Genomic DNA, 72,089 nt, shown 5'->3' with positions numbered 1-72,089 from the left:
ACCACGTGTAACCACGCCAGCTAAGCACATTCACATCTCGCTTCTTCACCTGCGGGATGGTCTGAGACAAGCCACCCGGACAGCTGATGAAACTGTGGGTTTGCACAACTAAAGAATTTCTGCACAAACTGTCAGAAACCATCTCTGCATGCTCGTGGTCCTCACCAGGGTCTTGACCTGACTATAGTTCGTCGTCGAACCACATTACTGCTTCTACCATACGCACTGTCTTGGTTATGGAATCGCTTGACCACGTCTAAATAGGCTGCCTATTTCTCTCCATCATTAAAAGGAAAAAGTTTTCGTCTTTCAATTAGATATAAAGAAATTGTGTCTACAAGCCTAAAATAAGCCACTATTGCAGTATTTGCATTCTCGGATCTGTGACTTTACAACAAGCTGAAGAGAAATGGCAGCATTCTTTACCAAGCATGTTTGCGCAACGCTGCTGCGCAGCTCTGGGCAGAGATTCGCTGCTGGCAATTGTGGTGACGTTACCAGCGTGAACAGACCCTGAATGAGGGCAGAGGCCCAAAGCAGACGCTGACCTAACTGCCCTGAAGAGGGCGCTGCTGCTCTGTCTGATGACATTCTCCTCAACAGAACCACATTCTGGTAGGCTACAGTCAAACAAGTAGACCTATGTTGTACAATGTTTTCAAAATTCCTGAGTTTATTTTTGACAGAATCCCTTGACATGAATCTAGTGAGGCCTAATCAAAAGTAAGAACCTGGAAGGTGAGGAATTTTAAGGCTCTTGCATGAGAAGTTAGCAAAGCAACATTTACTGTGTGAAATGCAATGTTATCACCATAATTCTATTTCAATTATCATCACACACCCATTTTGACTGCTAGAACGAATGAAAGAAATTCATGAAAGGACTAGATGGATAATAATGTACATGCAAGTCTGTATGAAGGCTGTATAGAAAGACCAGGGCATGGTGAATATTCCCTGTTGTCTCATAGTGAGATAACAGTACAGACTTGATGAAGGCTCTACTGGCTGTTGGATCCAGTTGGATGCTGAAGCTGGATGCTGAATGTACTCTTGAACTCTCTCTCAAATAGATCCTTCAATCTTTCGCCCATCACACGGAACTCTGCATTATCCTTCATTAAAAAAAGACAGACACATTTCTTTAGAAAACATAATAAACTAGAAATGCAATAAACACAACTCATTTAGCCTAATTCATATTTGTTATGGATTAAACAAAGACACATTATTAAAATGTTATACATGCATTAGCACAATTCCAAGATTTGTTTTCAAAAATGTTGCCTCGAGTCTTCACATTGGATACTGCCGTAGTGCAGTCTTACCCTGTTAAATGTGGCACAGTTGGTGAAGATAAGCAACACATCAGACACAAAGTGTTGCACCGACTGGTAGAGATTCTGCTGCAGCTTCTCCACAACCCTGTCCAGCCATATAGGTGTCTTTATCATACTGGTGTAGCTTCTCACCTGGCAATTGAACATACAGTTGAAGTCAGAAGTTTACATACACTTAGGATGGAGTCATTAATACTAGTTTTTCAACCACTCCACACATTTCTTGTTAACAAACTATAGTTTTGGAAAGTCGGTTAGGACATCTACTTTGTGCATGACACAAGTCATTTTTCCAACAATTGTTTACAGACAGATTATTTCACTTATAATTACTTGTATCACAATTCCAGTGGGTCAGAGGTTTACATACACTAAGTTGACTGTGCATTTAAACAGCTTGGAAAATTCCAGAAAATTATGTCATGGCTTTAGAAGCTTCTGATAGGCTAATTGACATCATTTGAGTCAATTGGAGGTGTACCTGTGGATGTATTTCAAGGTCTAGCTTCAAAATCAGTGCCTCTTTGCTTGACATAATAGGAAAATGTAAAGAAATCAGAAAAAAAAATTGTAGACCTCCACAAGACTGGTTCATCCTTGGGAGCAAATTTCCAAACGCCTGAAGGTAACACATTCATCTGTACAAGCAATAGTACACAAGTATAAATACCAGGGGACCACGAAGCCATAATAACTCTCAGCAAGGAGAGGCGTTCTGTCTCCTTGAGATGAACGTACTTCGGTGAGAAAAGTGCAAATCAATCCCAGAACATCAGCAAAGGACCTTGTGAAGATGCTGGAGGAAACAGGTACAAAAGTATAAATATCCACAGTAAAACGAGTCCTATATCGACATAACCTGAAAAGCTGCTCAGCAAGGAAGAATCCACTGCTCCAAAACCGCCATAAAAAAGACAGACTATGGTTTGCAACTGTACATGGGGACAAAGATCGTACATTTTTGGAGAAATGTCCTCTGGTCTGATAATGACCATCGTTATGTTTGGAGAAAAAAGGGGGAGGCTTGCAAGCCGAAGAACAACATCCCAACCATGAAGCACGGGGTGGCGGGATCATGTTGCGGGGGGTGCTTTGCTGCAGGAGGGACTGGTGCATTTCACAAAATAGATGGCATCATGAGGTAGGAAAATTATGTGGATATATTGAAGCAACATCTCAAGACATCAGTCAGGAAGATAAAGCTTGGTTGCAAATGGGTCTTCCAAATGGACAATAACCCCAAACATAGTTCCAAAGTAGTTGCTAAATGGTTTAAGGACAACAAGGTATTGGAGTGGCCATCACAAAGCCCTGACCTTAATCCCATAGAAAAATTGAAAAAGCGGGTTTGAGCAAGGAGGGCAACAAACTGACTCAGTTACACCAACAACTATTTGGGTGTATGTAAACTTCTGACCCACTGAGAATGTGATGAAAGAAATAAAAGAAGAAATAAATCATTCTCTCTACTATTATTCTGACATTTCACATTCTTAAAATAAAGTGGTGATCCTAACTGACCTAAGACAGGGAATTTTTACTTGGACTAAATGTCAAGAATTGTGAAAAACTGAGTTTAAGTGGATTTGGCTAAGGTGTATGTAAACTTCCGACTTCAACTGTATATGTGAACATTGAAACACAGAGAGAGAGAGAGAGAGAGAGAGAGAGAGAGAGAGAGGAGTTACAAAGAGAGAGGGAGAGAGAGAGAAGAGAGAGAGAGGAGCTACAAAGAGAGAGAGAGAGAGAGAGAGAGAGAGAGAGAGTTACAAAGAGAGAGGGAGAGAAGAGAGAGAGGAGCTACAAAGAGAGAGGGAGAGAAGAGAGAGAGAGGAGCTACAAAGAGAGAGAGAGAGAGAGAGAGAGAGAGGGGGGGGGAGTTACAAAGAGAGAGGGAGAGAGGGAGAGAGAGAGAGAGAGAGAGAGAGAGAGAGATAGATTGAACCAAGCAAACTTACGTGGATGCAAGGATCTGCCACAAAGATGTGGTCCTCGTCCGCATGGTATAGACACAGCAGGAGGTACTGGCATTCCTGTCAGAGTAAACACACCTTTATGTGACTGGTCAAAGATTGCTTACATTTAATTCTGAATAATTATTTCATGTGAAGTATATAATGATGATTATAACAGACAGGCAATTGGAGGCAATTGGCCCAATGGTAGAAGTCATTCATTCAGGCTCCTCACCAGTAGGTTGTCTGAGATTCGGCAGGTCAAGGCTTCCTGGTAGGTATTTTGTTTGGGGTAACGCCACGACTGACTGTCCCTCAGTACACAGAATGTACAGATCCACGGACAATCATCCCTGTGATTACACACACACACACACACACACACACACACACACACACACACACACACACACACACACACACACACACACACACACACACACACACACACAATAGTGCACAGATAAGTGCACAGATAAGACAGCTACGTTTACCTACAGTACACAGAACAAACAGACCTCTCTTGTATCAATCTCTTTCTCTCACTCTGTCTCTCATAAACCCTCAACTCTTCTCACCCCATCATGGCGCCATCCACATTCGGAAGATGACATCTCTGATGGAAGGAGCGAGGACACTCATCACAGCATATCAAGTTGCCCTGGCTTCTACAGATGAAGCAGTCGTCATCGTTATCTTGTTCATGCTGCCAAGACAGAGAAGAGAGGTAGGTGAGAAGGAAATGGTTAACAATCAAGCACCAACTGCCCGTTTGTGTGTTAACGAATATTGTACAAAATAAATGAAACAGTTAAATACTGGAGTAGGATATGATGATGAAATGCTGATGTATTTTTATGGCAGAAACTGAACAAAGCCTGCGGAAAGTGTTATTACGTCCAGTCAATTGGTTTTCAATTTTGTGGTTGTGAAGACATTCTTGAGTTTACTAGCAACTATAAATATTTGGGTCTTATTTTGATGAACATAAGACCTTTCAATACAGCACATCTGCCCTGGCTGACTCAGCATGTAGAGCTGTTGGGGGATTTATAGGAAAAACAAAAACACTCAAAGATATTGGTTATGCCACATATTCCAAACTTTCAGACATGTGTGTCCTGTTGTGTACTATTCAGCAGGAGTGTGAGATGCTAAGAGGTATCTCAAAGCAGTACTTATTCTTTAGGTATCCACAAGTTTGCGCCTATGCTGGCAATAACTGGACTGGAAACCCAGGGGAAGTGAGATGGATGGCGTGCATGGTGAGACTTTGGAATAGACTTGCAGGGAATGTTTTTCAATTGGATCTCTTCACAGGAGGAGCCTGGGCAACCAAAATGTTGGACCTTTTCCAGCAGTCTGACTTTTGACATTTGTATGAAGACCAAATTAAGGGAGATATAGTCACTAGAAACAACTGATAACACAATATGAAAATAAATGGGTGGGGGAGATTCAGGCTAGGGTCTTTTTTCTCAATTTCCGCCTGACTGACTTGCCCAAAATAAACTGCCTGCTGCTCAGGCCCTGAAGCCAGGATATGCATGTAATTGGTACCATTGAAAAAAAAACAGTCTGACGTTTGTAGAAATGTTAAACTAATGTAGGAGACTATAACACACAAGATATGGTAGGAGAAAATACAAAGAAAAACCAACTTTTTTTTTTTGAGAGCCCATGCTAGAACATTTAGGGATTTTTTTTAAATCTAGCTTCCAGTATGCAATTCCTATGGCTTCCACTGGACATCCGCAGTCTTTGTTCAACGCTTCAGGCTTGTTTCTTCCCAAACGAGGAAGAATTATGAGTTTTGATACAGGGATTCAAGAGTGTGAAATTACCACCCGACAAAGAGGACGCGCACTTGCCTATTAAACATACTTCTTTCCGTTTGAAATATTATAGTTTAATTACATTTGAGGGTATCTGAGGATTGTATAGAAACATATTTTGACTTGTTTTAACAAAGTTTAGAGGTAGATTTATGGATTCCTTTCTCTGCATTTTGAATGAGTGGATTACTCAAATCGATGGCTCCAACTAAACAGACTTTTTGGGATATAAAGAAGGATTTTATCTAACAAAACGACACTACATGTTGTAGCTGGGACCCTTTGGATCCCAAATCAGAAGAAGATTTTCAAAAAGTAAGTGAATATTTAATCGCTATTTGTGAATTTATGAAACCTGTGCTGGAGGAAAAATATTTTGATGTGGGGTGCCGTCCTTCACTGTAAAGCCTATTGTAAATCGGACAGTGCAGTTAGATTAACAAAAATGTAAACTTTTAAACGAAATAAGACACTTATATGTTCCTAAATGTTTAACATTCATAATTTTTATGATTATTTATTTGAATTGCAGCTTCACAGGAAGTTAACCCGCTTGCGGGGCGCCTAGCCTTAAGAAGTTTCATAAACCCATGAACAATTTGATTTGATTAAGTGTGAATTTGTGTATGAGAGATACAGTATATTATGTACAACCTACCTAAAAGCAAGAGATCGCCATGTGTAAGACCAGGGATATTTCCCCTGCGTATTGAAACAGGTCAGGATAATGGTAAAATGCATGAGGAAAAACGATGTAACTATTGTGACCTCGAAGAAATAGAGAATAACATTCATTTGATCATCTATTGCACTTCCTACTGCGATATATACATTTTTCCTTATTCTAGAAAGCCCACCTGATTTACCCTGGCAATATGTGGCTGAGTGATGAGGAGAAACTGAAACGTTTTTTTGTACATTGTGTATTTCTGTTTGCTGATTTGTTTTATAAAGCCTGGAATAAAAGAAGGGAGACCAGTAATTACATTCTAAAACTATTTAGCTCCTATATAGCAAAGTGCACATATGTGTATAGATTGTCTGTAGGGCTGTCTCACAGTCTTCTCGCTGATCTCACACTTGAATATTCTATTTATGCAAGATCAGGTTGAAACACCATCTGTTGAATTTTTCTGTATTTATTTTGTATTATTTTTACTGGTCTAGGGTTATTATTATTATTATTATTATTATTGCTTGGATAACCTTATCTACTTATTGTGTACTGATTTATTTTTCATAATCCATGTGGTGCTCACTGCGCAGGACACCAGAAGAATTATCACTGTGAATCATTGTAATTTGTTTGCGTCAATTAATCCTGTACAGTGATGTTAAGAAACATCTTGGAATTTCATTATTGCAACTGAAGCATTCGTTTAACCAATGTGATTGGTAAGTGGGTGCCACCATGTTCCTGAGGATCGAGGGGAAACATACCCTGTCTTTGGCCGTGGAGCTGCACAGCTTGCACTTACACAGGAGAGGGTGGATGTCCAAGATCTTACTCTGAAAATGAGAAACAAACAAAGACAGTAGTAGAACTAGTAAAACGTTTTTTAAGAAGGGAAATGTTTTCATCGCAGGTCTTTAAAGACCTTGCAGACTATCTTAAGCCATTCCTTGTACAGTAGGTTGGTAAGTGTCAAACACTATTTTTTTCTCTCATCTCCCTTCCTCTATCTCTGTTCTCTTTCCGTCTGCACCTCGATGAGGACGCTGAGTGGTTTCCCGTCCCACTGGATGTCTTTCTTCCAGGAGGGATCTTCCAGAGCTGACCCCCCCGTCAGAAACTCCACCGGGGTCATCCAGCGCAGCTCCGTACGGATGCTCTTTTCCACGCGACCCTGTGTGGAAACAGAGAAGAAGGACAAGCTCAAATGAAACCCAATTATAACCCTAGTATAAATCCAATATGGCACATTACAGCTGACCAGAGTGACATGGGGCTATGGTAAAATAACATGTAGCGTATTATAGATAATAGCAAAAATGGTGTCATTTACTTTATTACGTTTATGTTTGCAGGGACATTTTCAGTACAAGTGCCGGTTTTAGCAAGTCAGCAAACTTTTGACCGTAGTCCCGGGGCAGTACAGACAATGAGCACATACAGAGCAGAGAGCAGCAACATATGACAACCAACTCTTAGTATGCAGACAGACAGAGCAATAACACAATAAGCAACCAAACAAAAGACAGAAAATGAACAAACAATATCTACACACCTCACAAACTACAGACAGGTTGAGTGTTGCACAGTTACGTGTGTCTGAAGGCAGTGAGTTCCAGACATGGGAAGCTCTCAGTGAAAGCCGTCTGACTGAAGGTGCTTTTCCTGAAGGGAACTATATAGTCACCTCTCATGGCAGACCTTGTGGATCTGCTGAAATGGGTTTTCTGCTTGATAAAAGCACTACGTGGGGTCAGTATTTGAGGTGCAGCCAGAGAAAGAGGGTTGCCAACATGTAAAAGTGTCTCCAGTAAAATTTGTACCTGATGCAAACCGATCTTTATGTAGCATTCCATTGATGGCTCCACAGGTGACTTTGAAGACAGACTTTTTCACACCACAATGGCTGCCTCCTGTACTGCTCTCTCCAGCAGTGTTTGCCTGATCTCTTCTCTCTCCTTCCTCTCTTTCCTGCTCAGCTTCTTCTTCCTCCTCTTCCTCCTCATCATTGTCATCCTCCTCAGATTCTGAAGTAAAGATAAGAGGTTTAGGGAAAGATGGTTTATTATATAAGTGTGAAAGGTCAGGCCTGCGTCACAAAACCTTATAACAACAAAAACACAAAGTTAGAGAGACAACACCATCCGCTTTACCAGATAGTCATGTCTAAAGGATTCAGAACGATTCCATTGAGTTGTGATTGGTGTACATACCTGTGATTGAGCCCGCTGATTGGTTGAAGGGAAACAGTGCTCTCTTGGCCTAGATAGGAAAAAAGGGACAGTCCAGTTTTACATATATCAGTCACATAATACACTCTTCTTTATCCAATATGGTAAGAACATGGACAAACAAAATTATCATTGGTCAAAGTATGATCACGCACAAGAAATATACATTCATGCCCGTATAAACATCACAATATCAACGGATAAGGCTAAGCTGTTGTCAAGTTCAGATGTTGCAATAAAACTAATATATGTCTAACATCTATAAACAACATGTACTCAGATGCTATGACGATGCAGCACTTTCTATGCATTTTCAATGGTTCCACAGGTTTCTATGCCCAGTATGGTATAAGGTTGTACTTACAGAAGCTGAATTACCGTGCTGTGTTACCGTTCTATTCATTTGTAGGGACCTCCGAACAGTGGATGAGGAACCAGGGTGGTGATCCTGGATTACATTCAGTTGTTAAAGGCAAGGACATATTTTTTAATTCAGTTATTACGAAATAATTTTTTACATGGAATGATGCTGTACTGTTATATAGATATACAGTATGATGTGGATGTACTAAGCATTTGAGATCATTTGTACAACTAAATAGTCAAATAAAGTTGGCTGTTAATCCAGATAATGTGGTATATTGAAAGATTGGTCTCCTACCTGTGCACTCTTTCTTCTTTTAATGTCTGGTGAAGTTAAATGACCTCCCTGAGGTGGGTGGAATGGTGAAATGAAGGGGGAGAGAAGGGGAACAGACATGGGTTTTGAGTGTTGAGTGACTGATTGGAACATCAGTGAAATAACTGTACAGTTTGTTTCTTTACAGAAAAACAAAAAGGGTATAATGTGTAGCTATAGTTCGTTGCTCTGTCTGGCCCAATTCTCTGGTGTATGTAATGATAAACCGATATGCTGTGGTAAAAGTATGGGAGACCGGGGTTGGTTGCCTCACGGGTTGGTTGTGACAGTGCTAATTACTACCAACAGAAATGGACCTGTGTGAATTCTTTGAAATAACTCATCCACCTGGTCAGTTCATGTCAGCATGACAAAACATTGTGTACGGCGTGCGTACTGGCGGGAGAGAAGTCAAGCGCAGGAGAGCAAAAACTGTGTTTACAACGGCGCAGTTTAATAATAAAAACCAGCGGAAACAGAACAATAAATCAATGGGTACAAAACCCGTCGCACACCAAAATAACGTGCACAAGCAATACAATAAACTACAATAAATTGCAATAAACAATTCCGGACAAGAACATGGGGGGAACAGAAGGTTAAATACACAGCATGTAATGATGGAATTGAAACCAGGTGTGTGGGAAGACAAGTCAAAACAAATGGAAAATGAAAAGTGGATCGATGATGGCTAGAAAACCGGCAACGCAGACCAACGAATGCCGCCTGAACAAGGAGAGGAACTAACTTTGGCGGAAGTCGTGACACATTGAGGTGAGAGGAATGTATTTTTTACAAGTACAAGTAAAACAATAAATGTGTGATATTTTCTATTTTCTTTGTAAATGTTTGAATTATGGGAATTATGACATTTCAGCTAGGTCTACTGTCTCATTTATATTATGACGGCAGACACACGCATCTCACATTTCATTACATTACATTTTTATATATTGCTACTAACATTTTTAAAAATTACAAATAATATTTTATATTATTAATTTCAAACAACGGCATTAGCATGAGAAGAACTTACCAGTCCAAAACGATGTCCTCTCCATTCAAAAAATATTCCTCCATTTGGGAATCGCTAAATTAATCGTCCTCCAACAATCTCTGTCTCACTTTCCCGATCAATTTCTTCAAAAATTGTGTGTACATCTGTATATCTAGTCTTAGATTTAGCTTTCCCTGACTTATTCGCCATACTGATTGATATATAAACAGCTGAAGATGCGCTTTACCAAAACAACGCTGTGCATAACATGCGTTGCTCGTTTCCGGCATGAAACTTCAATGGCGAATGACCCTCTTTACGCCGGAGTTTACTACATGGGTTGGTCTTCCAACACATAAACATTACATATTGCCGTTTACCTCAGCTCATTGGCTATCTACCCAGCTAGATTTCAAGACGATCAGTGGTCATTGAGTTAAAATACAGTCAATCAACGAAACAGCAGTCATATCATTGGTGCACAATGATGTCATTACTTGTTGTCTTCAAATCAGTTTCTTTCAGTCAATACATCCTGCGAAATGACCCATCAGGTTCAGTTGATTGCAATGAAACCAAACATGACTGGAAAAGTCACATTTCGTGTGATTATTTACATCGAATGTGTCGTCAAATGGAATGAGACGGAATTCACGACACAAGGGGTTCACAAAATCTTTCGTGTTAGGCTATAAAAATGGATTTTATCAAACAAAAGACAATTCATTGTGTAACAATGAGCATTGGGATTGCAAACAGAGGAAGATTGTCAAAGGTAAACGATTTATTTTATTGCAGTTTGTGATTTTGTTACGCTTGTGCTGGTTGAAATAGTTGTTTTTTATGGGGCTCTATCCTCAGATAATCGCATCGTATTCTTTCTCAGTAAATCCTTTTTTAATTCTGACAACGCAGTTGGATTAGCAAGATTCTAGGCTTTCGAAACATGTGAGACACTTGTATTTTCATGAATGTTTAATATAACTATTTATGTAGCAATCACCGTATGTTGTCGAATTTCATCCCGGATCTGTGTGCAGAGAGGTTAATGATATCATAAATATGACTGTTGGAGTTGTCACACATGCAGCTAACAAAAATATATGTAAATGCCTGCTATATCCAAATTGGAAGAGGCATGTGGAAGGGGAAGAAGGTAAGGCAGTTGTCTGTCGACCCTACATTAAAGACCAACATTTGTTAAAGAAAATTGTGATTACAAAAAGTATACCAGTTTCCATTAATAACCCAAAAAATTGAAAGCTGCTCAAAATAGTTAGGAAGAGATTTTCGATGTGCCGATTCCATAGCATGTGGTTTATGAACTGATACGCAAAACAACACTGGATTAAAAAGTTTGTTTTTCCATTTAATTATTATACAACATTCTTGCAACCAATAGAATGTTATGTATATGAGGGATACAACCAATCCCAGCTCTGGAGATTTTGCTGCGAGGAGACAGAATCATTAGATAACTTGTTTTGGTACTGCCCATATGTAGGGCAGCAGGTAGCCTAGTGGTTAAGAGCCCTTGTTGATGTGCCCTTGAGCAAGTCACTTAAACGTAATTGCTCCTGTAAATCGCTCTGGATTAGAGCATCAGTTAAATTACGTAACTGTAGCTTGTTTTTGGTTGCAAGTTTAGGAATGGCTGAAGCTAATCTTAGGAAAAATATTCATCTTTAATTTACAATCTGTAGAAATTATGAGAATAGAAAGGTTCAGAACTTTTGTGAAACATTACAGCACAGTTGATGGAAATTAGAGATAGATGGAAGGGGTTGAGGGTAGCTGAAGTGTCGGACTAAAAATGAATAAAAATATATAAGTAATGTAAAATACACTGTGTATGTAAAATTTATATAATATGTATAAACTGAAAGTAGAAGCCTAAGTATTGTTGTCCATTATTTTACTCCAGCTAGGGGAGGGGTGGAAGGATTAGGGTAAAATGATAAAGAAGGAAACAAATATATTAAAATATATATATATATGGGGGATTGGAATTTATGCAAACAATTACATTGATAGAACCCACAATCTATCAGCAATATTAAAGCTGATCTACCCACTAAAAAAAAACTGTATTAAAACATTATAGCCAATAGTTCTGAAAGTATGCTAATGAGCCAAAAGGCTAATGGTCCCCGAAAATTGCATCCTACATCACATTTGTGCAGATGTGCACCACGTCATTGCTCTCTCGCTCGCTTGCGCTGCTGTGTGTGCATCTAACTAGCTGTCACTCAAATGGCAAGGAGCTGAAGCTCATTGGGCAGAACTCTAATTGCTAGGGGGCTGGCCCACATGGGGGACATGTAGGGGAAATGGCACTGCACAGCCCCCAGTGCACAGTCACTTTCAAACTAGGGATTTCATGGCTAATTAAATAAGACAGTCATTCTGCTCATAAATTATGCATTTATGAACTACACATTGACACATCCAGTCCAAAGCGGGAGGTAAAAAAAAAAGAGACTTACTAGTCACCAAAGTTCTGGAGCATGTCTTTAATTATCATTAATTATCGGTAACCGGGATCCCGGGACTGTCCCGAAAACACTTACACTTCCCATTTCCTTAAGAAATGTAATGAGATTTTCACCCAATGTCGGCACTAATGCAATTACATAAAATACACAACAGGAGCAGCATTAGATTAGCAAAAAATAAAATAATCCTAACAGGTTGTGGCATGGAAGCCTTTAGCTTAGCGTATTTACTTCACACAAAGTGAGCATGAATTCAAAGCACACGCATAATTGACACTGCCGGACTGCACACGCGACTCGAATGCACTTAATAAACCCGGGTTAAGCAAGCAGTTTTATTTGCTCTGAGATCTTTACATAGTGGTGCAGCCCAGCCGACAAGGTGGCGCAGTGCCCCTCTTATTTGGGGAGAACCCTGGCATAGGGACCATAACTTGGTTTTAAAAACTTTAAATGGACACTTCCAGTTGTTATGGACATTTCCCGGGACTCTGGATAATTATGAATTATTCCTAGTATTGAGACTTGGTAGATTCTCTGGACAATATGAATCCCAAGTGGGTGTATGTAGTGGGTGTTTTTATGTATGTGGGTCAGGTCTCAGTGTAAGTATGTGTTAATGTGTGGGTAGAGTCCAGGTTATGTGCATAGTCAGTGCAAAAGAGTTATTGCAAAAAAGGGTCAATGCAGGTAGTCTGGGTAGCCATTTGATTAGCTATCTAGCAGTCTTGTTTAGAAATCTTATGGATTGCGTGTAGAAGCTGTTCAGGGTCCTATTGGTTCCAGACTTGGTGCATTGGTACCGTTTACCATGCAGAGGCATAATTAACCGTCTATGGCTTGGGTGGCTGGAGTCTTTGATATATTGTTTGGGACTTCCTCTGACACCGCCTGGTATAGAGGTCCTGGATGGCAGGGAGTTTGGCCCCGGTGATGTACTGGGCCATACGCACTACCCTCTGTAGTGCCTTGCAGTTGGATGCCAAGCAGTTGCCATACCAAGTGATGATGCAGCCAGTCAAGATGCTCTCAATGGTGCAGCTGTAGAACTTTTTGAGGATCTGAGGGCCCATGCTAAATCTTTTCAGCCTCCTAAAGGGGGAATAGGCGTTGTCGTGCCATGTTGGTGTGTTTGGACCATGAAAGATACTTAGTGATGTGGACACTGAGGAACTTGAAGCTCTCGACCGGCTCCACTACAGCCCTGTCGATGTGAATGGGGGTGTGCTCGGTCCTCTGTCTCCTGTAGTCCACGATCAGTTCCTTTGTCTTGCTGATGTTGAGGGAGAGGTTGTTGTCCTAGCACTACACTGCCAGGTCTCTGACCTCCTCCCTTTAGGTTCTCAACATCATTGGTGATCAGGCCTACTACCGTCGTGTCGTTGGCAAACGTAATGATGGTGTTGGAGTCGTGCGTGGTCATGCAGTCGTGGGTGAACAGGGAGTACAGGAGGGGACTAAGCACGCATCCCTGAGGGGCCCTAGTCTGGAGGGTCAGTGTGGCAGATGTGTTGTTGCCTACCAGTGGTTTCTTTGCAGCAATTTGACCATGAAGGCCTGATTCAAGCAGTCTCCTCTGAACAGTTGATGTTGAGATGTGTCTGTTACTTGAACTCTGTGAAGCATATATTTGGGCTACAATCTGAGGTGCAGTTAACTCTAATTAACTTATCCTCTGCAGCAGAGGTAATTCTGGGTCTTCCTTTCCTGCGGCAGTCATCATGAGAGCCAGTTTCATCATAGCGCTTGATGGTTTTTGCAAATGCACTTGAAGAAAATTTCAAAGTTCTTGACATTTTCCGGATTGACTAACCTTCATGTCTTAAAGTAATGATGGACTGTCATTTATCTTTGCTTATTTAAGCTGTTCTTGCCATAATATGGACATGGTATTTTACCAGATAGGGTTATCGTCCGTACATTGTCACAACACAGTTGATTGGCTCAAATGCATTAATAAGGAAAGAAATTCCACAAATTAACTTACAAAGGCTCACCTGTTGGTTTGAAATGCTTTCCAGGTGACTACCTCATGAAGCTGGTTCAGAGAATGCCAAGAGTGTGCAAAGCTGTCATCAAGGCAAATGGTGGCTACTATGAATGTCAAGTATAAAATATATTTTGATTTTTTTTCACACTTTTTTGGTTACTACATGATTCCATATGTGTAATTTCATAGTTTTGATGTCTTCGCTATTATTCTACAATGTAGAATACAATGTAGAATAATAGTAAAAATAAAGAAAAACCCTGGAATGAGTAGGTGTGTCCAAACTTTTGACTGGTACTGTATATATATCCCAGAGTGTAGTAGTGTATGGAAACATTGTCCAAATGACATAGGCCTGATTAGAGTATGAAAAATGACCAAGCTGTTCAACTTTTCTGTGTTTTATTTGATGATTTTAAATGTATTGTATCCACGTGTGGTTTGAATTGTCAAATAAATGTAATCAAAATATATGCTATACCTGGATCAGTTCTCCCAGAGTGGTGTTTCTACAGTGGATACTGTACTTCCAGTTCTTTCTGCTCTTCTTCCCCCCAAACTCCTCAAAGCCACTTGGGGTGAACCAGCGACCCTGGACCACAATGCACCTCTCCCCTGAAAAAACAAACAATGAGGAAGTCAGACATCAACCAGCAACACTGGACCACAATGCACCTCTCCCCAGAGACAAACCAATGATGAAGTCAGACATCATTCACACCACCACAAATTAAAACCATGCAAAGTAAAAATGGACCGTAGTACACATGTGCCTGACTGTGATTGAAACATGGGTTTCCTGCACATCACAATACTGTGTTAACCCACTAAAGTCTATGCATTAGATCTGGGCCCATATTCACAAAGGGTCTCAGAGTAGAACATTTACAGTAAGTGCTGATGGGAAAAAACTATAGCTATCCTTGAAACTATAAGAGGTGAAGCTATAAATAAGAGTCACACCAAGTCTATAGATATTTAGGACACCTCATGAGCTGTCCTAACCAGTTAGGAGTTATTAGCAGGTGTCCAATCCGGTGCGGCTGGCTTCCGGGTTGGATGCGCGCTGTGTTAAGAAGCAGTGCGGCTTGGTTGGGTTGTGTATCGGAGGACGCATGATTTTCAACCTTCATCTCTCCCGAGCCCGTACGGGAGTTGTAGCGATGAGACAAGATAGTAGCTACTAAAAACAATTGGATACCACGAAATTGGGGAGAAAAAGGGGTAAAAATGTAATATATATTTTGCATGTAACAGTATGTCTTGAGCTTTTGACAATGATGTCACATGAGACCTATTTCACAACTATATGCCTAAATACTTATAACAACTAGGCTAATAAATAAACACGTTTTTATTTTGATTATTTAATTTACCTACATAACATCACTTTGTTAAAATAATATGTTAAAATTGGGCATGCCTATAAATTGGCCAATTGAAGGCATCTAGGGCTTATGTTAACTTTGTGTTCAATGAAAATGATAGACCTTTCACAAGTATGCAACATTATTGGCAAGTGAATTGATGCCTACTGTGCCAAAGATTTTCAGAGTTGATATAACGGCAATATTAGCAAAATTCCACTTTTAAGAACCATCAGAATTGGTTAAAAAAGAGATGCATGCCAACATATTAGAGTAGGCAAAGTATTCATGCCGACGAAAATAATATCCAACTTTTTACCATTGCAACATTTGATGTAGGCTAACAGTCACATTCACCATGGTTGCATGTTACCTATAGAGTTCACAGCTGGCAACGCCTCTTCGTGGTTGGTTATTCCCCATTTGCAATGTCAATGAGCCAACCATTACACACAAACATATCATATTAAGTCCATTGTTACGACGTACCTGTGGCCAGCTTGTTTCTTATGAGTATGCCTTCCTTGTCCCCACAGGTGACTGGGAGCTGGATCTTGTAGAAGGGCCAGGTCCAGATGTCACATTTCTCCCCCTTGCAAAAAGGAGAACCTGCATTGGGACATGTTAGGGACAGTCATTAAGATGTGACTTGAAAATAAAAATGAAATATTCCCTCCCCCCACTACTTCCAACACTATGAATTCAAGAGTCAATATTTACTCAAGAAAATGTCTGTTTGAAGTTACAGAGGCACTTTAGACTTTCTGATTCAAGGCCTCCTCTTTCCCCCAGGGAACATGAAGCCTGGGACTCACAGTTCTTGACCCTCTGGACTTTCCTCTTCTGACTGGGGGTGGACTGGGTGGACGTGCTGGGTATGCCCTTCTCTGCACTCTCACTTTTCTTTTTACTCTTTTTCTTTCCTGTCTTTTTCTCCTCCTCCTCCTCTTCCTCTTCCCCATCTGCTGAAGCCTTCTTCTTCTTATCCTCCTCCTCCTCTTCCTTCTCCATCTTCTCTGGCAGATTCTCATAAAATGTGAACGACCCTACAAGGGATTGGAGGCAAAATTGAGCCAACCATGCAACCTAATTAATGTACACCTAATAACAAATTATAATAAATACAAATTTGATAAGGCTTTGAACCTCAACTTCAAAGTATCCACCATTGTGACTACATTTATATTATACTATTATACTAGGAGTTAGAATAATATATAGATATTAACCTATCCATACAAATGCCAAAATAATACCATAATAATACAACAATAAGAGTGAAGGCTCCAGAACTGACCGTCCAGCAGGCGGTTTCGGAGCAGGCGTAACGTGGGGTACTGCAGCAGGAGGTGATCCCTGAACACACAGTTCCAGAACACCTTGATGCTGTTGGGCCTCTCTGCCTCCACCAAGTCCAACACCTGGTACACAACCTTCTCCCTCACCTCCTTACTCTTACACCGAATCAGCTTCTGCAGGAGGGGTCAAATACAACACCATGGTCAAATTGTGGCTGGAGTAGAGTGATACTTGATTCTCTAGAAGCAACTACCATCCCAATCAGTTCGTGTGACAGAGTGGAATTCATGGACACACGTCAGGCATTACTAATCAATGATCCTCAACTCCAATGTCCACTCTTACAACATTCAAAGACCTGTTATTTATATTGTTTGTATCCAGCTAGTAATAGGACAGTGAATGGTCTTAGTGTACACAGAACACTCTTAGGATTATTGTTGGCCTGCTGAACCCTGGAGATCCTCAAGGAACCTTTCGCGGTCAAACCGCGAAATGGTTACAATCTTTTTTCCACCATTCATTTTTCCCATCATTTTTTAAAAACACTTAAAATAAGGGCTGTCTTTCATGTAGGCTTACCCTGGCGTGACGTTTTGATAACCGTGTAAAGGACAAGGTGACTTTTATAAATATATTTGCCTGTATTTAACCCCCCCCCCCCCAAAAAATGAAATGCTAATTAGCTACTAATGTGGTTACAAGTCTGCCGAATCGAGGCATCGGTAAGAATCTCTGGATTAACTATCTAACGTTAGCTAAATGTAGTAATTAATAAATTAGCTACATTTCTTTAAATGGAAAATTCTGTGAAATGTCTTGTGCAAGTTTAAAATTGACACAATGCCTTTGCTAATGCAAAGGTGTCAGCTAGAAATGATGTGCAGGAGCTTCCAGGGATTTGTAGTCTTGCAGGATGTCTACTTTGACGCTAATTAGCATTTTAGAATCTGAGCATAAATAGAGCCGATTGATGAAAGTCACCTTGTCCGAGACAGATTAAGTGCAGTCCTCCAGAGGAATTAATGGAATTACTATACAGTAATGTTTCAGACCTTGTTTTGAGAACAAACAAAAGCTAGGTCTCAAGGTCTCAGCTTAGAGAGGAGAAGCCTCGTGAGATGTTGGTCGGTCACATGTTATGAACCAGTATTGGTCGGTCACATGAATGAAACAAAACGGTAATGATTAATTAAATATGCTAAATCATGCAAATATAACTTGTCTGTGTATAGCCATATATAAAGACAACTGCTGGGTCTGCCCAGCAGAGCTCCTGATTGACATGTGTACTATGGTCCATTGAATTGGTTGGAACCTCTCCAGCGCGCTGACAATAAACAATGATTAATTTAAGATTGACTTCGAGTGATTGATTCTGCCAGCAGAGCTTTCCAGTAGGGGTCTGTGAGGAATCTCGGTGGCGCATTTTATGAAGTGTCAGGAGTCACTTAGGGGTCATGATTGGGGCTGTACCAAATGATTGATCTATTAGAATAATTGTGTCAGGCATAGGTGTGTAGGTGGCAGGGAAGTCAGGCGCAGGAGAGTCAAACGGAGTGTAAAATGGAGTCTTTTAATAAAGTTCACAGAGTATGCTCCATAACACTAAAATGTACATAAACAAACAAAAATGGGTACGAGGACCCGACGCGCACCTATACAACATCAAACTATACTGACAATAAAACAATCTCTGACAAAGACATGAGGGGAAACAGAGGGTTAAATACACAACAGGTAATGAATGGGATTGAAAACAGGTGTGTGGGAAGACAAAACCAATGGAAAATTAAAAAAGGATCAATGATGGCTACAAGACCGGTGACGTCGAACGCCGAGCACCGCCCGAACAAGGAGAGGCAACGACTTCGGTAGAAGTCGTGACAAATTGATTATGCTTATGTTGTATTAATAGAAGGGAAGGGGTTAAACAACCTCTCCCTCGTTACATTTACAGGGTCCTAGACTACAGATGAACAATATATATAGATTTTGAGGTTTAATATTGTTCCACAGTACTTTTCTAGGCTCTCTGCCTCTTATGAAGAAACTTCCTGAGAAATGTGTGACTGTGAAAACAGAACTGTGTAAGAGATAGGAGACTCGTCAGACAATCCACTATAAATCAACTTGGACATTTACTGCTAATCTTTTAGATAACACACTAAAAGCCTTGTTTATATAGCCGTGTAGGCATGGTTTTGGTCTCATGAGTAAAAGATAATGACGTAGGCAGTGACATCAAGAGAACTGGACTTTGGGTTTGATAAAATAGCATGGGACCTTTTCTTTGATGCAGAACTTACTCAGAAACATGCGTGCTATGTTCCTGTTTGTCAACTTCTGTCTGCAATTGCATTTATAAAGGTTTTTGAATGATTTAATTAAAGATATTGTTATAATGCGAATTTCACCGATGAGCCAATGATTGACAAAGAACAATGAACCCCAACAGAAGCATGAGGGAAATTCCTGTCTGACCAAAAGAGGACAAGGACCCGCTCAGATCAGACCCTTACAGTGTGCTGCCCAGGAGGAGACACATCATCCACGAACAATTGAGGGACGGCAACTGATTTACGGAAGTAATTTAAAATGAATCTGTATAAAAATAAAAATAAATGATACAAAATTAAATCAAGGCGAGAAAAGCATAAAAAGGTATTGCACCCGTGATTGAGAATGCTGTACCAATTTAACTCATATGTGGTTATAGCGCCCCATCAATTTAAAATGTATAGAGGACAGATTGGTTGTAGTGATGGCGCCGGAGGGGAAGCCTGCCGTCTTATTGGCTCTTAACCAACCGCGCTATTTTGTTTGTTTTTTCGCGTTGTTCGTAACATAATGTTGCTGCTATCGACTCTTATGACTGAAAAGAGCTTCTGGACTTCAGAACTGCGATTTCTCACCTCAAACTGAACGAAGAGTTCTTCTTCAATGAGTCGGACGGGAGGGATATAATACAGACACCCTACCAGGCCCAGATCCCTGTTATTCGCTGGAGAAGAAAACTGAGATTTCGCGGAAAGAGATCAGGGTGCCTCGTGAGGATCAGGCAATGAGCGGCTAATCTGCCCTTGCCTTGCGTTCTGCTAGCTAACGTTCAATCGCTGGAAAATAAATGGGATGAACTGAAAGCATGTTTATCCTGCCATCGTGACATAAAAAACTGTAATATCTTATGTTTCACCAAGTCGTGGCTGAACGACGACATTAACCTGTTGAAACTACCCATCCCGGATCCGGGATCATGACTAAAGCCTCAGGCACATTAGCATAACGTAACGTTAACGATTTCTGAAAATCGCAAATAAAATGAAAATATTGTGTCTGCTCTCAAGCTTAGCCTTTTCTTAACAACACTGTCATCTCAGATTTTCAAAAAATGCTTTTGAACCATAGAAATTGACTAATTTGTGTAAGAGTATGCTAAGCTAGCTTAGCATTTTGAGTAGCATTTAGCACGCAACATTTTCACAAAAACCAGATAAACCAAATAAATAAAATCATTTACCTTTGAAGAGCTTCGGATGTTTTCAATGAGGAGACTCTCAGTTACATACCAAATGCGCAGTTTTTCCTGAAAGCGTATGTGTGTAGGAGAAATCGTTCCGTTTTGTACATCGCATTTGGCTACCGAAATGAACTGAAAATTCAGTCACCTACAACGTCAAACTTTTTCCGAATTAACTCCATAATATCGACCGAAACATGGCAAACGTTGTTTGGAATCAATCCTCAAGGTGTTTTTTCACATATCTCTTCATTGATATATCGTTCGTGGAAGCTTGCATTCTTCTCTAAATTCCATGGAAAAATACTTGCAGCTGACTTTTGCGCACCAATTTCGGCGCAGGACACCGGGCGGACACCTGGTAAATGTGGTCTCTTATGGTCAATCTTCCAATGATATGCCTACAAATACGTCACAATGCTGCAGACACCTTGGGGAAACGACAGAAAGGGCAGACTTACTCCTCTCGCATTCACAGCCATATAAGGAGACAATGGAAAACAGAGCCTCAAAAATCCTGCTCATTTCCTGGATGCCGTCTCATCTTGGTTTTGCCTGAAGCTCACGTTCTAGGGCACGCACAGAAAATATCTTGGTAGTTCTGGACACGTCAGAGTGTTTTCTTTCGAAAGCTATCAATTATATGCATAGTCGAGCATCTTTTTGTGACAAAATATCTTGTTTAAAACGGGAACGTTTGTCATCCAAAAATGAAATAGCGCCCCCAGAGCATCAAGAGGTTAAGAACATACAGCTGGCAGGTTATACACTCTACAGGCAGGACAGAGCAGCAGCCTCTGGTAAGACATGGTGTGGGGACCTATGCATTTATGTAAACAACAGCTGATGCACAATATCTAAGGAAGTCTTGAGGTTGTATGATAAGGAAGTCTTAAGTATGTCATGATAAGCAGTAGACCACACTATCTACCGAGAGAGTTTTCATCTGTATTTTTCGTAGCTGTCTACAGTACATACCACCACAGACCGATGCTGACACTAAATCCGCACTCAATGAGCTGTGTACTGCCATAAGCAAACAGGAAAATTCTCATCCAGATGCGGCACTCTTAGTGGCCGGGGACTTTAATGCACGGAAACTTAAATCAGTTTTACCTCATTTCTATCAGCATGTTAAATGTGCAACATGAGGGAAAACAATTCTAGACCACCTTTACTCCACACACAGAGATGTGTACAAAGCTCTCCTCGCCCTTCATTTGGCAAATCTGACCATAATTCTATCCTCCTAATTCCTTCTTACAAGCACAAATTAAACCAGGAAGCACCAGTGACTCGGTCTATAAAAAAGTGGTCAGACGAAGGAGATGCTAAACTACAGGACTGATTTGCTAGCACAAACTGGAATATGTTCCGGGATTCTTCCGACGGCCTTGAGGAATACACCACATCAGTCACTGGCTTTATCAATAAATGCATCGAGGACGTCGTCCCCAGTGACTGTGCGTACATACCCCAACCAGAAGCCATGATTTACAGGCAACATTCACACTGAGCTAAAGGGTAGAGCTGCTGCTTTCAAGAAGCAGGACTCTAACCCGGAAACGTATAAGAAATCCCGCTATGCCTGATGAACAATCAAACAGGCAAAGCATCAATACAGGACTAAGATCGAATTGTACTACACAGGCTCAGATGCTCGTCGGATGTGGCAGGGCCAGCAAACTACTACAGACTTCAAAGGGAAGCACAGCCGAGAGCTTCCCAGTGACACGAGCCTACCAGACAGGCTAAATAACTACTATGCTCGCTTCAAGGAAAGTAACACTGAAACATGCATGGGAGCATCAGCTGTTCCGGACGACTGTGTGATCACGCTCTCCGCAGCCAATGTGAGTAAGACATTTAAACAGGTCAAAATTCACAAGGCCATAGGGCCAGACAGATTATCAGGACGAGTACTCAGAGCATGCGTTGACCAACTGGCAAGTATCTTCACTGCCTTTTTAAACCTCTTCCTGTCTGAGTCTGTAATACCAACATGTTTCGAGCAGACCACCATAGTCCCCGTGCCCAAGAACACCAAGGTAACCTGCGTAAATGACTACCGACCCGTAGCACTCACATCTGTAGCCATGAAATGATTTTAAAGGCTGGTCATGACTCAGATCAACACCATTATCCCAGAAACCTTAGATCCACTCCAATTTGCATACTGCAATTTGCATCCACAGATGATGCAATCTTTATTGCTCTCCACACTGCCCTTTCACACCTGGACAAAATGAACACCTATGTGAGAATGCTATTCATTGACTACAGCGCAGTGTTCATCACCATAGTCCCCTCAAAGCTCATCACTAAACTAAGGACCCTGGGACAAAACACCTCCCTCTGCAACTGGATCCTGGAATTCCAGACCGGCCGCCCCAGGTAGGTAACAACACATCCGCCATGCTGATCCTCAACACAGGGGCCCCTCAGAGGTGCGCGCTCAGTCCCCTCCTGTAATCTCTGTTCACTCATGACTTCACGGCCAGGCACGACTCCAACACCATCATTAAGTTTGCTGATGACACAACAGTGGTAGACCTGATCACCGACAATAATGAGACAGCCTATAGGGAGGAGTTCAGAGACCTGACCATGTGATGCAAGGACAACAACCTCTCCCTCAACGTGATCAAGATAAAGGAGATGATTGTGGACTACGGGAAAAGGAGAACTGAGCATGCCCCCATTCTCATCGACGGGGCTGTAGTGGAGCAGGTTGAGAGCTTCAAGTTCCTTGGCGTCCACATCACCAATAAACTAACATGGTACAGTTGTGAAGAGGGCACAACAAAACCTATTCCCCCTCAGGAGACTGAAAAGATTTGCCATGGGTCCTCAGATCCTTACAAGGTTTTACAGCTGCCCCATCGAGAGAATCCTGGCAGATTGCATCACTGCCTGGTATGGCAACCGCTCAGCCTATGTCCGCAAGGCACTAGAGAGGAAGGCCCTAAAAATTGTCAAAGACGCCAGCCACCCTAGAGACTGTTCTCTCTGCTACTGCACGGCAAGCTGTACCGGGGGGGAAAATCTAGGTCCAAGAGGCTTCTACTAAATAGCTTCTACCCCCAAGCCATAAGACTCCTGAACGGCTAATCAAATGGCTACCCAGAATATTTGCCTTTCCCCCCTCCCCTCTGGAACGCTGCTGTTACTCTCTGTTATTATCTATGCATAGTCACTATAATAAATGTACCTACATGTACATATTGCCTCAATTAACTCAATACCAGTGCCCCCCGCACATGTCTCATCGTTACCGGTACCCCTTGTTAATAGCCCAGCTATTGTTATTTACTGCTGCTCTTCAATAATTTGTTATTCTTATCTCATACTTTGTTAAAGGTATTTTCTTAATACAGCATTGTTGATTAATGGCTTGTAAGTAAGCATTTCACTGTAAGGTCTACACCAGTTTAATTCGACGTATGTGACAAATACAATTTGACTTGATTTGGAGTGGCAGCTAGTCTTAAACCTTAAATGGTTGAGTTAAAGGCATTTGCCATGTCATTTTGGTCAGTTTTGCCCTGTAGTTGCTGACAATTTGGAAGCCTTTCTTAAGGTCTCTAAAAGTGCAAGTGATATGAAATACTAGTGATGGGAAACCGATGCTTTCTGAAGGCTTCGGTGCTTTCACCAAAATGTGCAGAAAAACAGAGCTTCATTATCTGTTCACAATGCACATTAGTGACATCTGCTGGTTAGCAATAAATAGCAGCGCATGATTATCAGACCGATGTTTTTCTTCGTTGCTTTCACCTAACTCTGTGGCGCAGCAGTAAGTTGTTGGCTTCAGTAGCCTATAATCAGTTGGAATACCAGCTTCGCATCTTACATCATGCTTCCCTTTTCTGTGTTCAAGTTTACTCGTTTTCAAAAACAGAATCTATGGCATTATTTAGGATGCTTAAGACAGAAGCGTGTACTATACTAAAGAAATTATAATATTTCAACTGTTCAGAAAGTGTTGTTTCACATAAAACCAATTTCAAAATAGTGTGCCTTCAACAGGATTCTACCTCATACCCTCACGTCACTGAATGTTCTCTACTCTACCAGCTTAGCTACCGGTCAGATTATTATTTTTTTGTACAAAATCCTAACTATATTTGTAAGAAGGTGCCCAGTACAGATCGGTGTTTGAAAGGAGCTTGGAATCGAAGAAGGTACCGGAACCACAGAGAAATCAGTGGGATTTCGCATTTTGTAACACACGGTTTGAAAAAGCACGTGATCAAATGAAGCTTTGGACGTCATTGATGATGTACTCCTGATAAAGTGATACACGCATCGGCGCACATGTTGAATTTGGTCCCCCACACCAGATGCGATCAGGACAATCAGGTTGAAATATCAAAACAAACTCTGAATCAATTATATTAATTGGGGCCAGGTCAAAACGCATTAAACATTTATGGCAATTTAGCTAGCTAGCTTGCTGTTGCTAGCTAATTTGATCTGGGATATAAACCTTGGGTTGTTATTTTGCCAGAAATATTCATCTTTCAATCACCCACGTGGGTTTATGCTCCTAAAAACCAATGAGGAAATGGGAGAGGTAGGACTTGCAGTGCGTTGAGCGTCACAAATAGAACCAAGTTCTATTTTAGCGCCTGGCCACGCAGACGCTCGCTGACGTGCGCGAGCAGTGTGGGTGCAATGATTGAATAGCATGTATGTGTACATTTATTTTGCAACACTTGCGTACGCGACGTGTCCGGTCTGGTCAGCATGTTAGCTGCTTAGAGATTTCAACACATGGCTCGGAGCTCAGGTATCAAACGTAACATCACTATAAAACACCAAATATGAATGAATATGCTGTGAAAAGTAAACACTTTAGGGGACAGGGGTAAGTTGAGTCATTTTTTGTTACATTCGGCGTCACTCAGTCAAGCGAAATATAGTGTTCTTTCTAACAAAATATCTACATATATTTCAGGATGTTGTGTATCCCTGGAAATAATCACAATTCATGATAACATTACAATTTTGAAAACATAGCTAATCCCATCAAAATGGTCTCTTGGCACAACTTATGAGGTAAGGTGAGCTGCGGGACAGGATAAGTTAAGCCGCCTAAAGATGTCAGTACTGGATAAAATTGCCACTATCTTTTTAAAACCATGTCTATCTATATTTACCAAACACAATTCACAATCACTTTTTGTCTTTTAATCATTTTAAGCATCTTTTAACATGGGCTTAACACCTTTTTACAACACATTTAACATAGGCCAGGCCCTGTTGTTGACTCATCTCCCAGTAATAATGCATTGCATTACGCCTGGGAAGAAAACACTTCAATTTGCTCAACTTGACACTGGCTCAATTTAACAGATGGGAAAAATTTGGACTATATTAGCCCACACAGCTACAAGGATGTACTTTTATGCTCGGTTTAGGACCTAATAGTGAAGCTTATAGACTCCAACTGATGTATAGAACAATATTATAATTATCTACTTTGGTTTAGATTAAAGTATCATGACACCTATAACACAATAAATGTATTTGACTTGGCGAAAATCTGTTTTTTGGACACTTTTTTAATTTGGTTTGTTCCTTCCCAGACTTCCTCAGGTGATGACCTCTTCCTAAATATTTGGTCAAATCTTGCACCAATCCCTTGTAAAACACTGTGAAATATAAACCCTCACCTCAATAAATGTAATTCATTCATCCAATCATTCATTCCTTTCAATGATGGTAGCATTCACTTTTTTTACAGTATAGACCTAGTACAAGTCAATTTTACGGTATTGTGCTGTGTCATTACACAATACATGCTGTGATACTGTATGCACATTAAAGTAGGTGTACTTTAATATTAAATACCGAATTTTCAATGCCACGAGCTGCCTATAAATTACTGTCAAATTCATGATGACACCTTTAAAGTGAATTTATTGAAAATGAAGGCACATTGCCTATGTAACTAGACCCTCAAAATATTAAACTATTAAAACATTTAAACAATATTTGTTTTTTAAGCTGTTGAATACAGACTTCTGGTGTAAAACTAGGTCTGAACCTTGGAGATTTATCCTTGTCTTGTGACAATTTTGAGAAATCTAATGAAACTTCTCTGAATCATACTTCACCTTAATAATGCATAATATGTGACTTATTTGTTAAGTACAACCTTAACTTATTTAAAGCCTGCAAAGTAGGCCTACATGTTTTTATGACCGATGGGATTAAATTTAACCTTTGAGTGGGTGGGTATGTCTATAGAAATGTTGCGGTCTCTACTGCTCACCTTGTGCATTTTCTCCGGAATGAGGTGGTGGTCTCGGAGCTGGTTAAGAAAGGTGTGTGGTTGCTCCATGCACGACATTTCTGTTTTACTACAGCAGAAAAACTGCAGTAACTGTTTATCTGTCAGAAAATCCAACGGGTCCATTGGCGCCGATCGCAACTGCTGTTGCCCTCTTCAATTCAGTTTCCTTTATTGAAAAATTGCTATATTTACCAGTTCACTGAATAATTAATGATCAGGTTCATATTTGGTTGCACATATAGATTCAGAAATGAAAGTATGATTGTAGGCTATTTACATTTCAATACAGGCCCAGGGTGGATAGATCCATTCAGACTGTCGACGCGCAAAAGCATGCGAGACGAAAACACTACATTCCAGTTTAGACGATGGACGCAATCAAAACGTTTTCATCTACGGCCTACAATATGTTGTTGTTGTTGTTATTTTCGAAGATAAAATACATCTCCCGCCAGCACGGAAGGCCACTTCAAATGACGTTAACCTTTGGAAAGTGAAAGTGCTCGTGTGACGGTCCTGGTCGCGCTCGGAGAGACAACAAAATATCCGCCCCTTACGAGAATTGTCCCAGGTAAGCAAAAATGACGTTAAAAAGACCTCTACTATCCGTATTTTCAAGACGTTGAAGTTAGGTTCAATTTAGGTTCTGAATGAAAGGTGAAAATATGCATTTTCCAGATGTTGAAATCAGGTTCATTTTCGTTTCTGAATGAAAGTTGAAAATACATAATTTATAGACCTCTATGTTTGGGCCAAATCAAAGCTTGCCCAGACCAGACAAAATCTGAAACAAACCTATGATTGGTCCAGAGTGGACCAACAAGCAACATCCATGGATATGGAAACCGAGGCAGGTTCAGATGGCACCAAAAAAGACATTGGACAAAGACCAAAAAAGACATCCAGAAGGTATCAGTGTCGGTCAGTGCTTACTGAGGTATAGTTTACAGTGTCGCCTGACATAGAATTTTAGGAATGCCCATCTATGTGGGAGGCCTACCATTTGTAAAACACAAAGCAAAGACTGCAGGTGTGGACACGACCCCCCAACAATATGTCAAAAAGACATCGGCTCGAGCTTATTGAGGTGTAGCCTACCATGTCGGCCCGCAATAGAATTTTATGAATGTCCATCGATATGGTAGACCCACCGGCATTGGCTTTATTAGTCCTATTGGCTATTTAAGTTCTGAATATCAGCTTACCAACTTTATCCTTCGTTAACCTGAGCCTATATGCAATGTGTTGACAGTTTGGGAAATGCAGAAGTATTTCATTTTTCGCTACCATTAGCTCGTAAAAAAAAATATACAGATACAAACTTGAAACCACTGATGTATGGGATGAAACTCATGGACAACAGTTGTGAGAAGCCTGGTTGTCCATTCCATATTGTCCATTTTACTTTGACCTGTCCTGTTTTCAGAATATGTTGTTTGATAACATGTCAGCAAATTTTATATTTGATTGGGCGCCATTTAGGTTCGGCTATTTGATTGGAGAACCCTTGTGTAAAAAGTTTCCATCTCATTACATTTTTATACATTTTATTTCCGGCCTGTAGGCTACAGCAAAGGCCACATACTCATTCTACCATGTGCTATATCTGCTACATGATTTATGTTAGATTTGTTTGTTTTTTACGGAATGTTGGTGGAGCAGGCTGGGAATGGACAAGATAAATAGTTTGGACAAGTTAAATATTTTGCATCACTGCCTTTGACAAAGAGGGCACTGCTTATCATAGTGCGGAATCAGCGCTCACCTAAAAAGTCCATATGCCATTCGTCGAGAGAAATTGTCATTGTTTTTGGGCTGAATTATGTGAGGTTTTATGTGTTGTTGGAGTGGCATCTTGGTTACACATTTTTATGCGACTTCAATCCTAAGAAAATACATTTTTGGGGGGCAAACTTATTATTAGTTATTAGAGCAATGCATGATGGGCAATGGTGTTCTACGCTGCCTTTTTCTTGTGTCCCACATTTATTTATATTAAAAATAAACGTGTTAACAACCCAGTATTGTTAATCAACTAGGTTGTCACTGAAATAATTATAATATAATATTAGCCTTATGTTGTTTTTATTTTTTATTTTATTGCTGCCAATACTGTTTTCTATGCTTGTTTTCTCTTAATACTTTGGGATACTGGTGCACCTGTGGTCAGAAAGGTCTTTTTTTGTGTGTAGGCAACAGTAGGTCTACACAATTCTCTTCATAATGCATTTAATACAAGGCTCCACTTATTCATGTACATTACACCATTTGTTTCATAATGCATTTTATACAAGGCTATGTCGAAATTTATGAGGTTTGCCAGATTGGAGAAAAGAATACAGATTTTTATTTAAAAATAATGTCTGGTATCGATTAAGGAATTTGATTGGGTATATATTTTTATAATGGGAAATTATAATACACAAACACTTACATACATATACACACACTTACTTCGTTTGTTATAACCAACTATCGTCTTTTGTATTCATTCTTTTTTATAAAATATTTGTATCTAGTAGTCATGTATTCATTATCTTTAACTGGTTAAATGTGTGTAGTTTGCATGTTTCAGTACTAATTAAGATTTAGCATTTTATACATATTCTGTATTTCCACTGAAGAAAGCAATAATTAATCAACACACTACTGTAAATAAATGGACACTAGCTGTTATACAATTCAATAAATAGTGAGAAATGCTCAGTCTGAAGCCATTTGGCTGTGGGTTTCACAGCCCTATAATATTGACACATGTTATATCACCTTAAAAAGGGTATATTTACAACCTCAGGGGTATAACATGTTGGTCAAAGTGGTGTAAGAGAGTCTGACATATAACCCCTAACTTGAGTTCAGTCTTCGCCAAAGAGAATCAAGAGGGGCCTAGCTTCATCCTTCATGACTGGGAAAGGCCTTGATTCTAGGCTGTAGAAAATCCTACAGCCATCTCATTAAATCAGAACAGGATTGATGGGGTGCTGGATTGCATCCTAAAAAAAGGATAGTTGTGTTTTGCTGCATAACATACTTACATCTTGTGGCCATCGTTTACCCACCAGTCTTATAGTTGTTTGTTTGCAACCAGGCTGTGCCCTGCCTCCTAGAGTTTGTTTAACAGACAAAGAAAGAAGCTAGACACACTCCAGCTCAGTTTAAAGTGGGCAAAAGTAGAGACATTTGACATCCTCCAACATCTACATAAGTTGGTCAGATGTAAAGGCTAATAACCTTATCTTGCTAAACTTGTTAAATAATAGGAAGATGTATCTAACCAAGCCAACCCAACATGTATGTTCATCTGGCTGCAGATCCAGCCTCTCAACTAATGTGTTTTGTGTGTGTGTGTGTGTGTGTGTGTGTGTGTATACATTTATGTCTTGTCCAGATAATAAAGTATTATAATTATATATTTTTATCCTTCTTCGCAACAGCTGCAGATATAAAGGACACATTCTGCATCACAGGATTCATCTACAGCAGGGTTTACAATAAGATTGACAAGCTAAAATGGAGGCTTTGAATTATGATTTCATTAAAGCGGAGATCTGCAAAAGGTGAAACAGCTGTTCAATCGATTGTGCAATGATGTACAATGATGTCCAAGGAGAGGGGGGACATTGTTTCTTTGTTTAAAGTAATGTCTTTGTTGTTATAATACTTATTTAAATCCGACTCATGAAGTACTCTAGGAATTTCAGAAGCATTGATTTAGATCAATGAACCTCTGCTGACTCATTACTCTATACTTTTTATTTTTATGGTGTTTAAGTACAAAGAAATAATAATAACGCATGAGATGGAATTCAATAGATTTGAATCGATATAGGCAGCAAAGTTGACATACTAGTTTCTGAAATAATTAGGGCTACAGCAAGATGGTGTTAAAATGTGACTGATTATTGGAAAAGGTTCCACTGCAAGTTGAATCCACCCTCCGGCAAGTTGAAGTAGTCCTTGTTCTCGTCTCTGACATTCTTGCCTTCCCTGGCGTAGTTATTGCTGGATCCTACCCTGATATGCAGCATGGATTCTGTAGGAGCCTTGGAGCTCCACTGGCCAGGCATCACCACTCCACTCCCCACTTCCTCCCTGTCCAATTCTGGGGTTGAGTACACCTGTTGTGTGCTCTTCTGCGACCTTGTGAAGTTGTGAAGAGCTGTTGCAGCTAGGACGAGGTCAGGAATGATCTGAACACTGGCCACTGGTGGTCTTGATGCCAAAGGCATTTTCTATACAGCGCCTTGCTCTTGAAAGCCTTGCTGGAAAGCATGTAACTGTGGCATGATTATTTAATATCTTAGCTATTTGGTGTTGTCTTTTTTGACAATTATAGGAAAATAACCAAGGTTAGTGCTCATTTGTAATTGAAGATCCTGCTCTCGTCTACCAGCTAGGTTCTTGGTTGGGCTTCAGAGTGTTGGCTTTCAGGCCGAATGCCTTATTGGTCACCACAACATATGGCACTGGCTTTTTTCTTAGGCAAGGGGTATGGGTTCGGTTTTTCCAGGGTCCCATTCCTAAGTGCTCGACTATTTTGGATGCAGCAGAATGCTAACACTCATTGATATAGACTGTAGCAAAACCTAGCCAAAGATACATTTACTGGTTGAAGTAGAAGTGTTTTTTTAAAGTATGATTTTGTTTATTTGCGATGATGACTCCTTGGTGACATGATTGTTATGTACTTGAGTGAAGACCCAAAAGCGGTTTTAACAGAAAACAGAGTTCTTTAATAAAAAAACAGGAATGGCATAAATCCTCTTCCAACGTAGTCAATGGAACAAAAGAACGTAGTATAATGCAGGATGCACCTGCCAGGCAGACTCCGACAGGATAGGACAAGGTGGAAGCAAACGGGACGACAGCTTGCTTCTGGTATCAAAAACACAAACAAGAATCAGACACTGAAAGTAGCAGGAACAGAGAGAGAAATAGAGACCTAATCAGAGGGGGAAGAGAGAACAGGTGGGGAAAGAGTGAATGAGCTAGTTAGGGGAAATGTAGAACAGCTGAAGAATGAGAGACAGAGAAGGTAACCTAAAAAGACCAGCAGAGAGAGACAGAGTGAAGAGAAAGGACAGGAACAGACATAACAAGACATGACAGTACCCCCCCACTCACCGAGCGCCTCCTGGCGCACTCGAGGAGGAAACCTGGCGGCAACGGAGGAAATCATCGATCAGCGAACGGTCCAGCACGTCCCGAGAGGGAACCCAACTCCTCTCCTCAGGACCGTACCCCTCCCAATCCACTAGGTACTGCTGACCACGGCCCCGAGGGCGCATGTCCAAAATCTTACGAACCCTGTAGATGGGTGCGCCTCGACAAGGATGGGGGGAGGGACGAGCGGGGGCGCGAAGAACGGGCTTAACACAGGAGACATGGAAGACCGGGTGAACGCGACGAAGATAGCGCGGGAGAAGAAGTCGCACTGCGACAGGATTAATGACCTGAGAAATACGGAACGGACCAATGAACCGCGGGGCCAACTTGCGAGAAGCTGTCTTAAGGGGAAGGTTCTGAGTGGAGAGCCATACTCTCTGACCGCAACAATATCTAGGACTCTTGGTCCTACGCTTTTAGCGGCCCTCACAGTCTGCGCCCTATTACGGCAAAGTGCCGACCTGACCCCCTTCCAGGTGCTCTCGCAACGCTGGACAAAAGCCTGAGCGGAGGGGACGCAGGACTCGGCGAGCTGAGAACAGCGGAGGCTGGTACCCGAGGCTACACTGAAAAGGGGATAGACCGGTAGCAGACGAGGGAAGCGAGTTGTGGGCGTACTCTGCCCAGGGGAGCTGTTCTGACCAAGACGCAGGGTTACGAAAAGAAAGGCTGCGTAAAATGCGACCAACAGTCTGATTGGCCCGTTCGGCTTGACCGTTAGACTGGGGATGAAAGCCGGACGAGAGACTGACGGAAGCCCCAATCAAACGGCAAAACTCCCTCCAAAATTGAGACGTGAACTGCGGGCCTCTGTCGGAAACGACGTCAGAAGGAAGGCCATGAATACGGAAAACATTCTCGATAATGATCTGAGCCGTCTCCTTAGCAGAAGGGAGCTTATCGAGAGGAATGAAATGAGCCGCCTTAGAGAATCTATCGACAACCGTAAGAATAACTGTCTTCCCGCTGATGAAGGCAGTCCGGTGATAAAATCTAAAGCGATGTGAGACCACGGTCGAGAGGGAATGGGAAGCGGTCTGAGACGGCCGGCAGGAGGAGAGTTCCCAGATTTAGTCTGCGCGCAGACCGAACAAGCGGCGACAAATCGACGCGCGTCACGTTCCCGAGTGGGCCACCAGAAACGCTGGCGAATGGAAGCGAGCGTACCCCGAACGCCGGGGTGGCCGGCTAACTTGGTAGAGTGGGCCCACTGAAGAACGGCCGGACGAGTAGGAACGGGAACGAACAGAAGGTTCCTAGGACAAGCTCGCGGCGACGGAGTGTGAGCGAGTGCTTGCTTTACCTGCCTCTCAATTCCCCAGACAGTCAACCCGACAACACGCCCGTCAGGGAGAATCCCCTCGGGGTCGGTGGAGACCTCAGAAGAACTGAAGAGACGAGATAAAGCATCAGGCTTGGTGTTTTTTGAGCCCGGACGATAAGAAATAACAAACTCGAAACGAGCGAAAAAACAGAGCCCAACGAGCCTGACGCGCATTAAGTCGTTTGGCTGAACGGATGTACTCAAGGTTCCTATGGTCAGTCCAAACGACAAAAGGAACGGTCGCCCCTCCAACCACTGTCGCCATTCGCCTAGGGCTAAGCGGATGGCGAGCAGTTCGCGATTACCAACATCATAGTTACGTTCTGACGGCGATAAGCGATGAGAGAAAAACGCGCAAGGATGGACCTTGCCGTCAGAGAGAGAGCGCTGAGAAAGAATGGCTCCCACGCCCACCTCTGACGCGTCAACCTCAACAACAAACTGTCTAGAGATGTCAGGTGTAACAAGAATAGGAGCGGATGTAAAACGATTCTTAAGAAGATCAAAAGCTCCCTGGGCGGAAACGGACCACTTAAAGCACGTCTTAACAGAAGTAAGGGCTGTGAGGGGAGCTGCCACCTGACCGAAATTACGGATGAAACGACGATAGAAATTAGCGAAGCCCAGAAAGCGCTGCAGCTCGACGCGTGACTTAGGAACGGGCCAATCAATGACAGCCTGGACCTTAGCGGGATCCATCTTAATGCCCTCAGCGGAAATAACGGAACCGAGAAAAGGGACAGAGGCGGCATGAAAAATGCACTTCTCAGCCTTCACATAAAGACAGTTCTCCAAAAGGCGCTGGAGGACGCGTCGCACGTGCTGAACATGAATCGAGAGAGACGGAGAAAAATCAGGATATCGTCCATGTAAACGAAAACAAAAATGTTCAGCATGTCTCTCAGGACGTCGTTAACTAGTGCCTGAAAGACAGCTGGAGCGTTAACGAGGCCGAAAGGAAGAACCCGGTATTCAAAGTGCCCTAACGGAGTGTTAAACGCCGTCTTCCACTCGTCCCCTCCCTGATGCGCACGAGATGGTAGGCGTTACGAAGGTCCAATTTGGGGAAAAACCTGGCTCCCTGCAAGATCTCGAAGGCTGAAGACATAAGAGGAAGCGGATAACGATTCTTAACTGTTATGTCATTCAGCCCTCGATAATCCACGCATGGGCGCAGGGACCCGTCCTTCTTCTGAACAAAAAAAAAAACCCCGCTCCGGCGGGAGAGGAGGAGGAGACTATGGTACCGGCGTTGAGCGAAACCGACAAATAATCCTCGAGAGCCTTACGTTCGGGAGCCGACAGAGAGTATAATCTACCCCGGGGGGGAGTAGTTCCCGGAAGGAGATCAATACTACAGTCATACGACCGGTGTGGAGGGAGAGAAGTGGCCTTGGAACGACTGAACACCGTGCGCAGATCGTGATACTCCTCCGGCACCCCTGTCAAATCGCCAGGCTCCTCCTGTGAAGAAGAGACAGAGGAAACAGGAGGGATAGCAGACATTAAACAGGTCACATGACAAGAAACATTCCAGGATAGGATAGTATTACTAGACCAATTAATAGAAGGGTTATGGCGCACTAGCCAGGGATGACCCAAAACAACAGGTGTAAAAGGTGAACGAAAAATTAAAAAAGAAATGGTTTCGCTATGATTACCAGAGACAGTGAGGGTTAAAGGCAGCGTCTCACGCTGAATCTTGGGGAGAGAACTACCATCTAAAGCGAACAAGGCCGTGGGCTCCCTAACTGTCTGAGAGGAATGTCATGTTCCCGAGCCCAGGTCTCGTCCATAAAACAGCCCTCCGCCCCAGAGTCTATCAAGGCACTGCAGGAAGCAGATGAACCGGGCCAGCGGAGATGGACCGGAAAGGTAGTGCGTGATCCAGAAGGAGAGGCCTGAGTAGTTGCGCTCACCAGTAGCCCTCCCTTTACTGATGAGCTCTGGCTTTTACTGGACATGAGGTGACAAAATGACCAGCGGAGCCGCAGTAGAGACAGAGGCGATTGGTGATTCTCCGTTCCTTCTCCTTGGCCGAGATGCGGATACCCCCCAGCTGCATAGGCTCAGCATCCGAGCCGGCGGAGGAGGGTGGCAGTGATGCGGCAGGTGGCAGTGATGTGGAGAGGGGAGCAACGGAGAACGCGAGCTCCTTTCCACGAGCTCGGCGACGAAGATCAAACCGTCGCTCTATGCGAATAGCGAGAGCTATTAAGGAGTCCAGACAGGAAGGAACCTCCCGGGAGAGGATCTCATCCTTAACCTCGACGAGGAGACCCTCCAGAAAACGAGCGAGCAAAGCCGGCTCGTTCCAGTCACTAGAGGCAGCGAGAGTGCGAAACTCAATAGAATAATCCGTTATGGATCTATTCCCCTGACATAGGGAAGACAGGGCCCTGGAAGCCTCCTCGCCAAAAACAGAACGGTCAAAAACCCGTATCATCTCCTCCTTAAAGTCCTGATACTGGTTAATACACTCAGCCCTCGCCTCCCAGATTGCCTTGCCCCACTCACGCGCCCGTCCTGTAAGGAGAGAAATGACGTAGGCGATGCGGGCTGCGCTCCTGGAGTAAGTGTTGGGCTGGAGAGAGAACACCACATCACACTGAGTGAGGAATGAGCGGCACTCAGTGGGCTCCCCAGAGTAACACGGCGGGTTGTTGATCCTGGGCTCCGGAGACTCGGAAACCCTGGAAGTGGGCGGTGGATCGAGGCGGAGTTGGTGAACCTGTCTTGTGAGGTCGGAGACTTGGACGGCCAGGGTCTCAACGGCATGTCGAGCAGCAGACAATTCCTCCTCGTGTCTGCCTAGCATCGCTCCCTGGATCTCGACGGCGGAGTGAAAAGGGTCCGGAGCCGCTGGGTCCATTCTTGGTCTGATTCTTCTGTTATGTACTTGAGTGAAGACCCAAAAGCGGTTTTAACAGAAAACAGAGTTCTTTAATAAAAAAACAGGAATGGCATAAATCCTCTTCCAACGTAGTCAATGGAACAAAAGAACGTAGTATAATGCAGGATGCACCTGCCAGGCAGACTCCGACAGGATAGGACAAGGTGGAAGCAAACGGGACGACAGCTTGCTTCTGGTATCAAAAACACAAACAAGAATCAGACACTGAAAGTAGCAGGAACAGAGAGAGAAATAGAGACCTAATCAGAGGGGGAAGAGAGAACAGGTGGGGAAAGAGTGAATGAGCTAGTTAGGGGAAATGTAGAACAGCTGAAGAATGAGAGACAGAGAAGGTAACCTAAAAAGACCAGCAGAGAGAGACAGAGTGAAGAGAAAGGACAGGAACAGACATAACAAGACATGACAATGATATGGATAATGTCCTTAATACATGGAATTGTCCAGTGATTCAGGTGCTCAGAGTATATCTGCCTTGACAAATAGTTCAAATAGTCTCTTCAGTACAGATACTGTTGTTTGTGTTAGATTTATGATGGAAATTCTGAGAGACAGGTGGGTAAGTTCTCGGACTTGAAACCCCATTGGGTCTCCCTGTTCTTTTTTAAATCTTATTCTCAGTGAATAGTCCACTTGTACTTTCTCTGCACATAGTTTTTGACTTGCACATTAAACTTCCAACCTTCACAGCTTTGGAAAGGACTGAGGTTACTTGGCGCAATAAGATCAAAATGTCGTGCCATCAAGTTTACCATTTTTCACCAATGATGTCTGTTTCCAAATCCCAATCCCTTTACTTTCATTCCAACAGCTGCAATGGCCGAGTTCTTTAGACGTTGGACCTGAATTTCAATGGGGTCTCCCCACCCATGTTCTTAACTTGCTTGAAGCATATAGCATATATAAGCATATAGCTTCTGCTTTCTCCTCATCAATTTCCTTAGATTCCTACTACTGTGATGGCCAAGTGGTTTAAGCATTGGAATTGAAATCCAATGTGTTCTCCCTGTACAGTTTTCAACTCTGCTTACAAAGTGATGATCAAGTAGACCTTTAATAATTGGATCTATCTCCTTTGAATTTAAATTGTCCTTATTTTATGTGCTAGCTCAGAAAATTTCATTTTTTTTTACTTTGCTTGAAAAATAATTCAACTAGGCAGTTGAATTTGGATACTTTTGTCCTTGTGTGAGGTACCTCAGAAAGCCGTGATTGCAGAATGGTTAAATCGTTGGACTCGAAATCCATTGGGGTTGCCCAGTGCAGGTTTGAACACTGCGCGCAGCGCTTTGACAATCCAGTCTTTCTTTGTAACATGTCAATGGGGACTTGATATGGATAATGCTCAGAATTGATCTTCCATGAAAAATGTTTCAAGTAGGCTCTTCAATAGCGATAATCTGGTCATTTTAGAGGTAAAATGGACAGAACGAGATAGCGGACTGGTTAAGGGTCTGTAGGTAACAGGAGAAGCTGTGATGGCCGAGAGGACTTGAAATCCAATGTGGTCACAGCGTTTTGACAAACCAGTCTTTATTTGCAACATGTCATTGGAGACTTGATATGGATAATGTGCTAATGCATGGACTTGTCCTTTGATTCAAGTGCTCAGAATACATATTCCTCTTCCTATGGTTCTCCACAAGGAAAGACGACATTCGAATGCAGTTTATACCACATCCTAGCGAATTTATCTAATGCGCTCGAGAGAGCCTAAAGTCGTTTTACCGTGCTTTGTCGCCGTTATTTCATAATGCACATCAGTTCTAGCGCGTTGTTTTATGGAAATAGGTCTCCATAATGACAATCTAAATAACCTACCTACAACTGGTTAAAAAGTTGTCACAACGTGCGTGCGCTCTTCTCAGTAACGTGACAAGTCTCACCATACAATTTTACTAAAAAACGTGGACATTGCAACCCTGTAGAATTGCTATACATGGTTTCACTGAAAACGTCACGAAAACGATGTGCACATTTCAATGGGGCTTCTCCATGAGTTGTAATTCTGGATGGCCAGATAGCTACCAACAATGACAAGAAGCTGCTATGTTGGGAATCACAAGTCACTCGTTTCAGCTAGTTTGATCTTCTTCTTGATACCATGTCTTGTATTGAGGTGTTTTGACCAGAGGAGAAAGTATGGTGGTATGGTCCAGTACAGCATCCCTGCAAAATAAATAGTGGGGGTATGCTGTACCGGTAAAACAAGAGCCTATCACAATAATGAAAATATAATGTCAAGAAAACTGTAGGCTACTTCATTGTTATATATCATTACCATATGCCAGAGGCATGAAAATGGGGAATGGACCTGAAAACAAGTGGTATAGATGACCACAGTATTTATATTTTTAAATGTTTTATTTCACCTTTATTTAACCAGGTAGGCTAGTTGAGAACAACTTCTCATTTACAACTGTGACCTGGCCAAGATAATGCAAAGCAGTTCAACACATACAACAACACAGAGTTACACATGGAATAAACAAACATACAGTCAGTAATATATTAGGAAAAAAAGTCTATATACATTGTGTGCAAATGAGGTAAGATAAGGGAGGTAAAGGAAATAAATAGGCCATGGTGGCGAAGTAATTACAATATAGCAATTAAACCCTGGAATGGTAGATGTGCAGAAGATGAATGTGCAAGTAGAGATACTGGGGTGCAAAGGAGCAACATAAATAAATATGTATTGGGATGAGGTAGTTGGATGGGCTATGTACAGGTGCAGTGATCTGTGAACTGCTCTGACAGCTGGTGCTTGAAGCTAGTGAGGGAGATCTGTATCTCCAGCGTCACTGATTTTTGCAGTTCGTTCCAGTCATTGGCAGCAGAGAACTGGAAGGAAAGCCGGCCAAAGGAGGAATTGGCTTTGGGGGTGACCAGTGAGATATACCTGCTGGAGCGCGTGCTACGGGTGGGTGCTGCTATGGTGACTAGTGAGCTGAGATAAGGCGGGGCTTTACCTAGCAGAGACTTGTAGATGACCTGGAGCCAGTGGGTTTGGTGACGAGTATGAAGCGAGGGCCAGCCAACGAGAGCGTACAGGTTGCAGTGGTGAGTAGTATATGGGGCTTTGGTGACAAAACGGATGGCACTGTGATAGACTGCATCCAAATTGTTGAGTAGAGTGTTGGAGGCTGTTTTGTAACTGACATCGCCAAAGTCGAGGATCGGTAGGATGGTCAGTTTTACGAGGATAGGTTTGCCAGCATGAGTGAAGGATGCTTTGTTTGCGAAATAGGAAGCCGATTCTAGATGTAATTTTGTGTTGGAGATGTTTAATGTGAGTCTGGAAGGAGAGTTTACAGCCTAACCAGACACCTAGGTATTTGTAGTTGTCAACATATTCTACGTCAGAACCGTCCAGAGTAGTGATGCTGGACGGGCGGGCAGGTGCGGGCAGCGATCGGTTGAAGAGCATGCATTTAGTTTTAGTTGCATTTAGGAGCAGTTGGAGGCCACAGAAGGAGAGTTGTATGGCATTGAAGTTCGTCTGGAGGTTAGTTAACACAGTGTCCAAAGAGGGGCCAGAAGTATACAGAATGGTGTTGTCTGTGTAGAGGTGGTTCAGAGAATAACCAGCAGCCAGAGCAAAATCATTGATGTATACAGAGAAGAGAGTCGGACCGAGAATTTAACACTGAGGCACCCCATAGAGACTGTCAGAGCCCTCCGATTTGACACACTGAACTATATCAGAGAAGTAGTTGGGGAACCAGGCAGGGCAATCATTTGAGAAACTAAGGCTGTTGAGTGTGCCAATAAGAATGTTGTGATTGACAGAGTCAAAAGCCTTGGCCAGGTCGATGAATACAGCTGCACAGTATTGTCTCTTATTGATGGCGGTTATGATATCGTTTTGGACCTTGAGCGTGGCTGAGGTGCACCCATGACCAGCTCTGAAACCAGATTGCATAGTGGAGAAGGTAATGTGGGATTCGAAATGGTCGGTAATCTGTTTGTTAACTTGGCTTTTGAAGACCTTAGAAAAGCAGGCTAGGATAGATATAGGTCTGTAACAGTTTGGGTCTAGAGTGTCTCCCCCTTCGAATAGGGGAATGACCGCGGCTGCTTTCCAATCTTTGGGAATCTCCGAAGATACGAAAGGATCGAGAGAGAGGTTGAACAGGCTAGTACTAGGGGTTGCAACAATTTTGGCAGATAATTTTAAAAAGAAAGGGTCCAGATTGTCTAGCCCGGCTGATTTGTAGTGATCCAGATTTTGCCGCTCTTTCAGAACATCAGCTATCTGGATTTGGGTGAAGGAGAAATGGGGGAGGTTTGGGCGAGTTGCTGTGGGGGGGTGCAGGGCTGTTGACCAGGGTAGGGGTAGCCAGGTGGAAAGCATGGCCAGTTGTAGAAAAGCGCTTATTGATCAATTGTAGTGGATTTATCAGTGGTGACAGTGTTTCCTAGCCTCAATGCAGTGGGCAGCTGGGAGGAGGTGCTCTTATTCTCCATGGACTTTACAGTGTCCCAGAATGTTTTTGAGTTTGTGCTACAGAATGCAAATTTCTGCTTGAAAAAGCTAGCCTTATCTTTCCTAACTGCCTGTGTATATTGGTTCTTAACCTCCCTGAAAAGTTGACAGTGTGAGTCACAATACCCAGAAAACCTAGCGAAATGGCTCCAATTGTTTTTCCACCATATATTTTTCCCATGGGGGATTTTAGAAACACTTAAAATAAGGGCTGTGTTTCATGTAAGTTTACCCTGCCATTTTGATAACCTTCTCAATCTCTCTAGGAGAAGGTGTCTTCTATCAATATATTTGCATGTATTTTACTCCCCCCACAATGAAATGCTGATTCGCTGCTAATGTGGCTATCATAAAGAACTACAAATGCCATGATGATCTGGATGAGACTGCCGAATCGAGGCAAAGGTTAATCTCTGGATTAACTATCTAATGTTAGCTAAATGTAGTTTTAAATTGACACAATACCTGTTAGCAGGTATCAGCTGGAGATGACATGCAGGAGCGTGCAGGGATTTGTAGTTTTGCATAATGTCTACTTTGATGCTAATTGGCATTTTCGAATCAGAGTAAATAGAGACAACTATATTGATAAGTCACCTCGTCCGAGAGAGATTTACATGGTTATCAAAACGTCATGCCAGGTTAAGCCTACATGAAACACAAGCCTTATTTTAGGTGTTTCTAAAATCCCCAATGGAAAAAAAATGATGTTAGAAAAACAATTAGACCCCTTTCCCTGTTTGACTGCTAGGTTTTATGGGTATTGTGATACCTTCACTGTGGGGCTCTATAGCCTATGCTCCAAAATGCCATGTGGTTCAAGGAGAAAACAGATTTTTTTCACCAATGCAGAGATGAGTGGCCAACAGCAGTGGAGGCATTAATTCTGCCCTATTGACAATCGCCAAATGTCATTACACTTTTGTTGTTTTTGTGTAACAGATGTCTCTTTCCATTCACCACTTCTGGAGGCTGGAAATATGTTGATACTGGATGAATGTATGAAAACTCAAATAAAAAGAGGTAGGCCTACCAGTAGAAGTGTTGGGTAAAATATACACTAGTTCATGTGCCTTGACACAGTGATATAAAGGTCTAATGCTGGGACAATAAGAAGACAGAATAAACTCAACCACACGTTTGTTTCAGTCAGAGAGCCACAATATGTTCAGTGAAGTTCACAAAACATACTGCATTAAACAAACAAAATGTTTCAGACATTTTCAGACTACTAAACAACTATTGATTTAGAATCACAGAGTTACCACAAGTCACAAATTAAACAGGAGCTGGTATATGCATGCTGAACGGAAGTCGTTAACTTGTTCTTTAAAAAATAGCATTGTATTTGTTCAAACACAATTCTCTCCATCAGTTTACTAAGAACAGGTAGCAAACTGATTGGGCTACTGTTAGAGCCAGCAAAGGGTGCTTTACTATTAGGTAGTTGAATAACTACTATTAGGTAGTTGAATAACTACTATTAGGTAGTTGAATAACTTTAGCTTCTTCCATGCCTGTGGACACACTCCTTTAGGCTTTGGTTAAAGATGAGGCTAATAGGGGTGGCAATACAGTCTGCTAGCATTCTCTATAGTTTCCCATCTAGGATGTCTATACCTGCTGTCTCATCATTATTAATGAATAACAACCCTGCTTCCCCCTCTTCCACACTAACTTGACCAAATTCAAAACAGCAATCCTTCTCTTTCGTTATTAATCTGACATACACAAATATGATGGTTCACTGGTCAATGTTGTCATTTCACTCATAAGTTTGTCCACTTTACTGGTGAAATAGTCATTGAAATTATTGGCAATATCAAAAGGTTTTGTTATAAATTACCCATCAACTTCAATGAACGATGGAGATGAATTGGGTTTTCTGCCCATTAAATAATCTATTTGAACCATAAACATTTTCAATTCAGGGTGCTCTAGCAGATAACTCATTATTATAATTATATCAGATAATGTGGTATTACCAGGTTATGGCTACTTGGTGAGCACTAGCACTGCTCTCCTGGATACACATTGTGGTGACCCATGGTGATTGAAATGCCTGGTCATGGTTATCAATCTTATTTTCAGAAAAAGGAGCAAAACGTAATCAAAACGCATGTCCCTATCTTTTTTTTCTCAAGATATGGCGAATTTAAACAGGCGGAATAAAAAGATTTTTAGCAAATGGAGCGCAGGTCCACTGAGTTGCAAACCAAGTGGATGGGTCTAGCTCATTGGGTCTGCTATCTGAGCAGCTAACCGATCGCTGCAGCTGTACATAGTCTTATCGGTAAATAGCCCACCCAATTATACCTACCTCATCTCCATACTGTTTTTATTTATTTACTTTTCTGCTCTTTTGTACATCAATATCTCTACCTGTACATGACCATCTGATCATTTATCACTCCAGTGTTAATCTGCAAAATTGTAATTATTTGCCTACCTCCTCATGCCTTTTGCACACAATGTATATAGACCCGTTTTTTCTACTGTGTTATTGACTTGTTTATTGCTTACTCAATGTGTAACTCTGTGTTGTCTGTTCACACTGCTATGCTTTATCTTGGCCAGGTCGCAGTTGCAAATGAGAACTTGTTCTCAACTAGCCTACCTGGTTAAATAAAGGTGAAAAAAATAAATAAAAATAAAAATTGCTTAGCAGCTAATGGTGATTTGTAGATTTGACGCAGTTGCTACCTCAGATTGTGAGCCCAGTGAGTGTATTGAAAGAGGTATGCAGTACCTGCAGATGGCCACGGCGAAGAGCAAGAGAGCATGTTTTTTGGCAAAAAAAACACTAACCCTTAACCCAAGGTCCATCCCTTAAAACAGTTGCACCAACTTCAGCAATTGCCTGCATTGTGGAAGGATCTATAATCTATAATCATTAAGTTGTTTTTATTTGACCTTGCAAACGAGACCAAATACATGAATGTGATATTTGAGGCTCTCGCTCACTGATTAATTGTACAATGCAGATTTACACACACACAAGCACACACACACACACACACACACACACACACACACACACACACACACACACACACACACACACACACACACACACACACACACACACACACACACACACACACACACACACACGCACACACATGATTTCAGTTTGTGAGTGTGTGATAATATACTGAACATAATATAAATGCAACATGTAAAGTGTTGGTCCCATGTTTCATGAGCTGAATTAAAAGATCCCAGAAATGTTCCATATGCATAAAAAGCTTATTTCTCTCAAATTGTGTGCACAACTTTCTTTACATCCCTGTTATTGAGCATTTATCCTTTGCCAAGACAATCCATCCACCTGACAGGTGTGGTATATCAAGAAGCTGATTAAACAGCATGATCATTACACAGGTGGACCTTGTCCTGGGTACAATAAAAGGCCACTCTAAAATGTGCAGTTTTGTCACACAAGTTTTCAGGGAGCGTGCTTTGGCACGCTGACTGCAGGAATGTCCACCAGAGCTGTTGCCAGAGAATTGAATGCTAATTTCTCTACAGTAAGTAGATTTTCGTTCCAGAAAATTTGGTAGTACGTCCAACCGACCTCACAACCGCAGACCACGTGTAACCACGCCAGCTAAGCACATTCACATCTCGCTTCTTCACCTGCGGGATGGTCTGAGACAAGCCACCCGGACAGCTGATGAAACTGTGGGTTTGCACAACTAAAGAATTTCTGCACAAACTGTCAGAAACCATCTCTGCATGCTCGTGGTCCTCACCAGGGTCTTGACCTGACTATAGTTCGTCGTCGAACCACATTACTGCTTCTACCATACGCACTGTCTTGGTTATGGAATCGCTTGACCACGTCTAAATAGGCTGCCTATTTCTCTCCATCATTAAAAGGAAAAAGTTTTCGTCTTTCAATTAGATATAAAGAAATTGTGTCTACAAGCCTAAAATAAGCCACTATTGCAGTATTTGCATTCTCGGATCTGTGACTTTACAACAAGCTGAAGAGAAATGGCAGCATTCTTTACCAAGCATGTTTGCGCAACGCTGCTGCGCAGCTCTGGGCAGAGATTCGCTGCTGGCAATTGTGGTGACGTTACCAGCGTGAACAGACCCTGAATGAGGGCAGAGGCCCAAAGCAGACGCTGACCTAACTGCCCTGAAGAGGGCGCTGCTGCTCTGTCTGATGACATTCTCCTCAACAGAACCACATTCTGGTAGGCTACAGTCAAACAAGTAGACCTATGTTGTACAATGTTTTCAAAATTCCTGAGTTTATTTTTGACAGAATCCCTTGACATGAATCTAGTGAGGCCTAATCAAAAGTAAGAACCTGGAAGGTGAGGAATTTTAAGGCTCTTGCATGAGAAGTTAGCAAAGCAACATTTACTGTGTGAAATGCAATGTTATCACCATAATTCTATTTCAATTATCATCACACACCCATTTTGACTGCTAGAACGAATGAAAGAAATTCATGAAAGGACTAGATGGATAATAATGTACATGCAAGTCTGTATGAAGGCTGTATAGAAAGACCAGGGCATGGTGAATATTCCCTGTTGTCTCATAGTGAGATAACAGTACAGACTTGATGAAGGCTCTACTGGCTGTTGGATCCAGTTGGATGCTGAAGCTGGATGCTGAATGTACTCTTGAACTCTCTCTCAAATAGATCCTTCAATCTTTCGCCCATCACACGGAACTCTGCATTATCCTTCATTAAAAAAAGACAGACACATTTCTTTAGAAAACATAATAAACTAGAAATGCAATAAACACAACTCATTTAGCCTAATTCATATTTGTTATGGATTAAACAAAGACACATTATTAAAATGTTATACATGCATTAGCACAATTCCAAGATTTGTTTTCAAAAATGTTGCCTCGAGTCTTCACATTGGATACTGCCGTAGTGCAGTCTTACCCTGTTAAATGTGGCACAGTTGGTGAAGATAAGCAACACATCAGACACAAAGTGTTGCACCGACTGGTAGAGATTCTGCTGCAGCTTCTCCACAACCCTGTCCAGCCATATAGGTGTCTTTATCATACTGGTGTAGCTTCTCACCTGGCAATTGAACATACAGTTGAAGTCAGAAGTTTACATACACTTAGGATGGAGTCATTAATACTAGTTTTTCAACCACTCCACACATTTCTTGTTAACAAACTATAGTTTTGGAAAGTCGGTTAGGACATCTACTTTGTGCATGACACAAGTCATTTTTCCAACAATTGTTTACAGACAGATTATTTCACTTATAATTACTTGTATCACAATTCCAGTGGGTCAGAGGTTTACATACACTAAGTTGACTGTGCATTTAAACAGCTTGGAAAATTCCAGAAAATTATGTCATGGCTTTAGAAGCTTCTGATAGGCTAATTGACATCATTTGAGTCAATTGGAGGTGTACCTGTGGATGTATTTCAAGGTCTAGCTTCAAAATCAGTGCCTCTTTGCTTGACATAATAGGAAAATGTAAAGAAATCAGAAAAAAAAATTGTAGACCTCCACAAGACTGGTTCATCCTTGGGAGCAAATTTCCAAACGCCTGAAGGTAACACATTCATCTGTACAAGCAATAGTACACAAGTATAAATACCAGGGGACCACGAAGCCATAATAACTCTCAGCAAGGAGAGGCGTTCTGTCTCCTTGAGATGAACGTACTTCGGTGAGAAAAGTGCAAATCAATCCCAGAACATCAGCAAAGGACCTTGTGAAGATGCTGGAGGAAACAGGTACAAAAGTATAAATATCCACAGTAAAACGAGTCCTATATCGACATAACCTGAAAAGCTGCTCAGCAAGGAAGAATCCACTGCTCCAAAACCGCCATAAAAAAGACAGACTATGGTTTGCAACTGTACATGGGGACAAAGATCGTACATTTTGGAGAAATGTCCTCTGGTCTGATAATGACCATCGTTATGTTTGGAGAAAAAGGGGAGGCTTGCAAGCCGAAGAACAACATCCCAACCATGAAGCACGGGGTGGCGGGATCATGTTGCGGGGGTGCTTTGCTGCAGGAGGGACTGGTGCATTTCACAAAATAGATGGCATCATGAGGTAGGAAAATTATGTGGATATATTGAAGCAACATCTCAAGACATCAGTCAGGAAGATAAAGCTTGGTTGCAAATGGGTCTTCCAAATGGACAATAACCCCAAACATAGTTCCAAAGTAGTTGCTAAATGGTTTAAGGACAACAAGGTATTGGAGTGGCCATCACAAAGCCCTGACCTTAATCCCATAGAAAAATTGAAAAAGCGGGTTTGAGCAAGGAGGGCAACAAACTGACTCAGTTACACCAACAACTATTTGGGTGTATGTAAACTTCTGACCCACTGAGAATGTGATGAAAGAAATAAAAGAAGAAATAAATCATTCTCTCTACTATTATTCTGACATTTCACATTCTTAAAATAAAGTGGTGATCCTAACTGACCTAAGACAGGGAATTTTTACTTGGACTAAATGTCAAGAATTGTGAAAAACTGAGTTTAAGTGGATTTGGCTAAGGTGTATGTAAACTTCCGACTTCAACTGTATATGTGAACATTGAAACACAGAGAGAGAGAGAGAGAGAGAGAGAGAGAGAGAGAGAGAGAGTTACAAAGAGAGAGGGAGAGAGAGAGAAGAGAGAGAGAGGAGCTACAAAGAGAGAGAGAGAGAGAGAGAGAGAGAGGAGTTACAAAGAGAGAGGGAGAAGAGAGAGAGGAGCTACAAAGAGAGAGGGAGAGAAGAGAGAGAGAGGAGCTACAAAGAGAGAGAGAGAGAGAGAGAGGGGGGGGAGTTACAAAGAGAGAGGGAGAGAGGGAGAGAGAGAGAGAGAGAGAGAGAGATAGATTGAACCAAGCAAACTTACGTGGATGCAAGGATCTGCCACAAAGATGTGGTCCTCGTCCGCATGGTATAGACACAGCAGGAGGTACTGGCATTCCTGTCAGAGTAAACACACCTTTATGTGACTGGTCAAAGATTGCTTACATTTAATTCTGAATAATTATTTCATGTGAAGTATATAATGATGATTATAACAGACAGGCAATTGGAGGCAATTGGCCCAATGGTAGAAGTCATTCATTCAGGCTCCTCACCAGTAGGTTGTCTGAGATTCGGCAGGTCAAGGCTTCCTGGTAGGTATTTTGTTTGGGGTAACGCCACGACTGACTGTCCCTCAGTACACAGAATGTACAGATCCACGGACAATCATCCCTGTGATTACACACACACACACACACACACACACACACACACACACACACACACACACACACACACACACACACACACACACACACACACACACACACACACACACACACACACACACACACACACACACACACATTTCAATAGTGCACAGATAAGCTGACAGCTACGTTTACCTACAGTACACAGAACAAACAGACCTCTCTTGTATCAATCTCTTTCTCTCACTCTGTCTCTCATAAACCCTCAACTCTTCTCACCCCATCATGGCGCCATCCACATTCGGAAGATGACATCTCTGATGGAAGGAGCGAGGACACTCATCACAGCATATCAAGTTGCCCTGGCTTCTACAGATGAAGCAGTCGTCATCGTTATCTTGTTCATGCTGCCAAGACAGAGAAGAGAGGTAGGTGAGAAGGAAATGGTTAACAATCAAGCACCAACTGCCCGTTTGTGTGTTAACGAATATTGTACAAAATAAATGAAACAGTTAAATACTGGAGTAGGATATGATGATGAAATGCTGATGTATTTTTATGGCAGAAACTGAACAAAGCCTGCGGAAAGTGTTATTACGTCCAGTCAATTGGTTTTCAATTTTGTGGTTGTGAAGACATTCTTGAGTTTACTAGCAACTATAAATATTTGGGTCTTATTTTGATGAACATAAGACCTTTCAATACAGCACATCTGCCCTGGCTGACTCAGCATGTAGAGCTGTTGGGGGATTTATAGGAAAAACAAAAACACTCAAAGATATTGGTTATGCCACATATTCCAAACTTTCAGACATGTGTGTCCTGTTGTGTACTATTCAGCAGGAGTGTGAGATGCTAAGAGGTATCTCAAAGCAGTACTTATTCTTTAGGTATCCACAAGTTTGCGCCTATGCTGGCAATAACTGGACTGGAAACCCAGGGGAAGTGAGATGGATGGCGTGCATGGTGAGACTTTGGAATAGACTTGCAGGGAATGTTTTTCAATTGGATCTCTTCACAGGAGGAGCCTGGGCAACCAAAATGTTGGACCTTTTCCAGCAGTCTGACTTTTGACATTTGTATGAAGACCAAATTAAGGGAGATATAGTCACTAGAAACAACTGATAACACAATATGAAAATAAATGGGTGGGGGAGATTCAGGCTAGGGTCTTTTTTCTCAATTTCCGCCTGACTGACTTGCCCAAAATAAACTGCCTGCTGCTCAGGCCCTGAAGCCAGGATATGCATGTAATTGGTACCATTGAAAAAAAAAACAGTCTGACGTTTGTAGAAATGTTAAACTAATGTAGGAGATTATAACACACAAGATATGGTAGGAGAAAATACAAAGAAAAACCAACTTTTTTTTTTTGAGAGTCAATGCTAGAACATTTAGGGATTTTTTTAAAATCTAGCTTCCAGTATGCAATTCCTATGGCTTCCACTGGACATCCGCAGTCTTTGTTCAACGCTTCAGGCTTGTTTCTTCCCAAACGAGGAAGAATTATGAGTTTTGATACAGGGATTCAAGAGTGTGAAATTACCACCCGACAAAGAGGACGCGCACTTGCCTATTAAACATACTTCTTTCCGTTTGAAATATTATAGTTTAATTACATTTGAGGGTATCTGAGGATTGTATAGAAACATATTTTGACTTGTTTTAACAAAGTTTAGAGGTAGATTTATGGATTCCTTTCTCTGCATTTTGAATGAGTGGATTACTCAAATCGATGGCTCCAACTAAACAGACTTTTTGGGATATAAAGAAGGATTTTATCTAACAAAACGACACTACATGTTGTAGCTGGGACCCTTTGGATCCCAAATCAGAAGAAGATTTTCAAAAAGTAAGTGAATATTTAATCGCTATTTGTGAATTTATGAAACCTGTGCTGGAGGAAAAATATTTTGATGTGGGGTGCCGTCCTTCACTGTAAAGCCTATTGTAAATCGGACAGTGCAGTTAGATTAACAAAAATGTAAACTTTTAAATGAAATAAGACACTTATATGTTCCTAAATGTTTAACATTCATAATTTTTATGATTATTTATTTGAATTGCAGCTTCACAGGAAGTTATCCCGCTTGCGGGGCGCCTAGCCTTAAGAAGTTTCATAAACCCATGAACAATTTGATTTGATTAAGTGTGAATTTGTGTATGAGAGATACAGTATATTATGTACAACCTACCTAAAAGCAAGAGATCGCCATGTGTAAGACCAGGGATATTTCCCCTGCGTATTGAAACAGGTCGGGATAATGGTAAAATGCATGAGGAAAAACGATGTAACTATTGTGACCTCGAAGAAATAGAGAATAACATTCATTTGATCATCTATTGCACTTCCTACTGCAATATATACATTTTTCCTTATTCTAGAAAGCCCACCTGATTTACCCTGGCAATATGTGGCTGAGTGATGAGGAGAAACTGAAATGTTTTTTTTGTACATTGTGTATTTCTGTTTGCTGATTTGTTTTATAAAGCCTGGAATAAAAGAAGGGAGACCAGTAATTACATTCTAAAACTCTTTAGCTCCTATATAGCAAAGTGCACATATGTGTATAGATTGTCTGTAGGGCTGTCTCACAGTCTTCTCTCTGATCTCACACTTGAATATTCTATTTATGCAAGATCAGGTTGAAACACCATCTGTAGAATTTTTCTGTATTTATTTTTACTGGTCTAGGGTTATTATTATTATTATTATTATTGCTTGGATAACCTTATCTACTTATTGTGTACTGATTTATTTTTCATAATTCATGTGGTGCTCACTGCGCAGGACACCAGAAGAATTATCACTGTGAATCATTGTAATTTGTTTGCGTCAATTAATCCTGTACAGTGATGTTAAGAAAAATCTTGGAATTTCATTATTACAACTGAAGCATTCGTTTAACCAATGTGATTGGTAAGTGGGTGCCACCATGTTCCTGAGGATCGAGGGGAAACATACCCTGTCTTTGGCCGTGGAGCTGCACAGCTTGCACTTACACAGGAGAGGGTGGATGTCCAAGATCTTACTCTGAAAATGAGAAACAAACAAAGACAGTAGTAGAACTAGTAAAACGTTTTTTAAGAAGGGAAATGTTTTCATCGCAGGTCTTTAAAGACCTTGCAGACTATCTTAAGCCATTCCTTGTACAGTAGGTTGGTAAGTGTCAAACACTATTTTTTTCTCTCATCTCCCTTCCTCTATCTCTGTTCTCTTTCCGTCTGCACCTCGATGAGGACGCTGAGTGGTTTCCCGTCCCACTGGATGTCTTTCTTCCAGGAGGGATCTTCCAGAGCTGACCCCCCCGTCAGAAACTCCACCGGGGTCATCCAGCGCAGCTCCGTACGGATGCTCTTTCCACGCGACCCTGTGTGGAAACAGAGAAGAAGGACAAGCTCAAATGAAACCCAATTATAACCCTAGTATAAATCCAATATGGCACATTACAGCTGACCAGAGTGACATGGGGCTATGGTAAAATAACATGTAGCGTATTATAGATAATAGCAAAAATGGTGTCATTTACTTTATTACGTTTATGTTTGCAGGGACATTTTCAGTACAAGTGCCGGTTTTAGCAAGTCAGCAAACTTTTGACCGTAGTCCCGGGGCAGTACAGACAATGAGCACATACAGAGCAGAGAGCAGCAACATATGACAACCAACTCTTAGTATGCAGACAGACAGAGCAATAACACAATAAGCAACCAAACAAAAGACAGAAAATGAACAAACAATATCTACACACCTCACAAACTACAGACAGGTTGAGTGTTGCACAGTTACGTGTGTCTGAAGGCAGTGAGTTCCAGACATGGGAAGCTCTCAGTGAAAGCCGTCTGACTGAAGGTGCTTTTCCTGAAGGGAACTATATAGTCACCTCTCATGGCAGACCTTGTGGATCTGCTGAAATGGGTTTTCAGCTTGATAAAAGCACAAAGTGGGGTCCGTATTTGAGGTGCAGCCAGAGAAAGAGGGTTGCCAACATGTAAAAGTGTCTCCAGTACCTTCAATAGTTTCAAAGACATAGCAATAGCTATAAAATGTTGTTTATTAAACATTGAGAGAATAACATTTGTACCGGATGCAAACCGATCCTTATGTAGCATTCCATTGATGGCTCCACAGGTGACTTTGAAGACTTCCTCTTTTTCCTGCTCAGCTTCTTCTTCCTCCTCCTCGTCATTGTCATTCTCCTCCGATTCTGAAGTAAAGATAAACAAAGAGGTTTAGGGAAAGATGGTTTATTAAGTAAGTTTGAAGGGTCAGGCCTGTGTTATTCACAAAACCTTACAACAACAAAAACACAAAGTTAGAGAGAAAACACCATCCCCTTTACCAGATAGTCATGTCTAAAGGATTCAGAACGATTCCATTGAGTTGTGATTGGTGTACATACCTGTGATTGAGCCCGCTGATTGGTTGGAGAGAAACAGTACTCTCTTGGCCTAGATATGAGAAAAGGGACAGACCAGTTTTTCATATATCCACATAATATACTCTTCTTTATCTAATATGGTAAGAACATGGACAAACAAAATTATCATTGGTCAAAGTATGATCACGCACAAGAAATATAAATTCATGCCAGTATAAACATCAGAATATCAACAGATAAGGCTAAGCTGTTGTCAAGTTTAGATGTTGCAATAAAACTGATTCATGACTAACAATCAGAAACAACATGTACTCAGATGGTATGACGATGCAGCACTTTCTATGCATTTCCAATGGTTCCACATTTTTCTATGCCCAGTATGGTAAGAGGTTGTACTTACAGAAGCTGAATTACCATGATGTGTTACCGTTTTATTCATTCGTAAGGGACCTCCGAACAGTTATTCAGTTATTACAAAGTATTTTTTACATAGAATGATGTGGGTGAACTGTTATCGAGATATACAGTATGATGTGGATGTACTAAGCATTTGAGAGCATTTGTACAACTAAATAGTCAAATGAAGTTTGACTGTTAATCCAGAGGATGTGGTATATTGAAAGTTTGGTCTCCTACCTGCGCACTCTTTCTTCTTTTAAAGTCTGGTGAAGTTAAATGACCTTCCTGAGGTGGGTGGGATTGTGATGGGAGGGGGTAGAGAAAGGGGGACAGACATTGCTTTTTAGTGTTGAGTGACTGAATGGCATATCAGTGAAATACCTGTACAGTTAGTTTCTTTACAGAAAAACAAAAAGGTTATAATGTGTAGCTATAGTTCGTTGCTCTGTCTGGCCCAATTTTCTGGTATATGTAATGATAAACCGATATGCTGTGGTAAAAGTAGGGGAGACCGGGTGTCACGAGTCCGACCGAGGGTGGTTTCCCTTCCCGCTCGGGTGACGCTCGGCGGTCGTCGTCACCGGCCTATTAGCTGCCACTGATTGTCTTTCCTCCCCCTCCTTGTATGTTTATTGGTAGCACCTGTTGGTGAATGATTAGTTTGTCTTTATTAGACAGCCGGCCCGCCTGGTTTTTGTGCGGGATTAATGATTGTAACCTTCGGCTCTAATGTAGAGGAACGTGTTTGTTCCTGGTCGTGAAATTTCAGTTGTACCTTTCTCATTCCCCGTGTTTGTGGCCGTTTTATTGTGAGCACCCTGTGGTGCGTTAGTGCATTAAAAGAGCACAGCCGTGCACTCTCTGTCTCCTGCGTCTGACTCCACACCCACGACACCCGGAGCATTACAACACCAAACAACTTTAAAAAAAACTATTATATGAGCAAAATTAAACAGGCCAATTTATGTAATGAATATGAATTTGGAGGGTGGACATGATTAAATATTAAAGCCTTAAAGCCTTGACTAAAGGCTTCAGTCATACAAAAGTTGAACTGAAATCCAAACTGGTTTTCCAGCAGATTAGTAAAAATGGCTCACCTTATGTTAAATAAATTGCCCTTCTCCCTTTATTGAGATTAAAACTTCTCACTTTAGGTTATTTGAAAATAATATATATATATATATCACTATTTTTAAAACAGGCTATAGAAAGCTGGTTGCAATTTCAGTTTTATGCATCAGAAAAGACAGAGCATGGTTAAACTCAAATATACTAATTGATTTTAAAAATATATATCTTTGTTAATGATATGGAAATGTCTGCTATATCCAAAATTACAACCAACTGATTGCCACATTATCACAAAAGTGGAAGGGGAAGAAGGTAAGGAACTTGTCTGTCGGCCCAACATTAAAGACCAACATTTGTTAAAGACAATTGTGATTTTAAAAAAGTATACCAGTTTCATTTAAGGACCAAAAAAATAGGTCGCAAAATAGTTAGGTAAGAGATTTTCGATGTTGCCGATTCCATGGTACGTGGTTTATGAACTGATACACAAAACAACACTGGGTTAAAACGTTTCAGTTTTTCCATTTCATTATTATACAACATTTTTGCAATCAGATTTTGCTGTGAAGAGATATATAGCCTAGTGGTTAAGAGCCCTTTTTGATGTCCCCTTGAGCAAGGCACTTAACCCAAATTGCTCCTATACATCGCTCTGGATTAGAGCATCAGTTAAATGACGTAAATGTAGCTTGTTTTTGGTCGCAAATGTAGGAATGGCTGACGATTTACAACATTTACCTGGAACAAACTCTGCAAATAGCACTGCTGCTATAAAGAGGTCACTCCATTGCCTCTTTCTCACACACACATTTTTCCTGTCACACACCCACACACAGACACGTGTGTTCAAACACACAAATAGACACACATTTACTAAAAATGTCATGTTATTCTTAAGGCATAAAATGCAACATTTTGTTAGGAATATTGTTTGATCAAAGAAAGGCTATTTCTAAGAATCGGTTTGCTACATTGTTTCACTTCTTGTTACAAAAGCAATAAGCAACAAGCAAGCATTGTGACATCCAACCCCACGATGGGGCTGGTTGTCACAAGTGGACAGAGTGTGCTTGAAGGCTTCTAAAATAAAATAACATGTTATTTGTCACGCTAACAGGGTTAGACTAACAGTGAAATGCTTACTTATGGGTCATTTTCCAACAATGCAGAGTTAAAGATAACGAGGTAATTGAGGTAGCTACGCACTGTAGGTAGGGGTATCGTGACTTGGCAACAGGATAGATAATTAACAGCAGCAGCAGCATATGTGGTGAGTGTGAAAGTGTGTGTGTGTGTGAGTGGGGTTAGTATGCATGTGTGTGCATGTTATGTGTGTGGGTGTCAGGGATTGACATGAATTCAAAGCACACACATAATTGACACTGACACTGCACACGGGACCTGCATGCAGTTAATAAACCCTACAGGGTCTAACCCCTACTGTATAGCCTATAAAAGAAAGTGTGCCTCTTTGAGCTGTCATTGTGACTCTTCAGAAAGTCACAAATTTGATAGGTCTATGCACAATTCACTACATATGCATCTCTGTCACAGACATGAAGTCTGTTAACAATTCAGAGAGGCATGAGGGATGATCTTCTCCTGTCTTAGAGCCTAGGCTACTTTCCTATCCAGTCCCAATCCCACTGAAACCCCAAATCCTGACTAATGTCACGCATGATAAATCCTAACTTTATTCTGTAATATATAGGTTGCATTGTGAAAGCACGTCTCTAGCCTACGCATATCAAAATATCGCTGTAATATTTCCCCCGCTTCTCTGCGCTGTCTCGTTCTAGCTGCCCGTATTAGAGCTTCGGTAGAGAATGTTTGATCAACAAACGATACGAGAGAAGATATGGATATTAAAGATGCCTTGATATTTAAACTATTTGCACACTTCACTTCCCCATTATTCATGAGCTGATCTGGTATCTTTATAATCATCAACTAGAATTTTCTAAAATATTCTGACATTTGTTGATTATTAAGTTATCTAGCAAGTTTAGCAACTTCGGTCAGTGGAATTCTCATTTGACTGCAGTTTGTGTGATTTCACAACGCTATAGTCGGGTTGTGCTCTGTGCGTCCTGAAAGCGCTCTGTGTCGAGATAGCCTACTGCTGAAATGCGCTGAATTAATTGAGGAACATGATAACTTCAGAATTTATGAACGGCCTGTTTTGCAAATAACAACAATGTCATTGGAGATCAACGATCCTTCTATCAAGGCATCACTACAGATCCGGGTTCAATTCTGGGTTTTGTCGCAGCTGGCTGCATGACTGGGATACCTATAAGAAGGTGCACAATTGGCCCAGCTGGGTTTGGGCAGAGTTTGGCCAGCTGGGATGTCCTTGTCCCATCATGTTCTAGCGACTCCTCGTGGCGGCCCGGGCGCATGAGCGCTTACTTCAGGTCACCAGCTGTATGTTGCTTCCTCCAACACATTGGTGCGTCTGGCATCCGTGTTAAGCGAGCAGTGTGGCTTGGCAGGTCGTGTTTTGGAGGACGACTGGCTCTCAACCTTCACCTCTCCAGAGTCAGTGCGGGAATTGCAGCTATGGGACAAGATGGTAACTATCAATTGAATGCCTCGAAATTGGGAAAAAATATATAATAAAAAAAATAATTATAAGTTCATTCTAACATGACTAAATAGCAGTTTTCTTTGCTCTGAAATCTTTACATAGTGGTTCAGCGCCCCTCTTATTTGGGGAGAACCCTGGCATCGTGACCATATCTTGGTTGGGCAAAATGGGCACTTCCAGTTGTTATGGACATTTCCCGGGACTCTGGATAATTATGAATTATTCCTGGTATTGAGACTTGGTAGATTCTCGGGAAAATATGAATTCCAAGTGGGTGTATGTAGTGGGTGTTTTTATGTGTGTGTCGGGTAGTCAGTGTAAGTATGTGTGAATGTGTGCGTAGAGTCCAGGTTGTGTGCATAGAATCAGTGCAAGAGAGTTATTGCAAAAAAGGGTCAATGCAGGTAGTCTGGGTTGCCATTTGATTAGCTATCTAGCAGTCTTGTTTAGAAGTATTATGGCTTGGGGGTAGAAGCTGTTCTGGCTCCTGTTGGTTCCAGACTTGGTACATTGGTACCGCTTACCGTGCAGTAGCAGAATGAACAGTCTATGACTTGGGTGGCTGGAGTCTGCCAGGACCTAGGATCAAGAGAGACGCTCAAGTGTTTTAGTACTATATGTCTTGACACAATGATGAAAATAATCATGGCCTCTAAACCTTCAAGCTGCATACTGGACCCTATTCCAACTAAACTACTGAGCTGCTTCCTGTGCTTGGCCCTCCTATGTTGAACATAATAAATGGCTCTCTATCCACCAGATGTGTACCAAACTCACTAAAAGTGGCAGTAATAAAACCTCTCTTGAAAAAGCCAAACCTTGACCCATAAAATATAAAAAACTATCGGCCTATATCGAATCTTTCATTCCTCTCAAAAGTTTTAGAAAAGGCTGTTGCACAGCAACTCACTGCCTTCCTGGAGACAAACAATGTATACGAAATGCTTCAGTCTGGTTTTAGACTCCATCATAGCACTGAGACGGCACTTGTGAAGGTGGTAAATTACATTTTAATGGCATCGGACCGAGGCTCTGCATCTGTTCTCGTGCTCCTAGACCTTAGTGCTGCTTTTGATACCATCGATCACCACATTCTTTTGGAGAGATTAGAAACCCAAATTGGTCTACACGGACAAGTTCTGGCCTGGTTTAGATCTTATCTGTCGGAAAGATATCAGTTTGTCTCTGTGAATGGTTTGTCCTCTGACAAATCAACTGTAAATTTCGGTGTTCCTCAAGGTTCCGTTTTAGGACCCCTATTGTTTTCACTATATATTTTACCTCTTGGGGATGTTATTCGAAAACATAATGTTAACTTTCACTGCTATGCGGATGACACACAGCTGTACATTTCAATTAAACATGGTGAAGCCCCAAAATTGCCCTTGCAAGAAGCATGTGTTTCAGACATAAGCAAGTGGATGGCTGCAAACTTTCTACTTTTAAACTCGGACAAAACAGAGATGCTTGTTCTAGGTCCCAAGAAACAAAGAGATCTTCTGTTGAATCTGACAATTAATCTTAATGGTTGTACAGTCGTCTCAAATAAAACTGTGAAGGACCTCGGCATTACTCTGGACCCTGATCTCTCTTTTGAAGAACATATCAAGACCATTTCAAGGACAGCTTTTTTCCATCTACGTAACATTGCAAAAATCAGAAACTTTCTGTCCAAAAACGATGCAGAAAAATTTATCCATGCTTTTGTCACTTCTAGGTTAGACTACTGCAATGCTCTACTTTCCGGCTACCCGGATAAAGCACTAAATAAACTTCAGTTAGTGCTAAATACGGCTGCTAGAATCCTGACTAGAACCAAAAAAATTTATCATATTACTCCAGTGCTAGCCTCTCTACACTGGCTTCCTGTAAAAGCAAGGGCTGATTTCAAGGTTTTACTGCTAACCTACAAAGCATTACATGGGCTTGCTCCTACCTATCTCTCTGATTTGGTCCTGCCGTACATACCTACACATACGCTACGGTCACAAGACGCAGGCCTCCTAATTGTCCCTAGAATTTCTAAGCAAACAGCTGGAGGCAGGGCTTTCTCCTATAGAGCTCCATTTTTATGGAACGGTCTGCCTACCCATGTCAGAGACGCAAACTCGGTCTCAACCTTTAAGTCTTTACTGAAGACTCATCTCTTCAGTGGGTCATATGATTGAGTGTCGTCTGGCCCAGGAGTGGGAATGTGAACGGAAAGGCTCTGGAGCAACGAACCGCCCTTGCTGTCTCTGCCTGGCCGGTTCCCCTCTTTCCACTGGGATTCTCTGCCTCTAACCCTATTACAGGGGCTGAGTCACTGGCTTGCTGGGGCTCTCTCATGCCATCCCTGGAAGGGGTGCGTCACCTGAGTGGGTTGATTCACTGATGTGGTCATCCTGTCTGGTTTGGCGCCCCCCCTTGGATTGTGCCATGGCAAAGATCTTTGTGGGCTATACTCAGCCTTGTCTCAGGATGGTAAGTTGTTGGTTGAAGATATCCCTCTAGTGGTGTGGGGGCTGTGCTTTGGCAAAGTGGGTGGGGTTATATCCTTCCTGTTTGGCCCTGTCCGGGGGTGTCCTCAGATGGGGCCACAGTGTCTCCTGACCCCTACTGTCTCAGCCTCCAGTATTTATGCTGCAGTCGTTTATGTGTCGGGGGGCTAGGGTCAGTTTGTTATATCTGGAGTACTTCTCCTGTCCTATTCGGTGTTCTGTGTGAATCTAAGTGTGCGTTCTCTAATTCTCTCCTTCTCTCTTTCTTTCTCTCTCTCGGAGGACCTGAGCCCTAGGACCATGCCCCAGGACTACCTGGCATGATGACTCCTTGCTGTCCCCAGTCCACCTGGCCATGCTGCTGCTCCAGTTTCAACTGTTCTGCCTTATTATTAGTCGACCATGCTGGTCATTTATGAACATTTGAACATCTTGGCCATGTTCTGTTATAATCTCCACCCGGCTCAGCCAGAAGAGGACTGGCCACCCCACATATGCTCTCTCTAATTCTCTCTTTCTTTCTCTCTCTCGGAAGACCTGAGCCCTAGGACCATGCCCCAGGACTAACTGACATGATGACTCCTTGATGTTCCCAGTCCACCTGGCCATGCTGCTGCTCCAGTTTCAACTGTTCTGCCTTATTATTAGTCGACCATGCTGGTCATTTATGAACATTTGAACATCTTGGCCGTGTTCTGTTATAATCTCCACCCGGCACAGCCAGAAGAGGACTGGCCACCCCACATAGCCTGGTTCCTCTCTAGGTTTCTTCCTAGGTTTTGGCCTTTCTAGGGAGTTTGTCCTAGCCACCGTGCTTCTACACCTGCATTGCTTGCTGTTTGGGGTTTTAGGCTGGGTTTCTGTACAGCACTTTGAGATATCAGCTGATGTACGAAGGGCTATATAAATATATTTGATTTGATTTGAGTAAAATGTGTGACAACCAACGTCAGTCTCCTCTATATGATATTGTATATGAAACATACCTTTTTATATATATCACATTGTGTAATGTATGGCAACATTGTCCAAATGACATAAGCTTGATTAGAGTATGAAAAGTGACTAAGCTGTTCAACCTTTCTGTGTTATCACGTCTGGTTGACTTGTGTTTTTAAATGGTCAAATAAATTACATCAAAATATATGCTGTACCTGGATCAGTTTTCCCAGAGTGGTGCCTCTACAGCGGATACTGCACTTCCAGTTCTTACTGCTCTTCTTCCCCCCAAACTCCTGAAAGCCACTTGGGGTGAACCATCGACCCTGGACCACAATGCACCTCTTCCCTGAAACAAACCAATGAGTAAGTCAGACGTCAACCAGCAACCCCGGACCACAATTCTCCTCTCCCCTGGGACAAACCAATGAGGAAGTCAGACATCAACCAGCAAATCTTTAGCACAATGCACCTCTCCCCTGAGACAAATCAATGAGGAAGTCAGACATCAACCAGCAAATCTTAAGCACAGTGCACCTCTCCCATGAGACAAACCAATGAGGAAGTCAGACATCATACACACCACCACAAATTAAGACCATGCAAAGTCAAATAGGCCATAGTACACATGTGCCTGACTGTGATTGAAACCTGGGAGTTTTTTTGTTTGTTTTAAAACTGTCGTAAAAAATTCCTAGGACCTTTTCTGAGATGTTTGTGGATACGGGCCCTGGTTTTGTTGAGTTTTTAAAGGGGCAACCAGCAATTTGAACAATAAGCCATTCCACACCACTGTTTTGTTACAAGCTCAGGGATGGTGGTGGAAAAAAAGAGCTATGGAGGCAAGGACTGACCATCCATGCTGTTAACATTCTAGTTTTAACCATGTTTTGAGGGTATAGAGTGTGTGTTTACATTTACTTTGTTTACAAACATTGGAGTTAAACAAGCGTATACAGCATTTTGTTCTGATGGGGTACAACAGTTGAACAAATCTCATGAGGTATTTATAAGTTATATTTTTCAAGAATTAATGGGTACATATCATAAATGTATAAATCCAAAAATGTATGTAGCAACTGCAGATTGCCACTTGGTCTCAGGCAAGGGTATTCGGGCAAAACACATCCACCATTACACATAAACACATAATTTAAAGTCCTTGTTATGACCTACCTTTGTCCAGCTTGTCCCTGTTGAGCATGCCTTCTTTGTCCCCACAGGTGACTGGGAGCTGGGTCTTGTAGATGGGCCAGGTCCAGATGTCAGCTTTCTCATTCTTACTGAAAGGAGATGCTGCATGGGGACACGTTGGGGACAGTCATTAAGATGTGACTTGAAAAAAATATATATTCATCCCCCCCTAAAAAACAAACCTACTACCAAAGCTATGAATTCAGGAGTCAATATTTACTCAAGAAATGTCTGTTTGAAGTTAGAGGTACTTTAGACTTCCCTACTCAAGGCTTCCTCTTTCCCCCAGGGAACATGAAGCCTGGGACTCACAGTAGGTCGGCCTCTGAACTTTCCTCTTCTGACTGGAGTTGGACTGTGTGGACGTGCTGGGCTGCTCCTCCACACTCTCACTTCTCTTTTTCTGGTTCCTCTTTTTCCTACTTGTCTTCTCTTCCTCATCTTCTCCTTCCGCTGAAGCCTTCTTCTTCTTATCCTCCTCCCCCTCTTCCTTCTCCACCTTCTCTGGCAGTTTCTCATAGAATGTGAACGACCCTACAAGGGATTGGTGACAACATTTTGTAAACCATGCAACCTAATTCATGTACACCTAATAAAAAATATTATTATTACAAATTAGACAGGGCTTTGAACCTCAACTTCAAAGTATCCACCATTGTGACTACATGTATACTCTACTAGGAGTTAGAATTATATATAGATATTAACCTATCCATACAAATGCCATAATAATACCATAATAATACAACAATAAGAGTGAAGGCTCCAGAACTGACCGTCCAGCAGGCGGTTTCGGAGCAGGCGTAACGTGGGGTACTGCAGCAGGAGGTGATCCCTGAACACACAGTTCCAGAACACCTTGATGCTGTTGGGCCTCTCTGCCTCCACCCAGTCCAACACCTGGTACACACCCTTCTCCCTCACCTCCTTACTCTTACACCGAATCAGCTTCTGCAGGAGGGGTCAAATACAACACCATGGTCCAATTTGTGGGGGTTAACAATTTGTGGCTGGAGTAGAGAGGTAGATTTGATTCTCTAGAAGCAACTGCCATCCCAATCAGTTCCTTTTTACAGACAGAAATTCATGGACACACGTCAGGCATTACTAATCAATGATCATCAACTCCAAAGTCCACTCTTACAATAACATTCAAAGACCTGTTATTTATATTGTTTGTACCCAGCTAGTAATAGGACAGTGAATGGTCTTAGTGTACACAGAACACTCTTAGAATTAGTGTTGACCCAATGAACACTGGAGATCCTCAAGGAACCTCTAGCAGTCAAGCCGGGAAATGGTTACAATCGTTTTTCTAATTTTAATTTTTCCCATCGTTTTTTTTAAACGCTTAAAATAAGGGCTGTGTTTCATGTAGGCTTACCTTGGCATGACGTTTTGATAACCGTGTAAATCTCTCTAGGACAAGGTGACTTTGCTAATGAGGTTATCATAAAGAACCACAAATGCCATGATGACCTGGACGAGACTTCTGAATCGAGGCAACGGTTAGAATCTCTGGATTAACTATCTAATGTTAGCTAAATGTAGTCATGAATACATGATCTACATTTCTTTAAATTGACAATTCTGTGAAATGCATTGTGCAAGTTTAAAATTGACACAATACCTGTTAGCAAAGGTGTTTGCTTGAAATGATGTGCAGGAGCTTGCAGGGATTTGTAGTCTTGCAGGATGTCTACTTTGATGCTAATTAGCACTTTCGAATTTGAGCGTAAATAGAACTGAATATATTGATAAAAGTCACCTTCTCCGAGAGAGATTTACAGCAGTCCTGCAGAGGAATGAATGGAATTACTATATAGTAATACAGTATTTCAGGAAGAAATTAAATGTATTTAAATATTTTTTGTTGTAGTGTAGACAGTAACATTAATATTCAAAAACCAAATAGTTTAAGGAATTGCTAAAAATATTTATCATTCTACAATATGTTTTGTTACAAGGTTGGATCAGGGTTTAATTCGGTAGAGTACTACAGTACAGTAAGGTGTACAGTAGAGTTTAAATCAGTAGAGTAGTACAGTACAGTTTAGTTCAGTAAAGTAAATTATTAAACAATACAGTACATTATACTGAACTATACTCTACTATGCTGTACTCTAATGTACTGAACTATCCTTATTTTATTTACCGTACTGTGCTCTACTGTATTGCACTGTACTATACTGTATTGTACTGTACTCTCATGTACAAAATCTGAACCAATTATATACATTTATGTTTGGACCAAATATTGTCCGGACTAAATATGAACCAATCATCCATGTCTATGTTTGGGCTAAATCAAGGCCGGTCGGGACAGGACCAAAAATGATGCTGCCACCACCATGCTTCACTGTAGGGATGGGGACAGATTTCCTCCAGACGTGACGCTTGGCATTGTACTGCAGCCCACTTACCCACACACCTAAACTCAATTACTCACACACCCAAGCCCCGTTAACCCTATGCCCTAACCCTAACATCCACATGCCAACACCCTAATATTGATACAATCAAGTACCGGAACACCAATATCCTAGCCATAAATGCCCTATTTACTAATCATAGACCCCAGTTCCTTTTCCAATACACCTCATCCCTGTTGCTTCAGTGCGCCTTGGCATACATTTTTACAAGTGTATGGAAATCTATTGGAGGGATGTGACACCATTCTTCCACAAGATATTCCATCATTTGGTGTTTTGTTGATGCTGGTGGAAAACACTGCCTCAGGCACCGCTCAAGAATCTTGAGATCTGGTCACTGAGATGGCGACGGCATATGGTTTTCATGCTCATCAAACCATTCAGTGACCACTCTTGCCCTGTGGATAGGGGCATTGTCATCCTGGAAGAGACCACTCTCATCAGGTGAGAAATGATTCATCCTAGATTGAAGGTGATCACTCAGAATGGCTGTGTATTTATCCGTGTTCACCTTGCCCTCTAAGGTACTGAGTAAACCAAAACCATGCCAGGAAAATGCACCCCACACCATAACAGAGCAGCCAGAACTCTTATTTTATGTTTCCTTTATTTTTTTCAGGTACCTGTATATCCAGCTATTCTCTGTACACCCCAGCCCTGTTATTTGCATATCTTACTCATGTGACCATTGACCTGTATACACTTATCATTTCATAGATAAACCCATAGTACAGTGTTATAACACCAATTAGTCAACTAAGCCTGATTACTCATAAACTGTAAAGCAGGTCTACCCCTGCATAGTAGGGCCGTAGCTACATACAGTTGAAGAAGGAATAAGATTACATACACTTCGGTTGAAGCCATTAATACTTGTTTTTCAACCACTCCACAAATTTCTTGTTAACAAACTATAGTTTTGGCAAGTTGGTTAGGACATCTACTTTGTGCATGATACGAGTAATTTTTCCAACAATTGTTTACAGACAGATTATTTCACTTATAATTCACTGTATCACAATTCCAGTGGGTCAGAAGTTTATATACACTAAGTTGACTGTGCATTTAAACAACTTAGAAAATTACAGACAATTATGTCATGGCTTTAGAAGCTTCTGGTAGGCTAATTGACATAATTTGAGTCAATTGGAGGTGTACCTGTGGATGTATTTTAAGGCCTACCTTCAAACTCAATGCCTCTTTGCTTGACATCATGGGAAAAATAAATCAGAGAAATCAGCTGAGACCTCAGAAAACATTTTAGACCTCCAAGGGTCTGGTTCATCCTTGGGAGCAATTTCCAAACGCCTGAAGGTACCACGTTCATCTGTACAAACAATAGTACGCAAGTATGAACACCATGGGACCACGCCATACCGCTCAGGAAGGAGACATGTTCTGTCTCCCAGAGATGAACGTACGAACAGTAGTGGAGAGGGTAGTAAGTTTTAAGTTCCTCGGCATACACATCACAGACAAACTGAATTGGTCCACCCACACAGACAGCATTGTGAAGAAGGTGCAGCAGCGCCTCTTCAACCTCAGGAGGCTGAAGAAATTCGGCTTGTCACCAAAAGCACTCACAAACTTCTACAGATGCACAATCGAGAGCATCCTGGCAGGCTGTATCACCACCTGGTACGGCAACTGCTCCGCACACAACCATAAGGCTCTCTCGAGGATAGTGAGGTCTGCACAACGCATCACCGGGGGCAAACTACCTGCCCTCCAGGACACCTACACCACCCGATGTTACCGGAAGGCCATAAAGATCATCAAGGACAACAACCACCCGAGCCACTGCCTGTTCACCCCGCTATCATCCAGAAGGCGAGGTCAGTACAGGTGCATCAAAGCTGGGACCGAGAGACTGAAAAACAGCTTCTATCTCAAGGCCATCAGACTGTTAAACAGCAACCACTAACATTGAGTGGCTGCTGCCAACACACTGACTCAACTCCAGCCACTTTAATAATGGGAATTGATGGGAAATGATGTAAAATATATCACAAGCCACTTTAAACAATGCTACATAATATAATGTTTACATACCCTACATTATTCATCTCATTTGTATACGTATATACTGTACTCTATATCATCTACTGCATCCTCATGTAATACATGTATTACTAGCCACTTTAACTATGCCACTTTGTTTACATACTCATCTCATATGTATATACTGTACTCGATACCATCTACTGTATCTTGCCCATGCTGCTCTGTACCATCACTCATTCATATATCTTTATGTACATATTCTTTATCCCCCTACACTTGTGTGTTAAGACAGTAGTTTTTGGAATTGTTAGTTAGATTACTTGTTGGTTATTACTGCATTGTCGGAACTAGAAGCACAAGCATTTCGCTACACTCGCATTAACATCTGCTAACCATGTGTATGTGACAAATAAAATTTGATTTGATTTGGATTTGATGTGAGTTAATACCTAACAAACACTTTTTTTACAACACTTTTAACATAGGCCAGGCCCTGTTGTTGACTCATATCCCAGCAATAATGCCTTGCATTAAGCCTGGGAAGAAAACACTTCAATTCGCTCAACTTACCCCATGGCCATTGGCTCAATTTACCAAAAGGCAAACATTTATATATTAGCCCACACAGCTACAAGGATACACTTTTATGCTAGGTTTAGGAACTCATATTGAAGCTTACAGAGACCCCAACTAATGTGCTGTATAGAACAATCTTGTAATGATCTACTTTGGTTTAGATACAAGTATCATGATACCTCTAACACAATACATGTATTTGACTTGGTGAAAATCTGTTTTTCAGACATTGTCACTTTCAATTTGGTTTCTTCCTTCACAGACTTCCTCAGATATTATTTTTGTAATTTTATTTTACCTTTATTTAACCAGGCAAGTCAGTTAAGAACAAATTCTTATTTTCAATGACGGCCTAGGAACAGTGGGTTAACTGCCTGCTCAGGGGCAGAACGACAGATTTGTACCACTAGGCTACCCTGCCGCCCCAATGATGATGACCTCTTCCTAAATATTTGGTCAAATCTTGCACCAATCTCTTGTAATTACAGTAAAATACTGTGAAATATAAACCCTCACCTCAATAAATGTAATTAATTCATCCAATCATTCATTCATTTCAATGATGGTAGCATTTACTTTTTTTTTTACAGTATAGACCTAATACAGTCGTAATGTACTGTGTCATTACACAGTACTTGCTATGATACTGTATTTATATTACAGTAGATGTACTTTAATATTAAATACATCATTTTACTTGCCACCGAGCTGCCAATAAATTACGTAAAATGCATAATGACCCCTTTAAAGTAAATTTATTGAAAATTAAGGCACATATGTAAACTCGAACATATGTAAACTCGACCCTTAAACAGTAAACAAAATGTCTAAACATTTCAACTATTTATTTGTTTTTAGCTTACAGAAGTCGGTTTACAAAAGTTGTTTTTCGGTATTGTGACAGATGGGATTAAATTGAACCTTTGAGTGGGCAGGCGGATATGTCTATAGAAATTTAGCGGGCTCTACTGCTCACCGTGTACATTTTCTCTGGAATGAAGTGGTGGTCTCTAAGCTGGTTAAGAAAGGTGTGTGGTTGCTCCATGCACGACATTTCTGTTCTACTACAGCGAAAATACTGCAGTAACTGCTTATCTGTCAAAAAATCCAACGGGTCCATTGGCGCCGATCGCAAATGCGGTCCACCTCTTCAATTAAGTTTTCTTTGTTGAAAAAAAAAATTCAATATTTACCAGATGACTGAATATTATTAACAGTTTAATAATTAACGAACCGGTTCATATTGGGTTGCACATATAGATTCAGAAATGAAAGTATGATTGCAGGCTATTTACATTTCAATACAGACCCAGGGTGGATAGATTCATTCAGACGATAGACGCGCAAAAGCATTCGAGACGAAAATAGTCTACATTCCAGTTTGGACGATGGACGTAATCAAAAAGTTTTCAGCTGTAGGCCTACAACATGTTGTTATTGTTATTTTCGAAGAAAAAAAATAGATCTCCCGCCAGCACGGAAGGCCACTTCAAATTACTTTTGGAAAGTGAAAGTGCACATATGACTGTAGTGTACTGGCCTTTCTGCCGCCCGAGACGAGAGGACTACTTTTCCGCCCTTTACGAGAATAGTCCCAGTAAGCAAAATGACGTTAAAAAGACGTCTAAAATACGTATTTTTCCAGACGTTGAAGTCAATTTCTGAAAGGTGAAAATAGTATTCTCCAGATGTTGAAATCAGGTTCATTTTCGGTTCTGATTGAAAGTTGAAAATTCATCATTAATAGACCTCTACGTTTGGGCCAAATCAAGACTGGCCCAGACAGGACAAAATCTGAACCAAACACAGACCCCTATGATTAGTTCAGATTTGGACCAATAACAAACATCCGTGGATAAGGAAATCAAGACCTGTCCAGATGGCACCAAAAAAGACATCTAAGATGTCCAAAAGGCATCAGTGTCGGTCAATGCTGCGAACTGGATCTCCACTATAAAAATCATCTAAACAATATCTCACAATACGATTAGACTTACATTTAGTTTTTTACAGTGGAGATTTGTATAAACCTTACTATCTGTCTCTCTAAGATTTGCAACATTGTCTCAATATTCAAATCCAATTTCCAACTGTCCAAATCAAAACCAAATCAAATCAAATGTTATTGGTCACATACACATGTTTAGCAGATGTTAATGCGAGTGTAGCGAAATGCTTGTGCTTCTAGTTACAACAGTGCAGTGTCATGGCGTTGGCCTGGGGGCTAGGTTTATAACAGCCATAAATACCTCTTCCCCCCTTTTCCCTCTCTCTACCCTACCGAGGTTACATTTGCAAAACCCTTGGTTAACATAGAGATTCTGGGAACATCAGAAGGTGGGGGGAAATGACCTATATTCTGGCAATCCGATCAATGGAACATATGCGGTGGTACTTAATGAATATGATGTCAGTTCGGTTGTCTTCTGAGACATTCTCATCAATAATAAGATGACAAACATAAGATAGGGCTCTGCTGAATCAGTGGCCCACCCCTGTGAAGGGACATGGGCTATAAAACCTTTCAAACACACCTTCCTCTCCCTTCCTATATAAGCCCTTGACAACAATATAACCTCCTGTTCTGAGGATGTGAGGACAACTGTTCTATGTCAGAATGGTTCAGATAATAACTACAGAATGAAGCCAACATCAGTGTGAGCTTTGGTTGCGAATGGTATGAACTTTGAACTCTTATTCACTACAGAATTGATACCTCCTAGCCGTTGAGTTAGCAACAGCAGATGCAAACGAGGGTTAGGAAGGAACAGACAGAGTATCCCGTCTATCACACAACGACTTTACTACAACGTATTCAATTGACCACCAGAGACATTCTTCAAAGGACTCGGTTGGGCAACAGAGCCTTCCATCTACCACCAACCTACTGAAGCACAGCTCAGAGTAAATATTTATTGCATTTTCCTTTTCCAAATGGGCGGTAATTTAGAATGCATAAGATACTGTATTTACGATAGCACAGCTTCTTCCCGGTCTTTCACTCAAACACAGCCCCTTTTCTTTTGTGTAACAAGCTGTCATATCTGTTCCGCCCACTAGGGACATTTTCCTTTATGACGTAATTTGTAATCCAGTTATGATTTAATTATGTTTATATGTAATTCTGTGTGTGTCACGGTCTTCCTCCTCTTCATCTGAAGATGAGAGGCGAGAAGGATCAGAGGACCAAAATGCGGTGTGGTATGTGTTCATTTAATTAAAGAAAGTACTGAACACTGCATACAAAAACAATAAACCAATAACGACCGTGAAGCTACAAATGAGACCTGTGCTGACACAAGCAACTAGCATAGACAATCACCCACAAACAAACAGTGCAACCCAGGCTACCTAAGTATGATTCTCAGTCAGAGACAACTAACGACACCTGCCTCTGATTGAGAACCATACTTGGCCGAAAACATACAAATCCCCAAATCATAGAAAAACAAACAGACTGCCCACCCAACTCATGCCCTGACCATACTAAATAAATACAAAAAAAGGAAATAAAGGTCAGAATGTGACAGTGTGATTAGTTAGGTATTTAGTAAATAAATAATAAAACCCAATTTTGTATTGCTGATTCAACTTGTGAGCCAGGGTTCGTGCAGAATTTACTACTTTCAGATGAGTCTGAATTAAGATGACGATTAATATTGACTGCTATTGATGTAAAATATTACTAGGTCTTTAAGAGTTTATTCGGAAGATAACAGCTCTATAAATATTATTTTGTGGTGCCCCGTGTAACGGTCGTCGGTGGAAGAAGGTGAGGACCAATGCACAGCGTGGTAAGTGTTCATATTCTTTAATATAACTCAGAACACTAAAATACAAAACCAACAAGAGAACGAAATGAAACCGAAACAGTTCTGTCTGGTACAGATACGAAAGAGAAAATAATCACCCACAACTCAAGGTTGAAAAACAGGCTGCCTAAGTATGGTTCTCAATCAGGGACAACGATTGACAGCTGCCTCTGATTGAGAACCATACCAGGCCAAACACAGAAATACCAAATCATAGAAAAAAGAACATAGACTGCCCACCCAACTCACGCCCTGACCATACTAAAACAAAGACATCAAAGTAACTAAGGTCAGAACGTGACACCCCGACTCTCTAGTTAATTACATTTACATGATTAGTTAATATTAATTACGGATAAATTAATTTATAGAATAGCATGTCATATCACTTAATCCGGCATAGCCAAAGACACGACAGCAGTAACATCTAACAAGTAATCTAACAAATTCACCCTACAAACAGCCAATACACACACATTTAAAGGGGTGAATGAGAATATTTACATATATATATTTGGATGAGCGATGGCAAGGCAAGGTGAAATAGATGGTATAAAATACCATCTGATGTGATATGAGTAAGGTAAGATATGTAAGCATTATTAAAGTGTCAATATTTAAAGTGGCAATGTTTAAAGTTTTCACTATAATATTTTACCTCTTGATGATGTCATTCGAAAACATAATGTTAACTTTCACTGCTAAGCGGATGACACACGGCTGTACATTTCAATGAAACATGGTGAAGCCCCAAAATTGCCCTCGCTGGATGCCTGTGTTTCAGACATAAGGAAGTGGATGGCTGCCAACTTTCTACTTTTAAACTCGGATATAACAGAGATGCTTGTTCTAGGTCTCAAGAAACAAAGAGATCTTCTGTTGAACCTGACAATTAATCTTGATGGTTGAGCAGTCGAATCAAATAAAACTGTGAAGGACCTCGGCGTTACTCTGGACCCTGTTCTCTCTTTTGATGAACATATCAAGACTGTTTCAAGGACAGCTTTTGTCCATTTACGTAACATTGCAAAAATCAGACATTTTCTGTCCAAAAATGATGCAGAAAAATGTATCCATGCTTTTGTTACTTCTAGGTTAGACTACTGCAATGCTCTACATTCCGGCTACCCGGATAAAGCACTAAATAAACTTCAGTTTATTACTCCAGTGCTAGCCTCCTTGCACTGGCTTCCTGTTAAGGCCAGGGCTGATTTCAAGGTTTTACTGCTAATCTACAAAGCATTACATGGGCTTGCTCCTACCTATCTTTCTGATTTGGTCCTGCCGTACATACCTACACGTACGCTACAGTCACAAGATGCAGGCCTCCTAATTGTCCCTAGAATTTCTAAGCAAACAGCTGGAGGCAGGGCTTTCTCCTCTAGAGCTCCATTTTTATGGAATGGTCTGCCTACCCATGTGAGTGACGCAGACTCGGTCTCAACCTTTAAGTCTTTACTGAAGACTCATCTCTTCAGTAGGTCCTATGATTGAGTGTAGTCTGGCCCATGAGTGGGAAGGTGAACAGAAAGGCACTGGAGCAACAACCGCCCTTGCTGTCTCTGCCTGGCCGGTTCCCCTCTCTCCACTGGGATTCTCTGCCTCTAACCCTATTACAGGGGCTGAGTCACTGGCTTACTGGTGCTCTTCCATGACGTCTCTAGGAGGGGTGCGTCACTGGGTTGAGTCACTGACGTGGTCGTCCTGTCTGGGTTGGCGCCTCCCCTTGGGTTGTGCCATGGCGGAGATCTTTGTGGGCTATACCCAGCCTTTTCTCAGGATGATAAGTTGGTGGTTGAAGATATCCCTCTAGTGGTGTGGGGGCTGTGCTTTTGCAAAGTGGGTGGTGTTATATCCTACCTGTTGGGCTCTGTCCGGGGATATCATTGGGTGGGGCCACAGCGTTTCCTGATCCCTCCTGTCTCAGCATCCAGTATTTATGCTGCAGTAGTTTGTGTCGGTGGCTAGGGACAGTCTGTTATATCTGGAGTATTTCTCCTGTCTTATCCGGTGTCCTGTGTGAATTTAAGTATGCTCTCTCTAATTCTCTCTCTCGGAGGACCTGAGCCCTAGGACCATGCCTCAGGACTACCTGGCATGTTGACTCATTGTTGTCCCCAGTCCACCTGGCCGTGTTGCTGCTCCAGTTTCAACTGTTCTCCCTGCACTATGGAACCCTGACCTGTTCACTGTGATAACTATTATTTGACGATGCTGGTCATTTTGAACATTTCAACATCTTGGCCATGTTCTGTTATAATCTCCACCCGGCACAACCAGAAGAGGACTGGCCACCCCTCATAGCCTGGTTCCTCTCTAGGTTTCTTCCTAGGTTTTGGCCTTTCTAGAGAGTTTGTCCTAGCCACCGTGCTTCTACACCTGCACTGTTTGCTGTTTGGGGTTTTAGGCTGGGTTTCTGTACAGGACTTTGATATATCAC

At 41.6% G+C, this 72,089-nt stretch overlaps 2 protein-coding genes across 4 annotated transcripts; both read right to left on the bottom strand.

Annotated features, from left to right (window-relative positions):
• Positions 1-3,927: 3,927 nt before the first annotated feature.
• Positions 3,928-27,215, bottom strand: LOC135555878 (uncharacterized). Of its 2 annotated transcripts, XM_064988667.1 has the most exons (12): positions 26,662-27,215; positions 16,860-17,034; positions 16,378-16,608; positions 16,052-16,171; positions 14,677-14,810; positions 8,696-8,743; positions 8,399-8,482; positions 8,017-8,065; positions 7,627-7,830; positions 6,837-6,977; positions 6,571-6,639; positions 3,937-4,001 (listed from the first exon to the last, which is right to left on the bottom strand). In XM_064988667.1, the coding sequence occupies exons 1-11, from the start codon at positions 26,803-26,805 to the stop codon at positions 6,635-6,637; spliced, it is 1,335 nt and encodes a 444-aa protein (XP_064844739.1). In that variant the 5' UTR covers positions 26,806-27,215; the 3' UTR covers positions 3,937-4,001; positions 6,571-6,634. The 2 variants fall into 2 exon arrangements, with proteins under 2 accessions (XP_064844737.1, XP_064844739.1); XM_064988665.1 differs by having other exon boundaries at positions 3,928-4,001; positions 6,571-6,977.
• Positions 27,216-44,807: 17,592 nt separating this feature from the next.
• LOC135555876 (nuclear body protein SP140-like) lies at positions 44,808-67,392 on the bottom strand. 2 transcript variants are annotated; one of them, XM_064988662.1, is made up of 15 exons: positions 66,814-67,392; positions 61,602-61,776; positions 61,138-61,359; positions 60,808-60,927; positions 59,847-59,980; positions 52,786-52,833; positions 52,171-52,219; positions 51,853-51,975; positions 50,999-51,138; positions 50,733-50,801; positions 48,047-48,174; positions 47,672-47,789; positions 47,440-47,514; positions 45,491-45,634; positions 44,808-45,277 (listed from the first exon to the last, which is right to left on the bottom strand). In XM_064988662.1, the coding sequence occupies exons 1-15, from the start codon at positions 66,955-66,957 to the stop codon at positions 45,164-45,166; spliced, it is 1,803 nt and encodes a 600-aa protein (XP_064844734.1). In that variant the 5' UTR covers positions 66,958-67,392; the 3' UTR covers positions 44,808-45,163. The 2 variants fall into 2 exon arrangements, with proteins under 2 accessions (XP_064844734.1, XP_064844735.1); XM_064988663.1 differs by lacking the exon at positions 52,786-52,833.
• Positions 67,393-72,089: the final 4,697 nt, after the last annotated feature.

Source organism: Oncorhynchus masou, chromosome 15 (assembly GCF_036934945.1).
Source record: "Oncorhynchus masou masou isolate Uvic2021 chromosome 15, UVic_Omas_1.1, whole genome shotgun sequence".
In the NCBI taxonomy this organism is placed as follows: Eukaryota; Metazoa; Chordata; class Actinopteri; order Salmoniformes; family Salmonidae; genus Oncorhynchus; species Oncorhynchus masou.
Note: the sequence above shows the minus strand (reverse complement) of the source record. Positions and strands in the feature narration are given on the sequence as shown.

What these genes read in the sequence shown, in the direction of transcription:
- LOC135555878 (XM_064988665.1), bottom strand. Translation starts at nt 26,805, where the DNA reads ATGGACCCGTTGGATTTTCTGACAGATAAACAGTTACTGCAGTTTTTC. An exon ending in CCGAAACCGCCTGCTGGACG is followed by an intron (nt 16,609 to 16,859) that starts GTCAGTTCTGGA and finishes AATCCCTTGTAG; the next exon opens with GGTCGTTCACATTTTATGAG. An exon ending in TAAAGATCGGTTTGCATCAG is followed by an intron (nt 6,978 to 7,626) that starts GTACAAATTTTA and finishes GTTTCCACACAG; the next exon opens with GGTCGCGTGGAAAAGAGCAT.
- LOC135555876 (XM_064988662.1), bottom strand. Translation starts at nt 66,957, where the DNA reads ATGGACCCGTTGGATTTTTTGACAGATAAGCAGTTACTGCAGTATTTT. An exon ending in TTCCAGAGAAAATGTACACG is followed by an intron (nt 61,777 to 66,813) that starts GTGAGCAGTAGA and finishes CCCCTCCTGCAG; the next exon opens with AAGCTGATTCGGTGTAAGAG. An exon ending in GTGGATGGCGCCATGATGGG is followed by an intron (nt 47,790 to 48,046) that starts GTGAGAAGAGTT and finishes GTGTAATCACAG; the next exon opens with GGATGATTGTCCGTGGATCT.